The sequence below is a fragment of the Jaculus jaculus genome, chromosome 5 (assembly GCF_020740685.1).
Source record: "Jaculus jaculus isolate mJacJac1 chromosome 5, mJacJac1.mat.Y.cur, whole genome shotgun sequence".
Lineage (NCBI taxonomy): Eukaryota > Metazoa > Chordata > Mammalia > Rodentia > Dipodidae > Jaculus > Jaculus jaculus.
This window is the reverse complement of record NC_059106.1, coordinates 119,342,160-119,413,856: the sequence shown is the minus strand read 5'-3', so window position 1 is coordinate 119,413,856 and position 71,697 is coordinate 119,342,160. Positions and strand designations below refer to the sequence as shown.

Below are 71,697 nucleotides of genomic sequence, written 5' to 3'. Positions count from 1 at the left end.
CTGGTTCAAGGCTCGATTCCCCAGGACCCTCGTTAGCCAGATACACAAGGGGGTGCACACGTCTGGAGTTCGTTTGCAGTGGCTAAGCAGCCCTGGCGCACCCACTTTCCCCTCTCTCTCTCTCTCTGTCTGTCACTCTCAAATAAATAAATCAAAATAAACAACAACAAAAATTTAAAAAAATTAAAATTAAAATAAACAAATAAAATGACTGATCAAGGACTGAAGAGATGGCTTAGTGGTTAAGGTGCTTGCCTGCAAAGCCAAAGGACCCAGATCTGATTCTTCAGGATCCATGTAAGCCAGATACACAAGGTGGTGCATGCATATGGAGTTCATTTGCAGTGGCTGAAGGCCTTGGTGTGCCCATTTTCTCCCTCTCCCTATCTGCCTCTCTCTCTCAAATAGGTTAAATTTTTAAAAATTAAAATGACTGATCCAACTGGGTGTGGTAGCACATGCATTTAATCCCAGCACTAGGGAGGCCTAGCTAGAACTATGAGTTCAAGGCCAGCCTGAGACTACATAGTGAATTCCAGGTGAGCCAGGGCTACAGTGAAACCCTACCCTGAAAAACTAAAACAACAACAACAAAAGGGGGAGCCAGGTGTGATGGTGCACACCTTTAATCCCAGCATTTGGGAGGCTAAGGTAGGAGGGTCGCTGCAAGTTCAAGGTCACCCTGAAACTACATAGTGAATTCCAGGTCAGCCTTGGCTAGAGTGAGACCCTATCTTGAAAAAAAAACAAAAGAATAAAGAAAGGGGGGGTATGGTTGCTGGAGAGATGGCTAAATGGCTGAGGTGCTATCCCGCAAAGACAAAGGACCCAGGTTTTATTCCCCAGTACTCATGCAAAGCCAGATGCACAAGGTGGCGCATGCATCTGGAGTTCTTTTGTTTGTAGTGGCTGGAGGCCTTGGTGCACCCATTCTCTCTCTCTGCCTCTTTCTCTTTCTGTCTATTGCTCTCAAATGAATAAATTTTTAAAAATATAAAAAAATTTAAGAAGCTGTTTTTTTTTTTGGTTTTTGGTGTCTCACATTAGCTCAGGCCATTCTCTCTCAATCTCTCTCTCTCTCTCTCTGCACCTCTCTCTTTCTCAAGTAAAAAATAAACATTTGGAAGCTGTAGAGATGGCTTAGCGGTTAAGCGCTTGCCTGTGAAGCTTAAGGACCCTGGTTTGAGGCTCAATGCCCCAGGACCCACATAAACCAAATGCACAAGGAAGGGGGCCATGCATCTGGAATTCGTTTGCAGTAGCTGCACACCCTGGCACACCCACTCTCTCTCTCTGTGTCACTTTCTCTGTGTCTACTGCTCTCAAATAAATAAATTTAAAAAACAAATAAATAATCTTAAGAAGCTGTTTTTTGGGGGGTGTCTCATGGTAGCTCAGGCTGACCTGGAATTCACTGTGTAGTCTCAGGTTGGCCTCAAACTCTCCTACCTCTGCCTCCCCAGTGCAGGGATTAAAGGCGTGCACCGCCTAGCTAAAAGCTGTTTTTTAAAAAAATGTCTGGGCTGAAGGGATGGCTTAGCAGTTAAGGCACTTGCCTACAAAGCTAAAGGACCCAGGTTCGATTCCCCAGGACCCACATAAATCAGATCACAAGGTGGCACATACGTCTGGAGTTTGTTTGCAGTGGTGTGCCCATGCTCGCTCGCTCGTTCTCTGTCTCTGTCTCTCTCTCTCTCTCCGAAAGAAAGAAAGAGAGAAAAATGCTTAGCTGGGCATGTGGTGCACACCTTTAATCCCAGCACTCAGGAGGCAGAGTCAGGAGAATCATCGTGAGTTCAAAGGCACCATGAGGCTGCATAGTGAATTCCAGGTCAGCCTGGGCTAAAGTGAGACCCCATCTCAAAAAAAAAATCAAAAAAATAAATTAATAAAAATAATAAAATAAACAAAAATAACCCCTAAGCAACTTATAAAGTAAAAGGCTTATTTTGGCTCATGGTTTTAGAAGGGCCATTGGTGGCCAAGTGAACATTTCTTTTCTATTTTGTCTTATTTTTATTTATGACAGACAGAGAGTGTGTATATGGGCACATCAGGGCCTCATGCCACTGCAAACAAACTCCAGATACATATGCCACTTTGTGCACCTGGCTTTATGTTTGTTCTGGGGAATCAAGCTGTGCCCATCAGGAGTTGCAAACAAACACCTATAACCACTAAGCAACCTTCCCAGCCCAGGAGAATTCATTTCTTTGTTGTTGTTGTTGTTATTTTTATTTATTGATTTAAGAGCAACAGAGAGAGAAAGAGGCAGAGAGAGAGAGAGAGAGAGAGAACGGGCGGGCCTCCAGCCACTGCAAACGAGCTCCAGACTCCCTGCGCCCCCTTGTGCATCTGGCTAAGGTGGGTCCTGGGGAATCGAACCTTGCACTGGGGTCCTTAGGCTTCACAGGCAAGTGCTTAACCACTAAGCAATCTCTCCAGCCCTGAATTCATTTCTTTTAGGTCACTGGTGGGAGTGCCAGATGACAATGACAGGTAGCATTTGGTAAAGCAAACTGCTCACCTCTATGCCAGGAAGCAAAGGAGGAAGAGGACAGGTCCAGGAACCCATAGTCACCTTTGAGCACATCTTCAGTGACTTAAGGACCTTGTATAAAGCCTCCTATCATAAAGTTGCCAGCATCTTTTCATAGTGGCCCCCTGCAGATCATACCTTTAACACATGAGCATTTGGAAAGCATTTCAACATTCAAACCATAACACTCATGTTGAAATATAACCCCTATTATGAGCTATCCAGAGGCAAAACTGTAGAATATGAGATAGAAATTGGCTAGGTTACAGTAACAGGGCCCCAAAACGAATAGTTTTCTCTGTGAGTAAATGAGAAAATTGTCCTTGGGCCTGTAGTGGTAAATCTAAGTCACGACACTTCACTACAGGTGAGAAACATCAGAAGGGTCTAGCCCTTCCTATCTCTTGCCCTCTTAGGATGTCCTTCCACTGTCTCCTGAGAAGTTCCTTCCTAGAGAATTAAGATTCTGGGAAGGTTGCCCTTTTCCAGAAATCCTTGCCCTAGACACCTGGTATCAGGACTAGACAGGCTGCCCATCCACAGGGCTCACATAAAAATTCCCAACCTGAGATTCAAGGTGGGCTTTTCAAAGCCCCTGTTGCCTCCCTGGGCAAGAGCTCTGCCTTGCTTCCTTCTCTTAAATCTGGGTCTTCTCTAATCCCATCCTGCCTCGTTGGACAAGAGCTGTCCTCTTTCCTTCCTCTTAAGCTCCCCTTCTCTTAAAACTCTCCCTTCTTAAAGCTCTAAGCTATAATAAAATCTTTCAAACCTTATCCTCTGGTCTGCAGAATTCATTCATTGAATTCCTAAGACAAGAATCTGGGGCCACTCCAAAATCACTGATGTGTTTGTATATTGTACTAATGCATTGGTGAGGAACCCCAAAGTTCATGTATTGTACTAAATTGGATCTTTTAAAAAGTGATTAGAGGCAGGGCATAGTGGCGCACATCTTTAATCCCAGCAGTCGGGAGGCAGAGGTAGGATGATTGCCGTGAGTTCGAGGCCTCTCCAAGACTCCATAGTGAATTCCAGGTCAGCCTGGGCTAGAGTAAGACCCTACCTCAAAAATCAAAAAATTTTTTTAAAAATATTTTAAAATGATTAGAGTTCTGGCCTCATGAATGGATTAATCCATTCATATAGTTGATGGGTTAATGAATTAGTGGGTTAACAGGTTACCTCAAAAGAGTCTGCTATAAAAATCTGTTTCACTAGGTCTCTTGGCCACTCCTTGTCTCTTATCTTGTGATATCTTGCACTTCCTTAGGACTTTTCCAGCAGGAAAGTATATTGATGGATGTGGCATCTGGATCTTGAAAAGAACTATGAGTGAAAATAAACTCTTCACTACATGAAGTATTTAGTCTCAGGCATTTTTTTTTTTTTAATTACAACAAAAATGAACAGATGCCTTTAGCCTATGAGAGTTGTCTTCTATAGCCATATCTGTTTCCTAACCTGCTTTGGCCCATCTGGTCGCCACCATAGTCCATTTGCAGGTTTGAAAACAATATAGCAGCTGCACTCTTGCTTTAACTTTTGTCTTCTTGCTGTTTTCCTTCTTCCCCAAAGAGTTGCTTCACTAATTAGTTAGATGTAGTACAAGAAAAAGAGCAAATTTGGGGGCTGGAGAGATAGCATAGCAGTTAAAGGGATTATCTTGTTAAGCCTGACGGCCCTGATTTGATTCCCCAGTATTGATGGAAACCCAGCTGCACAGAATGAAGTGTGCATCTGGAGTCCTTTTACAGTGGTAGGAGGCCCTGCTGTGCCCATACTGTCTCTCTTCCTCACTTCTCTCTCTTTAAAATAAATAAATAGGCCGGGTGTGGTGGCACACGCCTTTAATCCCAGCACTTGGAAGGCAGAGGTAGGAGTTCGAGGCCGCCCTGAGACTCCATAGTGAATTCCAGGTCAGCCTGGGCTAGAGCAAGACCCTACCTCAAAAAAAAAATAATAAATAAAAATAAATAAATAAATAAATAAATAAATAATTAAAATTAAAAATAAATAAATAAATATTTAAAGCAAGCAAAATTGAAGGCTTTGTTGTATTAAGCTACTGAAAGTTCAATACCATCCATTCATCTCAAGTGGGCAAACTCCTTTTTGTCTCCTATCTGTAATATGACTCAAGTTAAGAAACCAAGCTCCATTCCTTAGATAGAGGTGGAGTCTCTTTCCTCAGTCTGGTCTTTTTTTTTTTTTTTTTTAAGGTAGGATCTTACTCTAGCCCAACCTGACGTAGAACTCACTCTAGTCGCAGGCTGGCCTTGAACTCATGTGATCTAACCTCTGCCTCCTGAGTCTGGGATTAAAATCTTTGTGTGTGTGTGTGTGTGTGTGTGTGTGTATGTGTGTGTATCTGGCTTTATTGCATGGGTATTGGGAAGTTGAACTTGGGTTGTTAGGCCTTGTACATGAGCATCTTAACCGCCAAACCATCTCTCCACCCCCTGCTTTTTTATTTTATAACTTTGATAATGCATTTTTCTTTTTTTTTTAAATTTTTTTATTTTTGGTGTTTCTTTTTTTCCTCAATTTTTATTAACATTTTCCATGATTATAAAAAATATCCCATGGTAATACCGCCCCCTTTCCCCTTTGAAATTCCATTCTCCATCATATCCCCTCCCCATCTCAATCATTGTACTTACATATATACAATACCAACCTATTAAGTACCCTCCTCCCTTCCTTCCCCTTCCCTTTATATCTCCTTTTTAACTTACTGGCCTCTGCTACTGAGTTTTTCCTTCTCACGCAGAAGCCCAGTCATTTGAAGCTAGGATCTACATATGAGGGAGAACATGTGGCACTTGGCTTTCTGGGCCTGGGTTACCTCACATAGAATAATCCTTTCCAGACCCATCCATTTTTCTGCAAATTTCATAACTTCATTTTTCTTTACTGCTCAGTAGAACCTCATTGTATAAATGTGCCATATCTTCATTATCCACTCATCAGTTGAGGGACATTTAGGCTGGTTCCATTTCCCAGCTATTATAAATTGAGCAGCAATAAACATGGTTGAGCACATACTTCTAAGGAAATGAGATGAGTCCCTAGGATATATGCCTGGGAGTGCTATAGCTGGGTCATATGGTAGATCAATCTTTAGCTGTTTTGGGAACCTCCACCCTGATTTCAACAATGACTGGACCAGATTGCATTCCCACCAACATTGTAGAAGGGTTCCTCTTTTTCCACACTCCCCGCCAACATTTATGATCATTTGTTTTCATGATGGTAGCCAATATGACAGGAGTGAGATAGAATCTCAATGTAGTTTTAATCTGCATTTTCCTGATGACTAGTGATGTAGAACATTTTTTTAGATGCTTATATGCCATTTGTATTTCTTACTTTGAGAATGCTCTTTTTAGCTCCATAGGCCATTTTTGATTGGCTTGTTTGATTCCTTATTAGTTAACTTTTTAAGTTCTTTGTACATTCTAGATATTAATGCTGTATCAGATATATAGCTGGCGAAGAATTTTTCCCATTCTGTAGGTTGCCTCTTTGCTTTATTCACAGTGTCCTTTGCAGTGCAAAATCTTTGTAGTTTCATGAGGTCCAAGTGATTAATCTGTGGTTTTATTGCCTGAGCAATTGGGGTTGTATTCAGAAAGTCTTTGCCAAGACCAATATGGTGAAGGGTTTCCCCTACTTTTTCCTCTAGCAGTTTTAGAGATTCTGGTCTGATATTAAGGTCTTTAATCCATTTGGACTTAATTCTTGTGCATGGAGAGATAGAAGGATCTATTTTCATCCTTCTACAAATACATATCCAGTTTTCCCAAAACCATTTGCTGAAGAGGCTGTCTTTTCGCCAATGAGTATTTTTGGCATTTTTATCGAATATCAAGTGGCTATAGCTACCTGGACTTACATCTGGGTCCTCTATTCTGTTCCATTGATCTACATGTCTGCTTTTGTGCCAGTACCACACTGTTTTTATTACTATGGCTCTGTAGTATAGGTTAAAATCAGGTATGGTGATACCACCAGCCTTATTTTTGTTGCTCAGTATTATTTTACATATTTGAGTTTTTTTGTGATTCCAAATGAATTTTTGGATTGTTTTTTCTATTTCCATGAAGAATGCCTTTGGAATTTTGATGGGGATTGCATTAAATGTGTAGATTGCTTTTGGTAAGATTGCCATTTTCACAATATTGATTCTTCCAATCCAGGAACAAGGGATGTTTTTCCACTTCCTAGTGTCTTCTGCAGTTTCTCGCTTGAGTGTTTTAAAGTTCTCATTGTAGAGATTCTTTATTTCCTTGGTTAGGTTTATTCCAAGGTACTTTATTTATTTATTTATTTATTTTTTTGATGCAATTGTGAATGGAAATAATTCTCTGATTTCATCCTCTGTGTGTTTGTTGTTAGCATATATGAAGGCTACTGATTTCTGTGTATTTATTTTGTATCCTTCTACATCTCTGTAGGTTTTGATCAGCTTTAACAGTTTGCTAGTAGAGTCTTTAGGGTCCTTTATGTATAGAATCATGTCATCTGCAAATAATGATAACTTGATTTCTTCCTTTCCAATTTGTATCCCTTTTATGTGTGTCTCTTGCCTTATTGCTATGGCTAAGACTTCCAGAACTATATTAAATAAAAGTGGGGACAGTAGACACCCTTGTCTTGTTCATGATTTTAGTGGAAAAGCTTCCAGTTTTTCCCTATTTAGTAATATGTTGGCTGTAGGCTTGTCATAAATAGCCTTTATTATATTGAGATATGTCCCTTCTATTCCCAGTCTCTGTAAGACTTTTATCATAAAGGGATGTTGGATCTTGTCAAATGCTTTCTCTGTGTCTAATGAGGTGATTATATGGTTTTTGTCCTTCAATCCATTTATATGATGTGTTACATTTATAGATTTTCATATATTGAACCATCTCTGCATCTCTGGGAAAAGCCTATTTGGTCAGGGTGAATGATCTTTCTGATATATTCTTGTATTCTGTTTGCCAATATTTTGTTGAGAATTTTTGCATCTATGTTCATGAGGGAGATTGGTCTGTAATTTCCTCTTTTTGTTCTATCTTTGTCTGGTTTTCATATCAGGGTGATGCTGGCTTCATAGAAGGAGTTTGGTAGAATTCCTTCTTTTTCTATTTCATGGAAAAGCTTAAGAAGCAATGGTGTTAGCTCTTCCTTGAAGGTTCTTGATTTAGTTTAGGTAGGTCATATACATCAAGGAATTCATCCATTTCTTTCAGATTTTCATATTTTGTGGAGTATATGCTTTTATAGTATGTCCCTATGATTTTTTGAATTTCTCTGGCATCTGTTGTGATGTTACCTTTTTAATCTCTAATTTTATTAATTTATGTCTCTTCTCTCTTTCTTTTGGTCAGATTTGCTAAGGATTTATCAATCTTGTTTATCCTTTCAAAGAACCAACTCTTTGTTTCATTAATTCTTTGGATTGTTTTTGTTGTTGTTTCTATTTCATTAATTTCTGCCCAAATCTTTATTACTTCCCATCTACTGATTTTTGTTTTGCCTTGTTCTTCTTTTTTCAAGGCTTTAAGGTGAAGCATTAGGTCATTTACTTGCGACCTTTCTAATTTCTTAATATAGGCACTTAAAGCTATAAATTTACCTCTTAAAACTGCCTTCATTGTGTCCCAGAGATTTTGGTATGTTGTGTTCTCATTATCGTTTGACTCTATAAATTTTTTGATTTCCTTCTTGGTTTCTTCATTGACCCATTCATCATTTAGTAGTGTATTGTTTAGTCTCCATGAATTTGTGCATGCTCTATAGCCTTTCTTGCTATTGATTTGTAGTTTGATTCCATTGTGTCAGATAGAATGCAAGGAATTATTTTGATTTTCCTGTATTTGTTAAATTTGCTTCGTGTCCTAATATATAGTCTATTTTAGAGAATGTTCCATGTGCTGCTGAAAAGAAAGTATATTCTGCAGCATTTGGATGAAATGTCCTGTATATATCTGTTAGGTCTATTCCTTCTATGACCTCATTTAGTTGAGATGCCTCTCTGTTTGTTTTTTCCTGGGATGACCTGTCAATTGATGAGAGTGGGGTGTTGAAGTCACCCACTACCACTGTGTTTGGTGTTATTTGTGACTTTAGTTCTAATAGTGTTTGTTTGATGAATTTAGGAGCCCCCATATTAGGTGCATATATGTTTAGGATTGTAATGTCCTCCTGTTAGAGTGTGCCCTTAATCAATATAAAGTGACCTTCCTTATCTTTCTTGACTAACACTGAAGTCTACCTTGTCAGATATTAGGATAGCAACCCCTGCTTGTTTTCTAGGCCCATTTGCTTGAAACACCGTTTTCCAACCTTTCACCCTAAGATAATGTCTATCTTTTGTAGAAAGGTGAGTTTCTTGGAGACAACAAGTTGTAGGATCCTTATTTTAACCCAGTCTTCAAACCTGTGTCTTTTGGTTGGGGCATTGAGGCTGTTGATATTAAGTGATATTATTGAAAGTTGTGTGTTTATGTTTGCCATTGTTTATTGTGGTTCTGGTTCTACCTTTTCTTTCTTGTGTTAATTAGTATTTGAGTAATGCTTGTTTTTTCCAGGTTCCTTATATGTGTGCTTTTCCTTTTCTTCAGCATGGAGAATTCTTCAAGTATTTTCTGTAGAGCTGGTTTTGTCTTCAAATACTCCTTTAGCCTGCTTTTGTCATGGAATGTCCTTATTTCTCTCTCTATTTGAATGGGTAGCTTTGCAGGATAAAGTAACCTTGGTTGACAGTTGTTATCTTTCAGAATTTGGAATCCATCACTCCAAGCCCTTTTGGCTTTTAAAGTTTGTGTTGAGTTATCAGCTGTAATCCTGGTGGGCTTGCCTTTGTAGGTAACTTGATTTTTCTCTCTAACTGCTTTCATTGTTTTTTCTTTGGATTGTGTGTTTGGTAGTTTGATTATAATATGGCAAGGAGAGGTTCTTTCCAGGTTTTGTCTGGCTGGTATTCTAAAGGCTTCCTGTATCTGCATTGGCACCTGTTTCCCAATTTGGGGGAAGTTTTCTTTTGTGATTTTGTTGAAGATGCCTACTATGCCTTTGGAGTGAGATTCTTCTACTATGCTCTGAATTCTTTTTTTTTTTTTTTTTTTCGAGGTAGGGTCTCACTCTAGCCAGCAGTGACCTGGAATTCACTATGGAGTCTCAGGGTGGCCTCAAACTCATGGCAATCCTCCTACCTCTGCCTCCCACTCCCGAGTACTGGGATTAAAGGCGTGCACCACCATGCCCGGCTCTGAATTCTTATATTTGATCTTTTCATAGTGTCCCAAATATCTTGAAATTCCCATTCATACTTTTCTATTACTTTGTCTTTCTCTTTGTTGGACTGTACTAGAACTGCCATCTGGTCTTCTAGCTTAGATATTCTGCCCTCTCCTTCATCAATTCTATTGGTGAGATTTTCTGCAGAGTTTTTTATTTCATTAACTGTTCTTCATTGCTAGTAATTCTGACTGGTTTTTCTTTATTATTTCTATTTCCTTATTTATGTCTTGTATTGACGTCTTTATTTCATTAAATTGGTGTCCTGCGTCTTCTTTGATTTCTTTGATTTCCTCTTTGCTTCTTTTTATTTCTTCTTTGACTTCTTTGAACATATTTACAATCATTCTTTTGAAATCTTTCTCAGGCATTTCCTCCAACTCGTTTTCACTGGAGGTCATCTCTGATGCATTAGTACTTTTTGGTGGATTTATATTGTCTTGATTTTTGGTTTTTCTTATGTTATAATGTATATATTTTTGCATCTTAGATTAAGTTAATGCTTGGATTATCTAGTTAGCTGGGTATTCTTAGCTGTATCAATTGATCTGATGTTATATATCTTCAGTGTAGGAGATTAAGATGTTAGGTGTGGCTCTTAACACTCTCAGAGTATCTAGAAAAGTGTTCCTAGGGGTTGAGTTTGCCTGCTATGGGAGTATTCAAGTAGGCTGAGTGGAACAAAATACAGGTAGATTCTAAAATTTAACTAAATACTACTGTACACATTCAATCAACAACAGCACCGAGTATTTTTGCAAGAGTAGGTATTATAACAACCAGATCGTCTATCAACAAAGAAGTTAAGATTTCTGGTCTGTTGAGGGTTCCAAGTCAGCTTGTGACCAAGTGAGACCCTACCCTGGTGCAATCCCAGTTACCTTTTTGGATGATTTTGGTCTCAGTCGAGTAGGATGGCTGGGTCACTGGACCACTGTTCTGTTTTCTGGAGCTGGGTACTGATTTTTCCTGTGGGGTGAACCAAGCCTGGCACCTGTGGCCCTGCAGATGGGCACCCCCTCTGCTGGAGCTGCTGCTGACACTGCTGGAGTTGCTGTTGCTGCTGGAACCAGAGCGGTGGCTTCCATAGCCACTTCCACTGCCGGAGCCTGGGCACAGCTGCTGGAGCTGCTTCGGCCTGCCTGTGTGGGCCCTGGATGCTCTGGGACTCTCGTACTTCTCTGCTGCCATTTTAATTTCTCATACACCACATTTTTTAGTAAAAGTGTGTATTTTGCTGGGTTTTCTTTGGCTTTTTCTCCCCTAGGCTGCTTTGGCGTGGTTCCTATGCCACCATCTTAACCGGACTCAGTGCAATCTTTTTTTTTTTTTAAATTTTTTTTTTAAATTTTTTTTAAAATTTTTTTTTATTTGAGAGCGACAGACACAGAGAGAAAGACAGATAGAGGGAGAGAGAGAGAATGGGCGCGCCAGGGCCTCCAGCCTCTGCAAATGAACTCCAGATGCGTGCGCCCCCTTGTGCATCTGGCTAACGTGGGACCTGGGGAACCGAGCCTCGAACTGGGGTCCTTAGGCTTCACAGGCAAGCGCTTAACCGCTAAGCCATCTCTCCAGCCCAGTGCAATCTTTTATGACAGTACAAAACACATGTTTTTAGACATTGTGAGGGGCAGTTAGGTAGCTGGTCAGGAGAGAGGGCACAAAGAGGAAACACCATGCCTGCCTGCTCCTGCATCTGATCCAACCTATCTAATCAGCTGTCCTACTCCAGAGCCAGCCCCTAGTCCAAACCAATCAGCTCTCTCTATCAGACTTACCTGAGCCTAAGGGTAAAGCCCACCATGGTAAGGTTGTAAGTAGATCCTTACCAGGTGGGCAAGCCCTCTTTTGGCTGCTCACCTCTCCTGCAGTTCCAGTTCCACCTCATCTCGACTTTGCTGGGTGGAGAAGGGGGGAGGGCACCCAGAACCCTACTCCCCTGTGGGCTCTCCTATTCTATTCTGGCAGGAGCTCCCTGTATTTTCTCCCCTTTCCTTCTCTAAGTCTTACCTTCTGTTCTATGAATTTAATTCTTTAAATTTATATGACTAAAATCTGGAGTACCCTAAATTTATTAATACTTTGGAGTATTTGGTATATTGGTAAGGAACTTCAAAACCTCCGCTATAATTTCTGTGTGATTTGTGTTTAAGAACAAAAGTTTTCCTTTTGTGTGATTATAGATAGGTACTGATGGACTGGATGAATATATAGTGTTTAGAAATTGCTTTTTTTTCTTTTAAGGTACGGTTTCAATCTAGCTCAGGCTGACCTGGAATTCACTCTGTAGTCCCAGGGTGGCCTGGAACTCACAGTGATCCTCCTATCTCTGCCTCCTGAGTGCTGGGATTAAAGACATGCACCACCACGCCCGGCTTAGAAATTGTTTTTTAAAGACTATTGCATAGCTCATTCTAGGTGTGGGGTAAAAAACAAAAACTAGTCTGTCGTATAAGCATTGCCCAACCACTCAGGCTCGATTAAAAAAAAGCTTGAAAGCCAGCACGTCATAAGAGAGGATGCTTAGTTTCTTCAGACTCTCACAGTCAGTGTTCTGAGAGCATTGTTGATGAGAAAGAAATCTTCCCCAGAAAGTGTCAGGGAAATAGCACAGTCCTACACACTAAAATAATGTTAGCATTTACAAATTCACATTTCCCCTAATTTAATTCTAATTGGTTCCTCTTTTTGTGCTAAGAATGCCATCTGTCTCTTTGACAGGTTTTTGGATTTGATGTCGCTCACCAGGAAACATGACCATCATAAACAGAGTAAGAGGATTCAGGAAGTGTCCATCCCAAACAGGCCTGTTTTAGTAACTGCACAGAATCCCACACTGTTCTTATGCAAAGGATTTACCATTTTTTCCAAGCCCTTGCCACACACAGTGAATCCTTTCATCTCCACAGTTGTGGGAGTTCATAATATAGTGTAAAATCACTTTACATGGTCTCATTTTGATTCTGTATCTCCGATGATGTAGCATAAGGGTATTCTTATAACCATTAATAGATGAAGCAGATGGACATGGACTTGTCTAGAATCCTACAAAAGTGGTTGTGCCAACTCACTGCTGAATCTAAACCCATTGCTTTACAGTTATCGTATCTCCTTTGTGGAATGAGGGAGGGGACTCATGTTTCCCACTTATGAAGGAAGCAACTGAAGCCAAGAGACATTAAATAACTAAGATTCTTCAACAAACAAGATCACTCTAGACTTGAAATTCAACCCAATTCCCTATGACCTCATGCTTTATGAATACTGCCTTATATTTTCTGTTCCTTCTTCCAAGTCTAAAGTAGCTTGGGTTCGGGGATAAGCTAAGAAGAGGGAAGGGTACAGCCCAGAAAAGATTACTAGCCAGACCCCAGAAAACAAAACCTCTGAAGAAGGCTCAGCCTGGAGCCCAGTACTGAAACCTTTTGATGGAGGACTCTCAGATACTCTGCACGAGGGTTGGGACTGGAAGCAAACAACCCTTGCAGGCACTTTGAGAAATCCCAATTTAAAGATGAAGAATGAGGGCTGGAAGTGCAGTTCTGTGGTAGGAAGCTAACCTGGCATGTGTGGGGCCCTGAATCCCAGCTCCAGTGCTGAAAACAGGTGATAAATAACGCAAAGGTTCCCAGTAGCTCTCTGGATGGCCCAAGACCCCAGAACTCAATTCTTCCCCTGTTCTCTGCAGTAGCTGTGATGGAAAGCACAGACGAAGAACGCAGAAATTGGTCTTGGCATGGTATGGTGGCACATGATTTTAATCCCAGCACTTGGGAGGCTGAGGTGGGAGAACTGCTGTAAGTTTGAGGGCAGCCTGGGATACAGAGAGTTCCAGGTCAGCCCGGCCTAGAGTAAGAACCTGCCTTGGGAAAAACAAACAGAAAGAACGAAAGAAAGAAATGCTGGTGTAGACAGAGCTACAGTCTCTGAATTTAATGGCACAGGCAAAGGCGGATCAAGATTGGAGGGAGTGGGTAAGAATGTGGGGGGGAAGGGAGGTTGAGATTCCTTTTAGAACAATCTTCAGCTGACCTTTGAGGAAAGAATTTGAATAAGCAGAGAAGATTCACTGGCCCAGAAGCAGCATTTTCTGGAAATGAAGGACTGCATCACTGATACTTATCAGTGATCATTATCTAAACATGGGGAACTGAAAGGGCCCTGGGCAGATTCTAACAATTCCACTCAGTTATCTCAGTGGGCCAGGGCCATTCCTGGAGCTAAAGGGAAGTGTGTCCAGCCCAGAAGAGAAATGAAATTACCGATCAGCCAAGAGCGGGATCTAACAAGTTGACCACCAGAGGAGAAGCTGTGAAAACCGGTGAAGGAGAGAGACGGACCCATCTAGATCCTGCCGGAGCCACTGGAAAGTAATGTCAGCAAAAGCAGGGCTGGAGGGATGCTGTTCCTCCGCAGGGACAAGGCCAAAAGGAGGGACCGGCCATATCTAGAGTGGAAATTCCTTGGAGCCCTGTAAAACCTCCTGCTGAGACCAGTTTCAAGAGTTAAACCTTTCTGGCTCTAAGCCCAGGGGAGCCCTATGCCCTCCCCTCACCCATGGAGCTTGGCCGCTGGCAGCTAAGGACTCCTTTCCCATCTGGTCTTTCAGCTTTTAGGAGAATGAAGGAAGTGGGAATTCCACCTCTATAGGAACAATCTTGCAGTCTCCACATAGCTCCTCATAGTTCACAGTTACTCCCCCTGATTTATTCCTCTTCCCTAGTGTTTGGAATGTTGAGTTTGAGAAGATTCACTGTGGGGGGTCCCTAGAGTCAGCCCTTAAGCACAGGGGCCTGCTGGAATCTCCTATTTAAAAAGAAAAAATCAATGGCTAAACTACCAGCACTAAATGCAGATGGGGTTGGAATATTTTTTTGTTTTGGTTTGGTTTTTATTTTAATGTAGTGTCCTTCATTATCTGACGGTTGAATGAATTGAGTCTATGAAACAAACTGGTAACAGTTCAATTCAAGCAACAGAAAAGGTCAAGGAGACAAGAGACATACAATTTACTATGTCCTTGGGGGAATCACAGGGAAGAAAACTGAGTACCAGACAACCCATGAATTCTGAAACTTAAACACTTTCCTCCCAGGGGACAGAAGAAAGAAATAGGCAATTTAGCTGCCCACGCCTTTAATCCCAGCAGAGGTAGGTGGATTGCTGTGAGTTTGAGGCCACCCTGAGACTACATGGTGAGTTCCAGGTCAGGCTGTACTACAGCAAGACCCTACCTCAAAAAACTAAAATAAAAATAATAATAAAAAGAAATTCTTACATAATAAATGTATATAATTTTTATGTTTCACTAAGAAAATAAAAAGAAAAACTTAGGGCTGGAGGGATGGCTTAGCGGTTAAGGTATTTGCCTGCAAAACCAAAGGACCTAGGTTCAATTCCCCAGGAAGCATGTAGCCAGATGCACAAGGGGGCGCACGCGTCTGGAGTTCATTTGCAATGGCAGTGGCTGGAGGTCCTGGCATGTCCATTTTCTCTCTTTCTCCCTCTCCCTCTCTCTCTTTCTCTGTCAAATAAATAAATAAAAATAAAAATATTAAAAAAAAAAAACTTTAAAGGTTGGTTTTTCTGTTTCTTTCTACTTTTTTTTGAGGCAGGGTCTCACTCTAGCCCACCACGCAAACTTAGAGCTCACTCTGTATTTCAGGCTGGCCTCAAATTCAAATTGATCCTTCTATCTCAGCCTCCCCGGTGCTAGGATTAAAGATATGAACTGGAGCCAGGTGTGGTGGTGCACGCCTTTAATCCCAGCACACGGGAGGCAGAGGTAGGAGGATTGCCATGAATTTGAGGCCACCCTAAGACTCCATAGTGAATTCAAGGTCAGCCTGGGCTAGAGGGAGACCCTACATCGAAAAACAAAACAGAACAAAAAAACAAAACAAAGATTTGAGCTGGGCTGGAGAGATGGCTTAGCAGTTTAGCAGTTAAGGCACTTGCCTATAAAGCCAAAGGACCCAGGTTCCGTCTCCCAGGACCCACGTAAACCAGATGCAAAAGGTGGGACTTGTGTCTGGAGTTCATTTGCAGTAGCTGGAGTCCCTGGTGCACCCATTCTCTCTCTCTCTCGCTCTCTCCCTGCCTCTTTCTTTCTCTCTCTCTCAAATATTTTTAAAAGTTAATTGTTTTAGGAGCTGGAGAGATAGATGGCTTAGTAGTTAAGGTGCTTGTCTACAAAGCCAAAAGACCTAGGTTTGATTCCCCAGGACCCATGTAAACCAGAAGCAAATGGTGGCACACATGTCTGGAGTTCATTTGCAGTGGTTAGAGGACCTGGCGTGCCCAGTCATTGTCATATTCTCTTCCCCCTCTCTGCCTGTTTCTCTCATAAATAAATAAAAATGAAAATAAATTGTTTTACCTGGGCATGGTGGTGCACACCTTAATCCCAGAATTTGGGAGGTAAACATAGGAGGATCGCTATGAGTTGGAGGCCATCCTGAGACTACATAGTGAATTCCAGGTCAGCCTGGGCTACAGTGAGACCCTACTTGAAACTCCCTCCCCCCAAAAAGGTTTAATAATTAAATTTACTAGTAATCTTATCACTTTTAAAAAAGATAACCTGAGGGCTGAGAGATGTCTCAACGGTTAAAGTACTTGTAAAAGCACTTGCTTGTAAAGCCTGCTAGCATGGCCTGGGTTCAATTCCCACTACCCACTTAAAGTGGCGCATGCATCTAGAGTTCATTTGCAGGCAGGAGGCCCTGGCATGCTCATCCTTTCTCTCTGTCTTTCTCTGCTTCCAAATAAATAATATTTCACAACTTTAATCCCAGCACTCAAGATTGCTGAAGTAGGAGGATCATTTTGAGTTTAAGATCAGTGGTGGCTACAACATAAATTCCAGGTCAGCATGGATTAGAGTGAGATTTTGCCTCAAAAGAAAAAAAAACAAAAGCCGGGCATGGTGGCACACACTTTTAATCCCAGCATTCCAAGGAAAGATATAAGAGGATGCAGTGAGTTCGAGGCCAGTCTGAGACTACACAGTGAAATCCACATCAGCCTGGGCTACAGCGAGACCCTATCTCGAAAAACCATAATAAAAAAAAAATTTTTTTTTTTAAATCAAGAGGAAAGTTCCCTGCCCTCAACATGGTCTGATTTCATTCTTTAAGTGAATTGTTGGTAGCAACTTGTTTCACTTTTCTCCCAATTTGTTACTGAGTTTATGTAGACATGGCCCAGCAAACATAGCTAAATACACATATATTCAAAACGCCAGATCTCTCTCTCTCTCTCTCTCTCTCTCTCTCTTTTTCTCTGTCAAATAAATAAATAATTAAAAAAATTATTTTAAGGTTCTGTGCACCTTGGGGTGAGCAGGACCCGGCAGGATGGGAATGAGGCAGCAAGGCCAGGGGAGGCGGTGGACAGGCCAGTGAGGTGAAGGTCACAAGTTCTAAGGGCCCTCAGATGGATGGCAGCCATTTGACCCCCTCCAGTGGCAGCATTGCAGGTGCTGGTCCGTGGCAGCTGACCTCTCATGGGGCCTACAGGGGAGGGCCCAGGACTCCAGGGGACCCTCCACAGCTCGGTTTTTGTGACTGTCCTTCCGGGAAGCCTCCTCAGGTTGCCGCTCTAGCCCTGCTGCTAGTGGGGAGAGGCCCCTTTTCCCTTCACATCCAGAGGGGATGGAGTATATAACCCCAGGATTCTTAAGGGACAGGCACCCCTCTGCTGCTCCCTCCCAACCAGGTCCTTGTCACTGGGCTCCTGTGTTTGTCTGGAAGTGCCTGGCGTGGTGGCTCATAACTTTAATCCCAGCACTGGGGAGGCAGAGGTAGCTGAATCATCATGAGTTCAAGGCGACCCTGAGACTACATAGTTAATTCCAGGTCAACCTGGGCTAGAGCGAGATCCTACCTCAAAAAAACAAATACAAACACACACACACACACACACACACACACGAGGCTGGACAGAAGGCTCAGGGGTTGAAGGCACTTACTTGTAAAGCCTGCTGGCCCAGGTTTGAGTCTCAAGAAACCATATAAAGCCAGATACCCAAAGGCTGCATATGTCCAGAGATTGTAGTAGTCAGAGGCCCTGGGGTGCCCATTCTCTCTCTCTCTCTTTCAAACAATAAAAATTAATATATATATGATTATATACACATACATACACATATATGTATACATACACACACATATATGTATGTATGTATATACACATATACATATATGTGTGTGTGTGTGTGTGTATATATATATATATATATATATATTAAGATGCCCAATCTACCAAACATAGCTCACATGCAATGTAGAGTACCTACTGTTTGTCTCCATGACTGTGTGCTTTCCTAGGAAATGTGGTTCACAGCTTGTGCCCAGCACTGTGGAAAAATATTGAACTGTATTTTATACCTCCAAGAAAAGGTCAAAATTCAAAGCTTCATAGTTGGGTGTGGTGGCACACACCTTTAATCCCAGCACTGGAGAGAAGAGGCAGGAGGATCGCTATGAGTTTGAAGCCACCCTGAGACTACATAGTGAATTCCAGGTCAGCCTGAACTAGAGTGAGACCCTACCTCGAAAAGCAAAACAAAACTTCATGGACAATTTTCATTGAAAATGTATTGCATCCACATTATTGTAAAGTTGAAAAATAAAATAGGAGCTGGGGAGATGGCTGAGCACTTAAAGGTTCTTGCTCTCCCCAGCACCCATACAAAAAAAAAAAAACCTGCTGCAAAGTGGTACATACATCTGTAGTCCCAGTGCACCTATGACAATGGGAGGCAGAGCCAGGAGATCCAAAACTGTAAGGCTTGCTCCTCTGCCCCTTCTCTGTAGTGTGGCAGTGGCGGAGTTGTCCTTTGACCTCCACATGGGAGCCCTGGCACAGGTATTCACACACACATACACATGCAAATAATTAAATTTTTGTTTTGTTTTGTTTTTCGAGGTAGTGTCTCACTCAAACTCAGGCTGACATTGAATTCACTATGTAGTCTCAGGTTGGCATTGAACTCACGACAATCCTGCTTACCTTCCAAATTCTGGGACTAAAGGCATGCACCACCATGCCCTGCTCAATAATTAAATAAGTATTACAATATTAAAATAAAAGTTGAACTTAGTAAGTCTGGAACCATCTGTATATACCATTCTACTAATTTTCTTTGTTTTTTTTTTTTTTTCTTTTGTCTCACTCTAGCCCAGGCTGACCTGGAATTCATTATGTAGTCTCAGGCTGGCCTCAAAGTCACAGAGACCCTCTTGCTTGGCCTCCTACGTGCTGGGCTTGCTTAAAAGTGTAAAACACCATGACTGGCAATTTGGGTTTTTTTTGAGAAACGGTTTCACTATATATTCCAGAGTGGTCTCAAATTCACAGTATTGTGATCCTTCAGTCTCAGCCTCCCTAATGCTAGGCATGAACCAGCCAGCTTGTTGATGGATATTTAGAGAATTTACAATACTTTTGTTACTGAGAATATCAAAGGAACACATAGTTTTGATTATATGTCTTATAATGTATTTGTTTTCTTCCTTTCTTTCTTTTCTTTTTCTTGAGACAGGATCTCACTTTGTAGATGAGGCTAGCATCAAATTTATATAGCAATAACCAGTCATGGTGGCACACGCCTTTCATGCCAGCACTAGGGAGGCAGAAGTAGGACTGTTGTGAGTTTGAGGCCAGCCTGAGACTACATAGTGAATTGCAGGTCAGCCTGGACTAAAGTGAGATCCTACCTTGAAAAAATATATATAAACTAATTCATTCTCCTGCTTCTGTTTCCCATGTGCTCGGTTTACAGGCATGCTCCACTATACTTAGTTTTGTTATTATTTCTTATCAAGTGGATTCTGAAAAGCAAAATTGCATGGGATAGACCTAGCACAGTATATGAAGGGACCTCTAATCCCTGCTCCCTAGCCTTGACAACCCTTTGGGACAATCTGCTGGGCCTAATTTGTTAATCTCTTTGAGATTTAATTTGTGTTGCCCTATTAGTGATGCTGAGCATCTTTTCACATTGGTGGACAATTTGCATTTCCTATTTGGTGAATTACCTATGCATATCCTGGAGCCAGGTTTTCTTCTGGCTGTTGCGTGCTTCTGGTTGTTTTTCTATCCCATTTATAGGATCCCTTCTTATGCATGGAAAATAATCTTTGCCTCTGAGGGAACGCAGGAAATGTCACACCAAAGATGACGCCTTTCAGTGCTAATGACTTGGAGGGCAATTGGGCAATAAATAGCAGGTGCAGGCATGGCTTGCTCTGGTCTCCCCCTTATCTACATAAAGACATCTTCCAAAAGAAACTCAGTTGTCCTCAGTTGTCCCAGGAATCTTATCACCCCATCAAGGTGAACTCTGTGACACTCTGCCCACGCAGACTCTCCCTATTTTCTGGGGCTGCTTCCAGACCCCTCTTACTACAGAGAGAGCTTATCTGCTAAGAAGACCTTTGCCCACCATGCCTCCTCTCCTTGCTTCCTAGGGCTCTCCAGACCTCAGGCTTTCTGTATCTCAGGACATTATATATAAGCTTCAGTCATCTGACCTTCCTTCAAGGCTCACATTTTACGAGACTCCCATGTATTGATATGTAGTTGTAGGGTTTTTTTTCCTATTAATTATTCTTCTTTGATACTCTTATTTTTTCCAATTAAATCTTAAACCTACTCTATTGTTATTTTTTACTCTTTTGCATTTGAGAAAAGAAATGCAAGCAGTTAGTTTCCTCCACCTTTTCTTTCTCTTATCTTTTGAGGTAGGGTCCCACTCTAACTCAAACTGACCTTGAGCTGATTCTCCTACCTTTAGCCTCCTGAGTGCTGGGATTAAAGGTGTGAGCCAGCTAGTCTAGCCACCCCCCCCCCACTCCAGGGGGTCTCACTCTAGCCCAGACAGGCTGACCTAGAATTCACTATGTAGTCTCAGGGTGGCCTCAGACTCATGGCAATCCCCCTACCTCTGCCTCCCGAGTGATGGGATTAAAGTCATGCACCACCACTCCCAGCTTCTTTTTTGTTTGTTTATTTGAGAGCTATAGGCAGAGAGAGTGAGAATGGGTGCACCAGGGCCTCCAGCCACTGCAAACGAACTTCAGATATATACACCACCTTGTGCATCTGGTTTACCTGGGTACTGGGCAAGCAGGCCTCGAACCGGGATCCTTAGACTTCACAGGCAAGCACTTAACCACTAAGCCATCTTTCCAGCCCTCTTGGTTTTTTGAGGTAGGGTCTTGCTCTAGCCCAGGCTAACCTGAAATTCACTATGTAGTCCTAGGCTGGCCTCAAACTCACAGCAATCCTAACTTGCCCTCCCAAGTGCTGGAATTAAAAACACTGCTCACCATGCCTGGCTTTTTTTTTTTTTTTAATGAATTAATATGAATTAACTTCAGGTCAGCTCTGGGCTAGAGTGAGACTCTACCTCGAAGAGCCAAAATAAAAAATAATAATAAACCGGGTGTAGTGGAGCATGCCTTTAATCCCAGCACTCAGGAGGCAGAAGTAGGAGGATCATTATGAGTTCGAGGCCACCTTGAGACTACATAGTGAATTCCAGGCTATCCTGGACTAGAGTGAGACCTTACCTCAAAAAAAACAAAAACAAAAAATAAATAAATAAAACAGTAATAATAAATGCCTGTTATGGGGGGGGGGACCAACTGCTCTCTAATTGGACTGGAGGTCCACTCCATGGGAGGGAATACATCTGATATAGAAAACTTATGATGGGGCAAGTCATGAGCCCTAGGTCTGCTGGTGTCTGGCTAAATGTGTATTCTATGTTCACCAAACTGCTCAAGAAGCACGTCTCTTAAGGTTTATACCCATATATTAATGCTACTCTCACTTTTGAGAGGTGGCACATACCTTTAATCCTAGCACTTGGTAGGCAGAGGTAGGAGGATCACTGTGAGTTCAAGGCTAGTTTGAGACTACATAGTGAATTCCAGGTCAGTCTAAGCTAGAATGAGACCCTACTTCGAAAAACAAAACAAAAGAGAGAGAGAGAGAGAGAGAGAGGAACAGCTTCTGTTTTCATATGGAGGTGACCACTGGGATGACTCAAAAGGCACCATAGTACTGAGAAGTGACAGAGGAGTGCTCAGCACTGAAACATCTCTATCACAACTTTCCAAGGTTCATCATCCATTGCAGAAGAGGTGGTGGAATGAATGTAAGAGCCAAAAAAGGGTAGGACTGCTTATAGTGAACTCTTCCAGACACAAAATGGCCTGGATATCCACGCCCTCACAGTGCCTGACACTCCTACACAGGACTATAATAGGAGGAAAAGATGAAGACATCAAAATAAAAGAGGAACTGGCTGGGTGAGGTGGTGCACACCTTTAATCCCAGCACTTGGGAGCCAGAGGAAGGAGAATCCCTGTTAGTTCGAGGCTACTCTGAGACTACATAGTGAATTCCAGGTCAGCCTGGGATAGAGTGAGACCCTACCGCAATAAATAAGTAAATAAATAAACAAACTAACTAACTAAAAGAGAGACTGATTGAGATGGGGAGGGGATATGATGGAGAGTGGAGTTGCAAAGGGGGAAGTGGGTGGGGGGAGACTTACCATGGTTTATTGTCTATAATTATGGAAGCTGTTCTTTGGGCTTTAGAGATTGCTCAGATGTTACAGGTGCTTGCTTGCAAAGCCTGACCATCCAGGCTCAATTCTCCAATACCAACGTAAAGGCAGATGTACAAAGTGGTGCGTAAGTCTGGAGTTCACTTACAGTGGCAAAAAGCCCTGGTGCACCCATACTCTCTCTAATGAATAAATTTAAAAAAATTTTGAGGTAGGGTCTCACTCTAGCTCAGGCTGATCTAGAATTCATTCTGTAGTTCCAGGCTGGCCTTGAACTCGAAGCGATCCTCTTATCACACTTGGCTATAAAAATATTTCCTAAGAAAAGAAATAAGCACAGAAATAAATATAATGAAGAGTCAGTTGATCCCAGGGAACTTAAAATTGTTTAATAAGCAAATTTCATGAAATTTTTATTTTTATTTTTTGAGATAAAGTCTTGCTATGTAGCCCAGGCTGGCTTTGAACTCCCAATCTTCCATCTGAGTAGTGCTGGGATGATAAGCTTGTACCACCTCTTGGGCTGTGGTTTTATTTGGGGATAAGGGTGATAAGGGCCAAGTATGAAGTTCCTGGAGAAGCCATGGTCCTTGAGGCATGAGGAGGGTGACAGTCTCTTAGCCAGTCATGTATTAGGTCCTTCTAAATTTGTGCACATATGTTGCTGCTGCTTTTGTTTATTTATTGTTTTGTTTAGTAAAGAAAAAATTTGACTAAAACATTCCCCTTCCCATCTAGTTATTTGTTCATAAACAAACTTTGTCTAACTCTGCCCTGTGTCAGTGGAGCGTTACACTGATGCATGCCTCTTAAGTGTGCGCTGCCGCCCTCCCGGGGCTCCATGCGGCTGTCACTCTGAATTCACTTTCCAACTCACGATGTGAACCAAGTCATAGCTTTGAAGTCTTCCAAAGAGTTGTTCCATGTCTATGCCCCACAGAGTCAGAAGGTGCTTCAATGTCTGTGAGAGGAACTGTTGGGCTTCCCTGTAAATTGACCAAGAACAGGGATTGGGTAATTTTTCTCCATGTACAATCTTTTATCTTTCCACTGGCAAATGAAGGTACCTATAAATATTTGCTGACTTTTATCATTCTGCTAACCTTCAGATTCAGACTTGTCAGTAATTACTGGCTTGCATTAAGAACAGGAGATTAGAGATTGAGGTTCAGGAAGGAGAAATGATTTGCTCAGAGGCATATGGAGTAACCAGGTTTCCTGTCTTCCTGTCCCCCTTTCCTGCTATACTTTATCTTTCAGCAAAAGGTGAAGGGCAGAGTCATGGTGAGTGAGAGAGGCTTTTTATATTCATACCAAGTAGGTCCATCATGGCCTATTTTCAGTGTCCTTCTGCCATATTGGATGTTCTAAAAGAAGGTTCCAGAAGCCAGGTATGGTGGCACACACCTGTAGTTCTAGCAATTGAGAGGTGGAAGTTAGATGATTAGGTCAGGGCCACAGTAGGCCATAGAGCCAGTGGGAGGCTAGACTGGGCTACATGAGGCCTGTCTCAAACAACCAGAAAAACAAGCACTTGCTCACAGACTCTCACTGCTGACCCTACCCTTTTTTCTGAGTTCCAGCTCAAAAAGTAACTTTTCTTTTTGCTTTCTCTTCTTTGGGACTTTTGAATCTTTTATTTTATTTTATTTTTCAACAAATCTTTGCCTTAAAAGAGAGAGAGAGAAGGTAGTAGACATTCTGGTCACATCTCCACCTTGGTCCCCCACCACACACACCTTCCCACCCGTCACTAATGAGCTCTAACTACCCTGGCAGATCTGGTTGCCTGAGAAGGTATCCTTCACTGAAGTCCACCACCAACAGTATTTTGAAGCTGCAAACCTTCCATGCCCTAACAACTCTCCCTCCCCAGGAGTTCACAGGTTCATGGGGGAGAGATGTTAAACAAATGCTCTGAGGTATGTATAAATACAAATGGAGGCAAAGGCAGGATTTGGGGAAAAAATGCCATAAGAGGGCTTGCTTTGGGTGAGGGGCCAGGTAGAGTGGAAGTGAGGGTGTTAAAGGCTTTTGCAAAGGTGATGGGTTTTACATATGTGAGGCAAATAATAATAAAGGAGCCTAGAAGGGTGGCTCACCCTCATTCAAGGGTTATTTCCTTAAACCCCGCCTAGGTCTGCAGTTATGTAGGCATCCAGGGTCAGCTGGCAAAGCCTTCACAAATGCTAATACAGAGCTTTTATGGGCTGCCCCTTGACTCCCTAGGTATCCACTTCCTCAGCCTGAGATGAATGAGGGGTGGTATTTCCAGTTTGCAGGGAAATGCGGGAGGTAGGAAACTCTACTCAGTCCTAGAGGCCTGGTTCCCCTCCTCCACACAAACCTAGAGAAGGAAGATGATAGATAGATAGATAGATAGATAGATAGATAGATAGATAGATAGATGATAGGTTTTTTGAGATAGGGTCTCACTTTAACTCGGGCTGATCTGGAATTCACTGTGTAGTCTCAGGCTGACCTCAAACTCACGGCAATCCTCCTACCTCTGCCTTCCAAGGGCTGGAATTAAAGTATTTTTAAAAAATATTTATTTATTTGCAAGCAGATAGAGAGAGAATGGGTGCACCAGAATCTTCAGATGCTGCAAACAAACTCCAGATATGTGTTTCACTTTGTGCATCCGGGGAATGGGCACTGGGGAATGGAGCCTGGGTCATTAGGCTTTCCTGACAAGTACCTTAACCGCTGAGCTATCTCTCCAGCACCCTAGGGAATATTTTCGAGGGTAAATTCCATCTCCCTGCGTGCGTTGGGGCTTCCCAGGACCAAAGGGCGGATCATTCCTGGAAAGTTTTGGTGGCAGGAGGTTTTTTTGTTTTGTTTTCCTATTCCATCATTCACACACTCCATGAGAGGATTTGAGGGTGGTGGGGTAACAGGGGCATAGGGAGTGTTCATTTTCCCCCAATAATATCTCTAGTTCTTTCTGGTAATAGTACAAGGAACACTTTTTTCTAAGTGTTTTTGTAACTCATTTCTCAAAAGAAGCCAATAAGGTAAGTGCCACTACCAATGCCATTTCCCAAGTAAGGAAACGGGCACAAAGAAGCTCCGGTTATGGTTTTCCTTTATGCCATCAGCAATTTGGGGAAAAAAATTTATATATATATATATATATATATATATATATATATATATATATATATTATAAAATTCGGGGAAAAGTTTATATATATATATATATATATATATATATATATATATATATATATATATATTTCCAGACCAGAACGACCTAGAAATCATTACGCAGCTCACCGAGGCCTCAAACTCGGTGATCCTCTTACCTCGGCCTCCCGAGTGCTAGGATTAAGGGCGAGCGCTACCACGCCCGGCTCTCAGTTTTGGGCTGCGACCGGGGAACTGTGGAGCACAGGTCCTTTTATGCAAAACAGTCGGGCCTTCTGGAACTTCAACAGTTGCTGCCTTTAGAGCCGGGGATACATACACTTCCTTCAGAGTGCCTCCCGCCGTCGTGAGGACTCGCTAACAGTCCCACGAGGGGTGGGGGGACGGACACTCATTCGAGCTGGGTGTTCTGGCCGTGCGCTCCGCTTTCTCCCCGGTCTCCGCGAGGTGTCGCCTTCCGCCGGAGAAACCACCGCGGCGCCACTCGCACTTATTTATTTTCAAACCAGGGGGGCGCCCCTTTCCTTTCAATTTGAAACGAGAACCCTCTGCGGTCTCGTTACTACATGGGCGCGTCTTCGGCCTCCCATTTTGCACCCTTGTCGCCTTCCTCCCAGATCACACACGAGCAACCCCCTTCGAAAGGTCTTGCTCCACCGGTGGCAGCCTCGAGCTCAGCTGCACAAAAAAATGCAGTCCAAGCGGGGGTTGGGCTAGAAACCTCAATACGCCCTCCCAGTACACACCCAGGAGCCCTGCAGGAAAAAAAAAGAAAAATCCAAGCAATTGCCAGGCCCACAGGGTGGGTGCTGCATTGCAACCGCTCGGCGAGCAGCTGGTTCACTGGGTGCAAGCCCGGGGGTCCAAAGGGGCGGGACGAGCACACCCCGGGTTTTCCAGCTTTGCTGCCTGCAGGCTGCAAAAAAGAAAAGCAAGTGGCTTTTGGCGCGAAAGCCTTGGCGCCTCCCCTGATTTTTATGGAAATCAAGAGGGCGGGGTAAAGCGCTTTCCTCTGCTTTTCCCCCTCCCCCTTGTCTGCGCCACAGCCCCCTTCTCTCCCCGCCCCCCGGGTGTGTCAGATTTTTCAGTTAATAATATCCCCCGAGCTTCAAAGCGCAGCCAGTGACAGTCATCTGTCTGGACGCGCTGGGTGGATGCGGGGGGCTCCTGGGAACTGGGTTGAAGCCGAGCGAGCGCTAGCCAGGCGCGAGGGCGCACAGATTGTAGCCTTCCGAGGACACCCCCCATCCGCAGTCCACCCGGAGACCCCAGCGCCGGCCGAGTCGCCTGCAGATCCCCGGCAGTCCTCAGGAGGTAAGGAACGAGACTTGCAATCCGCCCGGCGCCCCAGGAGCGACTGAGCGCCCCGGCCAGGCAAGCCTAGGATGGGATCGCGGCTTGCGCACCGCGCGCCCGAATATCCCCGGGGGACTGAGTCTGTTTCCGAAACAAAACCGTCTGGGGGTTTTCCCTGAAAGGCCAGTTCATCCCCAAAGGCACCCCAGCTGGAAAAGACCCGCCCTAATCCTTTTCTAGTCCTTGCCTGGGAAGAGAAATGGCTTCAACGAAAAGATATTCACCCTGCTTTAGAAGATTTGTCTGTGTTTGAGCTGGCAGGGACCCCAGGCTGAGGTTCTTATCCAAAGGGTGCCCCGGAAGGAAGGGAAAGGGGTTAGGCTGCCTCGGTGGTAATCTGGGTCACGGCTGTTTCAGCTCTCCCTGCGACCCTCGCGCTGGCGTTCCTGCACCATTCCCGGGGAATGGGACTCAGCCTCTCCCACTCCCTGAAAGAGGTCGTCTTGGGGAGGGGGGTGGCTGGAAGGAGGGGAAGTTAGAGAGCCTCAAAAAAGCAAGCTGTTGGCAGTTTCTTTGCAGTGGATGAGTGCTGAAGGGCATCTACTCAAATTGGGGCGCGCGGAGGGGGGTATTTGGGTGCCTCCTGGTCTGTATAGAGAAATGCCCTTTTCTATTTATAAAGTTTCTTAGCCCTTGTTATCATGCAAAGTGGGGAATGGAAGGTACTCCGATCCTATGCCCGTAATCTGGGCTGGAGAACCGGCACCTCCTTTCAGTACTGGGTGCTAGTAGGGCGACCGTGGTAGTAAGAGCTAAGATTCTGCAGCTTGAACAGCCTCCACCCCCCAAGCAGTGTCTTGTGAATGAAATGGCAGTTTACAAAGTTGCAGGGCTACACCACCCCCAGCATCTGCATGCCCCCTCCCACCCCATGTCGTAGACAGCTTGTACACAAAAGGAGGGAGGGAGAGACCCGGAGGCTGAACTTCCTCCACCTTCGAGAGTACTGGGTTTGTAGACTAGACTGAGGGACGCGGTAGAAGGGACGCCCACTGCTAGTCCCCAGCCTGCTCCTCTTGCTCATTTTCTTGGTGTCTGTCGGTTGCAGCGTTGGAGGTTGGTGCGGCCCTCTGCGCCCCCACGGGAAGGAAGCACACCCCTATATTAAAACGAGCGGAGAGGAAAGAAGCGGTCAATCGCAGGCCGGGAGGAGAACCAATGCCCAGCTGCACTGCGTCCACCATGCCCGGGATGATGTGCAAGAACCCAGACCTCGAGTTTGACTCTCTGCAACCCTGCTTCTACCCGGACGAAGACGACTTCTACTTCGGCGGTCCCGATTCGACCCCCCCGGGGGAGGACATCTGGAAGAAGTTTGAGCTGCTACCCACGCCCCCGTTGTCGCCCAGCCGCGCCTTCCCGGAGCACAGCCCGGAGCCCTCGAACTGGGCCACCGAGATGCTACTGCCCGAGGCCGACCTGTGGGGCAACCCAGCCGAGGAGGATGCGTTCGGTCTGGGGGGACTGGGCGGCCTCACCCCCAACCCGGTCATCCTCCAGGACTGCATGTGGAGCGGTTTCTCCGCCCGCGAGAAGCTGGAACGCGCCGTTAGCGAGAAGCTGCAGCACGGCCGCGGGTCTCCGGCCACCAGCCCCGCTGCCCCTGCCCCCGGAGCGGGCGCCGCCAACCCTGCTGGCCGCGCTCACGGCGGAACCGCGAGTGCCGGCCGCGCCGGGACCACCTTGCCGGCGGAGCTCGCCCACCCGGCCGCCGAGTGCGTGGATCCCGCGGTGGTCTTCCCCTTCCCGGTGAACAAGCGCGAGCCGGCGCCCGTGCCCGCCACTCCCACCAGTACCCCCGCAGCAAGCGCTGTGGTCGCCAGTGTCGCAGCCCCGGCCGCCGCTCCGCTAGCAGCCCCTCCGCGCGCAAGTGGACGCCCGGCCGGCAGTGGTGACCACAAGGCCCTCAGCACCTCTGGAGAGGACACCCTGAGCGACTCAGGTAAAGCCTGGGACCAGGTCCCATTGCCTCCTGGGGGTCCTGGAAATGGGGGTTGCTGTGCCTTTGTTAGCACTGATTCGTGTTTTGACTCCCGAATGGCAGCGCCGGTGGTCCTTCCCCACCTCTCTTCCAGGGTAGAGAGGGAGGCTGAAAGCTGTTGGGCAGGCCATTGCCTCTCCAGGTTCACCTTCCCCAAAGTTCTCCCCGTCCTCTTCGGGGAGCCTTGCGCTAGTACGTCACTGACCTTTCGCTGTGGGAAAAGTTGGGTCACTCCAATCTGGTTGCGAGGTCAGAGGGCTGCTCGGTACCTTGCCTGGGCACAACCTGTTAGTGCCAGGGTAGAAAGGAACTCCGGTTCCTCTCAGGGAAGGGGAAAGACACAGGGGCTATGCAAAATCTCATTTGGGGAGCAAGAAGTTAGAATACCGCCCCCGCACCGACTCCCCCCCCAAAGGGCCGTGTGTCCCCTCCCCCTTCCCTCCGTGGGTGGTGGGCTCTTGGCTCTTGGTGCGTGGCCAGCAGGCGGCGGTGTGCTTGGCCAGAAGTCAGGCCAAGGATCTGAATGGCTAGGGGCGGTGGGGGCACCACCGCCCTCCTTCAGCAGCTGGCAGCAAGTGCAACAGCGGTTGTGTACGTTTGCAAGGGGCCTCTTTCCGGTTGTGAGTGAACACTCGTCCAGTTTTGTTTTGTAGCCGGAATTCCAAACCTAATTGAGCTCTGAGTTGTATAGTGTAACCCAGTGCCCTTGAAGGTGAGGGCGGGCCCTTCCGCAGCCCCTCCCGGAATGCACACATCCTGGATTCATTGATGGCTTCTATTGTATGCCCTTGTCTGGGCCTTAAAGGGAAAGGGACTAGACTCTACCACGAAAAACCAAAAAAGAAAGAAAAAAAAAACCTTGTCCAAGGGGCTCTGGAGCTACGCAAATACTGTTATACTCTCTTGTCCTTGGAGCTCGGTGCTCCCCATCACCACATGCATACATAGACCTTGAAAGCTAATGTTTTCACAACGCGCAGAATAAAATGTCTAAATTTCCTTCAGAGCTGAGGGATCCTCCTGAGGCTCCTGGAAGGAAACTTGGTGATAAGCCTGCACTTTGAAGGGGTTCTGTCCCTTTAATGTCTGTGCCTTGACAGCTTTCGGTGAGGAAGCACTTCCAACAGCTGTCTTCTTGGCAGAAAACCAAAACACTGGCTTAAAGGGACCCACAGACTGGAACAGCCTCACATTTCAGCTTTAGAACAAATCCCACAATTGTTCAGCTTTCCGGTCCCCATCACATCAAGCAGAAGATATGTTTTGATTTTCATGCTTACATATTAAACGATAATTTTCTATCCTAGCGTGGTAGTAAATGAGAAGGGGCCAAAATGCACACATGAAGCTGCTTGTTTTTGTTGCTGTTGTCAGGGCTTGGCTCCCATTGGGTTCGGAGCTATTGTGAATTAGCCGTTTGATCTTTGGGAGGTGAAATTTTTCTTGCTGTATGGAACTGAACTCATGTTTATAGAAGTTATTTTTCTTCCTTAGTTAATAGAATTGTTCCTCGAGTTTAAGGATGGAAAATCAAACCCAGCCATGTGTTTTGCCAAATAAGGAGCCTCCAGTCTGCTGTGGCTATGGAAATGTGTATAAATAAGTCCATGGGGCAGACTGGCTGGTGATTATGCTAAAAGCTTCTTTGACTGAGCATCTGTTGCTAAGTCTACATACTATCTGCCAAACTCAAACTGGCATTGCCCCCATTGAATAGCTGAGAAAACTGAGGATTAGAAAGGTTAAGTACTTATTCCATAATCATGCCACTCACGATTTTGTTTCTGACTCTCAGCTTGGGCTCTTGTTTAAACCAACCTGCTAAAGTTGTTGTTGTTTTAAACAGGAGGTTTCAACCCAGATCTTAGCCCATACTAGGCAAGTGCTCTGCCACGGAGCAACACCCCCAGCCCCACTTGCATAGGAACTGAAAGTATATATACTAGGGACTTGGGGAAGGAAAAAGTAATTTTTCTGTATTTAGTGTAAACAGCCCTAACATAAATTCATCCTGTCTAAATGATAAATTCATCCTGTCTAAATGTTAATCAATCTATAATAGCAAGACCTGCCTTAGGAGACCTACATCCATAGATGTGGGTGTTAATTCTATATGTTATCTTACCTGAGTCTCTTGTCTTTTTCTCCAAGATGACGAGGACGAGGAGGAAGAAGATGAAGAAGAAGAAATCGATGTGGTCACCGTGGAGAAGAGGAGGTCCTCCTCCAACAACAAGGCGGTCACCACGTTCACCATCACGGTGCGCCCCAAGAACGTGGCGGCGGCGGCTGCACTGGGCCTGCGCGCGCCGCCGGCCAGCGAGCTGATCCTCAAGCGCTGCGTCCCCATCCACCAGCAGCACAACTACGCCGCGCCTTCTCCCTATGTGGAGAGCGAGGATGCGCCGCCCCAGAAGAAGATCAAGAGCGAGGCGTCCCCCAGGCCCCTCAAGAGCGTCGTCCCCTCCAAGACCAAGAGCCTGAGCCCCCGAAACTCAGACTCGGAGGACAGCGAGCGACGCCGCAACCACAACATCCTGGAGCGCCAGCGCCGCAACGACCTGCGCTCCAGCTTCCTGACGCTCAGGGACCATGTGCCCGAGCTGGTGAAGAACGAGAAGGCCGCCAAGGTGGTCATCTTGAAAAAGGCCACCGAGTATGTCCACGCCCTGCAGGCCAGCGAGCACCAGCTCCTGCTGGAAAAGGAGAAACTGCAGGCAAGGCAGCAGCAGTTGCTAAAGAAAATCGAACACGCTCGGACTTGCTAAAACATTTTTCAAATGGACAGTCACTGCCACTTTGCACATTTTGATTTCTTTTTTAAAACATTGTTGTTGACATTAAGAATGTTGGTTTACTTTCAAAATCTCGGTCCCCTGTCGAGTTTGGATCTGGGTAGGGGGCAGAACGCGGGGTTCTTCTGCCAGGACCTTTTGTAGAGCCTGGATTTGGGATGCTGGGTGGCTTGTTTCTCCACCTCACCTCAGTGACAGCCATGAAAGTTCAAGGACAGTTAGGAGCCTGGGGAAGGCTGTCAAGTCACCTTGTTCTGTCCAAGTTTCCAAACAGTCATTCCTTCTTTTACAATGGTGCTTAAGTTCCAGCAGATGCCACGGAAAGGGGTGCCACTTAAGGCCCCTGGGGAACAGTTCTGTAAATACCATTGATACACACCCGCCTTTTGTATACGTCCTGGGTAATGAGAGGTGGCTTTTGCGGCCAGTATTAGACTGGAAGTTCACACCTAAGTACTGTAATAATACCTCAATGTTTGAGGAGCATGTTTTGTATACAAATATATTGTTAATCTCTGTTATGTACTGTACTAATTCTTACACTGCCTGTATACTTTAGTATGATACTGATACATAACTACATTTGATACTTATATTTTCGTATGAAAATGAGTTGTGAAAGTTTTGAGTAGATATTACTTTATCACTTTTTGAACTAAGAAACTTTTGTAAAGAAATTTACTATATATATATTCCTTTTTCCTAGCCTGTTTCTTCCTGTTAATGTATTTGTTCATGTTTGGTGCATAGAACTGGGTAAATGCAAAGTTCTGTGTTTAATTTCTTCAAAATGTATATATTTAGTGCTGCATCTTATAGCACTTTGAAATACCTCATGTTTATGAAAATAAATAGCAATTAAATGATGTGAGTCCATGTTTCTATGGTAGGAGTTCACACTGTTAACCAGAAGTAGTCTGTTACCTACAGAAGGTTCATGCTTTCCACAGATAGTCATTGCTTTGTCCATTTTTGTGATTCTGGCTGGTGGGGGGACATGGTCCCTGTTTATTATGGGACCATGGCTTGAGGAGGCCATTGAAACCAGGTATCTGGTCCTCATAGCACTGAGGTAAACCAGGTACAGACCCTTTAAAACAGGTAAAATTAAGGCAAGGTAGTCAATTTACCCGTATATGACACACTTCATATATTCCATTGGTAGAGAGTTTCAAATTTGAGTCTCAGAGGAGCTAGGCACACTGGTATATCTGTAGGCATGGCAGAGTCAGAAGTTCTAGGTCAACCTGGTCGACTTTAGAGCTACAAAGGCTGACCTGGAATTCACTATGCTGTCTGGCCTTGAACTCAGTGATACTCCTACCTCTGCGTGTGCACCACCACACTGGCTTCATTTTTTTCCCCTTGGGTCCAGTGCAAAGTTCCCATGTAATAAACATTGTAAAATAAGTTGTAAAACAAGCTGTCCATTTCCTTCAGTGAGGATTTGAGGGGCTATAGTATCACTTTTGGATCTAAAAAGCCTATATGGATCCTGTAAGTCATCCACAGGAGGGTGGGAGGAAGTTGTCCCCAACACAGAAGTTTGAGTTTCTCCAACAGGTGCTTCCTGAGAGCCTCCTTGGAAGCAGATTGTCTGTTTCTCATTGAGTGACAACTGGGATTTCATTCCTTGCAGGGTTTTAGCTTTAAGATGGAGAAACTTACTCTAGCAAGGGAAGACTGCTTACTTGCTGGCTAACTCTGTCAGGGATAGAGATGAGAAATCTCAGGTGCCCAGGTGCTTTGGCCATCATAATAAAGGCTAGTGGGAGCTTAGACCTCAAGGTCATCCTGGGTTATAGCCATATGTTCTGCTTTAAGAGCTGTGGGGTAGGTTAGATTGCCCTAGCTTCTTTCAGGTGGCCCGACTAGGTTGAAATTCAGGCAAAATGCCTGTATACGCCCTGCTCTTACCACCAGAAAATAATGAACCACTTTTGAACTATTTAAGAGCTTTCTGTCCACTATGTTTTATAGGCATCAAGTTGCAGTGTAGCCTTTACTTCTTTGATGAGTCAAACAAATGTTAAGTGACCTTTAAAAGAATTGAGCACCTGAGGCCTTCGAAGCCCAGCTCAATCATTTGATTTTGTATCTACCTGAGGGCCTGCCTGAGTGTGTCAGGTGAAACAGGACACTAGCATGTAAGAGAACAGAGGGCGGGCCGGGTGTGGCAGTGCACACCTTTAATCCCAGCACTTGGGAGGCAGAGGTAGGAGGATAGTTGTGAGTTTGAGGCCACCCTGAGACTACACAGTGAGTTCCAGGTCAGCCTGAACTAGACTGAGACCATACCTCGAGAAGAGAGATCGTTCAACTAGCTGACCTGGAATTCACTTATGTAGTATTAGGGTAGCCTCTAAATTCTCAGTGATTTTCCTACCTCTGCTGCTGCTGGGATTAAAAGCATGGGCCACCACGCCCAGCTGGGCTAATTCCTAACATGTTCTGCTTTTGCTCTGGCTGCCAGGAAGCTCAGAGCCAAATTCTCTCCTTTTTTGCATCTCTGGTGCCAGGTTCTACATTTTTATGAGTTCTTATTTTTCTTTTTGTTTGCTTTTTTGAGGTAAGGTCTCACTCTAGCTCAGGCTGACCTGGAATTTACTATGTAGTCTCAGGGTGGGTGGCCTTGAACTCACGGTGATCCTCCTACCTCTGCCTCCCCAGTGCTGGGATTAAAGGTGTACACCACCACACCCAGCTGACCTCTTATTTTTCATTGAAACTATTTTCCTATTATCTTTATGTCACATAATAATGTCCTTCTGCAGTAAGTGAATCATAACTAGGCATTATTAAAAATGTGAAAACACATATTTGCCTTCCTGACCCGGCTGAGGGAAACTGTTAGGGATTTAGCTTTGCAATTATCTATGCAGTAATTGTATTGACAAAAAAATTGAACCAGTTGCTTCAATAACACAAGAACCTCTTCACAACATGGAGACTGAGAAACTATCTGGTGAGATAAATAAGTCAGAAAGCTTAGGTGGGGTGTAGATGCTGAATCATTCATTTCACTGATGAGGAGGAACAGCCCTGGACTGAGTGGCAGCACCTAGGACTAGTGTTGGGGTCATCTTATGGTCTCTCCAGTGCTCTGGTCACAGTGCTGGACAACTCCAGGATCCCACTGTAGCATCATGCTTTTCAAGGCTGCCTTTTCTATCTAGCCAAGGATGACCCTCGACTTCTGACCCAACTGTCTCCACTTCCCTAGGGATGGGATTACAGGGCAGCACTACCACACTCAATTTTTTGTGGTATTGGCGATCAAACATGGCTTCATTCATGCTAGGCCAGCACTATACTGATTGAACTCTATCACCACTGCTTCCATGTTGATCTAAATATCTGCCTCCTAAAGATTTCCCTAGTGCCCCAATATGTATAGGCATGGTAATAGCCTCACTATGGCTTGCCAACTCTGTGACCCACAACCCCTGAATATGCGCTTTTTTCCTGCCCTGTCAGACTCAGTTGGTTTTTCTCAAGCCTGATTTTGTTTCTCATGTTGCCCCCTGGGTAATCTAGTTTCTTTTGATTAAAATCCTTCTCAACCTTGAACTGCCTACTCAATGTTACCTCCTTCAGGAAGACTTAGCCAACAGCCTCCCACCTCCAGAAGGACCTTTTTCAGCTATCTGTCTTCTCAGCTCTTGGTCTCTGCATACTTGCTTGGGAGAAAGAAGAGCCTCCCAACATTCCCTCAACTGCAGGCATTCTGGCAAAGCAGGTATGGGGTATGCATGCAATCTCATTTTCCTCTTGGTTATGAACCCTGGCCCAGTGGCTGACAGATGACAGGGGCTTAGCAGACCTGGTTGAATGAATGGGTGAGGGAGAAGGAGGCAGGCAGCAGATTTCCACTTCCTGCTCCTCTTCTTGCCAAGCCTGGTTTACAAGCTTTCTGGCTAATGACCAATAGGAAAGCATGTCCATAGATGTTAATGAATATCCAGGCCTGGCTTCTTATAAAGCCCTGGGAAGTGGAGGGAAATGCCCATGGATGCTTTTCTTCAGGAAGCTCGTGGTGTGGAAGGGAGTTAAGCTGGGGCTTGGACAGCAGGCAGGGAGGGGAGCCAGGACGGGCTGGGCTGAGGTGTTCAGTGGAAGCTCATGAGGAGTTCCACGTCTGGGACTTTTGGCTGGAGGAAGCTGGCTCTCTGCCTTGGTTTGCTGGTCTCCTGCAGGCCTGGAGATGCTAAGAAGTTGGTCTCTGACCATAGGTTGTCTGCTCTTACAGAGACAGCAACAGCGACTGCATGGACCTCCAACCTGGGGAAGCGCAGGATGTTCACTTGGCTTTAGTATATCTGAGTCTTACATCATTCAAGACTGTTGACCAACTGGGCATAATGCCACCTTATAGGTAAACAAGTTGAGCTGTCTGCATTTGAGTTTTACTTATCCCTTCAGTAACAACGTTGTGAAAATTTGAAATTGAGTTGCTTTTAAAATTAGAGGTGTTAGGTTTAGAAAAAGCAAATCTACCATTTCAAAGGAAGCTTTGCTAGTCAGCTAATGAGCAGTCTCTGCTTATCTCCCCTCAGCATGTTACTTAGGAGAAACATGTGCCAGGTACAATTGTGGGTGCTTATGGGACATCAGTTAACATTGGGGACAAAATGGCCTAGAGAGATGGCTCAATGGTTAAAGGCTCTGCAATGCAAGACCTGCCAACTGAGGTTTGATATCTCAGTACCAGTGTCAAGCCTGGTGCACAAAGTGGTATATTCATTTGCAGTTCATTTAACAGCTGCAACTGGCCCTGGCATGCTCTCTCATTCTCTCTCTCTCTCTCCTCCCTCTAATTTCAAATAAAGATAAAAATAATATTCTTAAAGATTTAATGCCAGAGGTAGGATACCTTCCAATGAGTTGTTAGCCAGGGAGACCCCTGATGCCCCCAAAACATTGCAGATAAGCTAGTGCCAAAGCTCTTGATTGCCCACCAGAACTAGATGATAAGACACACATGCTTGGGCTGCAGGTCACTGAGAAATCAAGCTGGAGCTGAGTTGGAAGCCTCCTTCCTGTTGACTAGCTGTCAGGATGCTGAAATGAGCTCTTCACAGTCATCAATGGTCTTAACCAGCAGCAGACCCTGCAAGCTTTACAGCTAGCCAGCTGGGCCAAATGTACCAACTGGTGCAATGGTGGCATTTCTGTTACGGGGGAACCAACTGCTCTCTGATTGGACTTGAGGCCCACTCCACAGAAAGAAATTTTTGCTTGGTACTGAAGATCTAATAAAAAAAAAAAAAATGAAGATCTAATCAAAAACCTATAGCTGGGGAGGTCATGAGCCCCAGAGAGGAAACTACTACTGTTGTCTGGCTAAATGCATATATTATACCTACCAAACTGTTCTTTAAACACTTATGTTTATGTCAATATATTAATGCTATACTGACTTTTGGTTAGAGAAACTCTGTTTTAAGATGGTGGTGACCACTGGGGTGACTCAAAAAATGGCCAAAGTTAAGGTGTTTGCCTGCTAAGCCAAAGGACCCAGGTTTGATTCCCCAGGACCCACGTAAGCCAGATACACAAGGGGCCCATTTTCTCTCTATCTGTCTCTCTTTTCTCTGCTTGCAAAAAAAAAAAAAAAAAAAGACAGAAGCTGCCTGGCATGGCGTGATGACCCTACACTGAAAAATAAAAAAACAAACAAACAAAAAAGTTTTTTAAATGGCCAAAGTGCTGAGAAGTGATTGTGGAGTGTTTACACTAAGTGAGACATCTCTGTCACACCCTCCAAGGCTTAGGAACCATTGGAGAAGAGGTGGCAGAAAGAATGTAAGATGGACTGGAGAGATGACTCCTAACAATTCAGGTTCAATTCCCAACGCCCATGTAAAACTAGATGCACAAAGCGGCCCATGCATATGGAATTTGTTTGCAGTGGCTGGAAGCCCTGGCATGCCCATTCTATCTCTCTCGCACTCTTTTTGTCTTTCTTCTCTGCTTGCAAATAATTAAATTAAAAAAAAAAGAATATAAATAAAACAGGGGTAGTCATGAGCCCTAGGGATGTAACATCTGCTGATGTCTGGAAAAATGTATATATTATGCTTATCAAACTGCCCAGTAAGCACTTCTCTTAATATTTATACCCCTATATTAATGCTACTTTCACTTGGGGTAGAGAATCTTCTCTTTTCAGATGGCAGTGACTTTGGGATGACTCAGAAGGTATCATAGTGCTTGAAAGAAGTGACTAGAGTACTGAGTAACATCTGATCACACCTTCCAAGGCTCAGGGTCTAATGCGGAAGAGGTGGCAGAAAGAATGTAAGAGCCAAAGGAAGGGCAGAACTCCTTACAACGTGCTCCCTCCAGACATAAAATGTCCTGGATATCTATGACCTCATAGTGCCTGACACTACCTACACAAGACCATCATAAGAGGAGGAAAATACCATGACATCAAAAATAAAAGAGAAAAAAAAATAAAAGAGAGACTGATTGAGATGGGGAGGGGATATGATGGAGAATGGAATTTCAAAAGGAAAAGTGGGAGGGGATGGAGGGTATTACCATGAGATACTTTTTATAATCATGAAAATGTTAATAAAAATTGAGAAAAAAAAAAGAATATGAGACAAAGAAAGGAGAAGAGTGCTTACAATACTGTCTTCTACACACAAAGTGGTCTTAATATTCATCACCTCATAGTGGCTGATGCTACCTACACAAGACCTGCATAATAGGAGGAAAAATGATGACATTAAAATAGAAGAGAGGCTAGTTGGAAAGAAGGGATTAGTGAAGGAGGAATGAGGGTGGGGAAAAAGCAAGGGTGTAGTAGGGGATTCTGATCATGGTATGTTTTCTATATCTGTGGAAATTATCAATAAAAAGTTAAAAAACTAATTTAAAAAAGACAAAACGGTCCCAATTCCTTGCTTTCTACTTATTTATTTATTTATTTTGGGGGAGTTTTCAAGGTAAGCTCTCACTCTAGCCCTGCCTGACCTGGAATTCACTATGTAGTCTCAGGCTGATGAACAGCCCACCTCTGCCTCCTGAGTGCTGATTAAAGGCATGCACCACCATGCCCAGCTTCTTTGTTTTTAAATATTTTTATTTATTTATTTGAGAAAGAGAGACAGACAGATGACAGAAAAAAAGGCAGACAGAGAGAGAGAGAGAGTAAGGGCGTGCCAGGGCCTCCTGCCACTGCAAATGAACTCCCGATGAATGTTCCACTTTGTGCATTTGGCTTTCTGTGTGTACTGGGAATGGAACCGAGGCTGTCAGGCCTTGCAAGCAAGCATCATTATCTACTCAGCCATCCCTCCAGCTCTTTATTATTATTATTTATTTGTGTGTGTGTGTGTGTGTGTGTGTGAGAGAGAGAGAGAGAGAGAGAGAGAGAGAGAGAGAGAGAGAGAGAGAGAGAGGGAGAAAGTGTGCATGTGTATGGGAGCATCAGGTCTCTTGCTGCTGTACAGGAATATCAGATGCATTCACTGCTTTACATCTGGCTTTATGTAGGTTCTGGGGAATTGAACCCAGGCCAGCAGGCTTTGCAAGCAAGTGCCTTTAACCATTGAGCCTTCTCCATCTCCATAGTCCTTGCTTTTTTTGTAGTTTATAACCAAAGAATGACTCAATTAAACATAATAAGCAAGTAAATGGCACCAATGGTGGTGATGCCATGAAACATAAGTGGAATAGGATACAGGGACTCAGAGATGCCACACAGGAGGATGTCAGTGATAGGCCAGGGCAGGTCACCCTGGTCCCTGGAGCTGGGGAGGACCAGAGGAGGAAAGCTCAGGACAGGCATTGCTGGACTGCTCAACCACTAGAACTTAGGGCTCAGGTTCTCCATCCTCTTTCTTTGGACATCGGTAAATGTTTCCCATCAACTTTTTTGTTTTGCTTTGTTTTGTTTTGTTTTTCAAGGTAGGGTCTTGTTCTAGCCCAGGCTGACCTGGAATTCACTATGTAGTCCCAGGGTGGCCTCAAATTCAGTGATCCTATTGCCTCAGCCTCCTGAGTATTGGGATTAAAGGTTTGCACCACATGGCCCAACCCAACTCTTTTTAAAAATATTTTTATTTGGGCTAGAGAGATGGCTTAGTGGTTAAGGTGCTTGCCTGCAAAGCCAAAGGGCCTAGGTTTGATTCCCCAGTACCCATGTAAGCTGGATGCTCAAGGTGTCTTATACATCTGGAGTTTGTTTGCAGTGGCTGGAGGCCTTGGCACGTTCATTCTCTCTCTTTTGCAAATGGATAAATAAATAAAAATAAAATATTTTAAATATTTTATTTATTTGCAAGAAGAGGGGGGGGGCATACCAGGGCCTCTTGCCACTACAAACTCCAGATATATGTGTCACTTTGTGTATCTGGCTTTACTTGAGTACTGAGGAATTGAAGCCCAGCCATCAGGCTTTGCAGGCAAGTGCCTTAACTGCTGAGCCACCTCTCCAGCCCATGATGCCACGTCTTGTATCCAGTGTGCTTGGCAGCTTGGGAATGAAATCACAAGCTGGTGGGCTTTTGCAAGCAGGTACCTTCAGTGGCTGAGAACATCTTGCCAGCCCACTCACTGATGAAGACACTGCGCAATCAGGAGCGAGAAATCTTTGTAAGCGCCCAGCTGTGCTCACTGGCCAGGCTGTGTCCCCTAGGTTCTTAGCATCTTTTCATCAGGTGGAAACAGTACTTCTTCCTTCTTTGTTGCTCAGCTGGAGGAAAGGAGCCGAAGACACAATGTAAGAAAACACAAAAGAGCTGAGCTTGGTGGCTCAGGCCTGTAATCCCCGCTACTTGGGAGGCTGAAGCAGGAGGATGGCAAGGTCAACAACAGCTTGGGATACAGAGTTCAAGGCTAGCCTGGACAATGTAGTAAGACTTTGTCTCAAAATACAAAAGGAAAACAAGGGAGTGTAAAACACCTGCCTAGTATGCATGAAGCCGTAGGTCTATATTTACTACTGAAGGCAAAGAAAAAAAGTACATAAAATTCAATGAAGCTTTATGGAATTCACTTGTTCCCCGGATTTCTCAAAAGATCCCCCCCAAAACTGACACAGATTTTGTGCTGCCTGCTCAGCACACACGGTGCTGCCAATAACCTGCATTTAGCCTTGCCCAGTGGGCTGTGTGTGTTCCCCACAAGTGCATTGTCCCCAGGGCTCTGAGTGCTTCCACCATAAAAAGACTCTGTTACCTCTGGTCAGAGGTTTCAGGATGGATGTCTGGTAGCATGATCTGTCAATATCAAAAGAGATCAGGTAGCCCTGGTCAGTGGCCTATGAAGAGATTTCCTTTACAAGTTGGGAAAACTAATAAACCACTGTAGAAGGCATAGATGTTCGGCAGCACTCAGATTCCCAGGCTCCAGCTTTGTCTTAAAATAGGCTTCAAAGCTCACATTCATTTGTTTCCAAGGCACCGGTTTTCAGATTCCGTGAGACTTTTTTTTTTTTTTTTTGAGGAACAAGACTGCAAAGTTCTTTTTGAGGTCAGGCTTGTGAGTTTGCTCTACAGGTAAATTGGGGGGGGGGGCAGGGTAGAGGGATTGAGGTAGTGTCTCATTGTAACCCAGGCTGACCTGGAACCTACTCTGTAGCTCAGGTGGGCCTCAAACTCATGATAATTCTCCTGCCCCAGATTCCCAAATACTGGGATTATAGGTGTTACACTTCCAGGCTTTAACTTTGAAGTGCTGAGCTATCTTCCCAGAAGCTTTTTTTTTTTTTTTTTTAGGTCTTTTGCCCTAGTCACATACAGATGAGACCTTTAAAATAAAAGGTTAGGAATGAGGTGTGGTGGCACACACTTTTAATCCCAGCTTTTGGAAGGAGAGGTGAGAGGATCTATGTGAGTTTGAAGCCAGCCTGGAACTACAGAGTGAGCTCTGAGGCCCCCTAGCAGCTTTGAGGCTCAAGAGTCATTGATCCTTAGGGATGACTGGAACCTCCAGGATCAGTACCAGGTGCCTGCAGTGCTAGAGAACGTAGCTTGCTGGGTTGGAAGCCTTGGGAAGCTATCTGGGCTATGCTATGCAGTTCACCAATTTCAAGGCCAAGGCTTAGTTACTTCCCTCTGAATCTCAGTGTCTTCAACTCTAAAGTAATAAGAGAGGTGGGGTTCAAGGCCAGTCTGGGCTACATGAGATCCTGTTTCAAAAACTAAATAAATATGGGCTGGAGAGGTTGCCTAGTGGTTAAGGTACTTGCTTGTAACATCTAATTACCCGTGTTCGATTCCCCAGTACCCGTGTAAAGTCAGATGCACGGAATGGCGCATGCATCTAGAGTTTGTTTGCAATTGTTGGAGGTCCTGGTGTGCCTATTGTCCCTCTCCTTTTAATTCTCTCTCTCTCTGCTTGCAAATAAATAAATAGGTAAATTAATAAATATATCTCAAACTAAAGAGAAAAATAATAAAGAAAACAAGGAGCAGCACTGCCTCCCAAGGTTCTTAGAGGGACCAGATGGCATAAAGCACGAGCGAGGTGATAGGCATTGCAAACTGATGAGCAATTATTGTCCACATTGCCATATCAGCCCCCTTGTCCAGTGAGTTCCTCCCACCTCACTGCTTTCTGAGTTCCCCCCTAAGTGGGTTTCCCCAGGCAGCAAGCTCCTTTCCTCACACTAGACATACCTCCACTGGCTCCACAGGACCTGCAACAGGGCTTTGCTCAGAGCAGTTGTTCACTGTTGATCTAATAATGATTACTAAGGAAAAGACTTGGCTCACTATTCAAAGCCAGTCAGAGACACAACTTGTACAAAAGAGCTGGGCTAAACAGGCTTGTCTCATCTGGAACTAGAGAAAAGTATGATTAATCCAGTGTTTAATTTGGTTATTCAGATGAAAACAGAATATGGTAACAGACATCTAACACCTTGAGTTTTTTTGTTTGGGCTGGGTTAGCCACTTTTCTTTGGCATAAAGCCAGAAAGAATAGGGAATTTAAACTGAGCCTAGAGATTTGAAATGGTTGGAGCTATATTTAAGCACATCTGAAAAAAGTTTATATATTTATTTATTTTATTTGGTGGTAGTGTTGGGGCAGGGTGCATTTGGTGCATACCATGGCAGGTGTGGACGACAGGGGACAACTTTCAAGTGCATCCTCACCTCCCACTTCATGTGCAGCAGCGTGTCTCTTCACTGCCGGGAAATTCCCCTGTCTCCATTTCCCATTTTATTGTAAATCTGCTAGGATTACAAAAGTCTACCCAAGCTTTGGGATTTTATGTGGGGTCGGGGGACCCAAACTCAAGTACTCAGGGGTGTGCTATACCTGCTTGATCCACCGAGCCATCTCCCCAGCCTCGAGGGACTTTTTTTTTTTTTTTCTAGGAAGGAAGGCAGGTTCCAATGCAAGTTTACTCTTATAATTGTTTTTAACTGCATTTGAGTTTGATGATAAATCTTTCCTACCTGGTGTGCTGGTACATACCTATCATCTCAGCACTCAGAAGGATTGCTACAAATTCCAGGCCAAACTGGTCTATATAACAAGTTCTATGCCAGCCAGGACTACAAAGGAAGATCCTGTCTCAAAACAAGAAAGAAAAGCCTTTCCCAGATTGAATTGGCCTTTCTTCTGAATTTCTGACCTAATATTTATAAACTCTCATGAAGGAATGCGGTCTTGCTGCTAGAAATTGTTTTCTGAAAGTCTTGTTAAAATCATGAATTTAGCTGGGCATAGTGGCACATGCCTTTAATCCCAGCACTCAGGAGGAAGAGGTAGGACCACTGTGAGTTCAAGATCTGCCCGAACCTACATAGTGAAATCCAGATCAGTCTCGGTTAGAGCAAGACCCTACCTTGAGAAAACAAAAAAAAATAAAAATAAAATAAAAATAATGAATTTAGGAGAGATGGCTCAGTGGCTAAAGACACTTGCTTGGAAATCCTGGTAGTCCAGGTTTAATTCCCCAGTACCCACGTAAAGCCAGATCCACAAAGTGGCACATTATCTGAGTTTGTTTACAGTAGCAAGAGGCCCAGTCATCTCCTTTCTCAGTCTTTCTCCAAATAAATAAATAGGAATATTAAAAAAAAATAATGAATAAGAGGTTGTGTATAATGGCTCACACCTATAATCCCAGCACTCAGGAGGCTGCTGTGAGATTGAGGCAAACCTGGGGTATGGAGTGAGATTCAGGTCAGTCTGAAATAGAAAGAAACCCTACCCAAAATAAACAAATAGATGGGCTGGGGAGATGACTTGGCCTGCAAAGCCTAAGGACCCAGGCTCAATTCCCCAGCACCCATGTAAGCCAGATCACAAGCTGGTGCATGCATCTGGAATTCGTTTGCAGTGGCTAGAGGTTCTGATGTGCCCATTCTCTCTCTATCTGCCTCTTTCTCTCTCTCTCTCAAATAAATAAAAATATTTAAGAAAAAAAAAGATAAATAAGAGTTGGGTATGGTGGTGCACACCTTTAATTCCAGCACTTGGGAGGCAGAGGTAGGAGGATCTCAATGAGTTTGAGGCCACCCTGAGACTACATAGTGAATTCCAGGTCAGCCTGGACTAGAGCAAGACCCTACCTTGAAAAACCAAAATAAATAAATAGATAAATAAGGAAATGAAACAATTGTGAATTCCCTCCCTTCCCACCCCTCCCTCCCACCGCCCAGGTAGGGTCTTGCTCTAGCCCAGGTTTACCTGGAATTCACTATGTAGTCTCAGGGTGGCCTCAAATTCACAGTGCTCCTCCTATCTCTGCCTCCCTAGAAATGGAATTAAAGGCATGCACCACCATGCCTGGCTGTGAATACATTTTATTTGACACTTTTGGGAGGTGATTTCCCAAGCAGAGTGTTGGTAATCCTTAGTAATCCTGCAGGGAAGTAAATATGCGCATGTCAGTGTGACCCTGGAGCCTTCAGGGTCCTCGGCTGACTGAGTGGAGGCTACCACAGCCTTCTGCTGGTTCGGTGGGCAGCCAGGAAGGACATTTTCTTACTGTGGTGAGCCACACAGCAACAAGTTGAAGAAAAGAAATAGTATTTAGCTAAATTCAAAATAAGCCCTGGCTTCACTGGATGGTCTGCTGAAGGCTCGCTAAGTGGAGTGGAAAACATCATAAAATGCTTAGATGTTCCCTGACAGTCAGTGTTTTGTTTGAGGGGGAAAGGTCCTTCATGGGATTGTAGGGTTTTTTTGTTTTTGTTTTTTTCCCTTCTTTAAGGTGACTGACTGGTTCTAGTTTTCAAACTGAAGGTCCTGGGTCTTGGGAAACATTCAGTCTGTCACAGATTAGAAGAAAGGCTCCTATTCTTCCCTCTCTCCAGTGTTTGCTTTTTCACCCTGCAGTATTTTCAGCCTTGCAAGTCCTCTTATGGTAGGCCTAGAGACCCAGGCTAAAACTCTTATTGCAAGGACCTCCAAGAGGTAACCAGCACTGAGCCATGCAAGGGACTGGAGAGAGAGATAGGAATGATTGTAGACGTGGTACTGCAGTCTGTGGCTTTGAGATCTGGAAAACCAACCAGGGACTGCTGAAGAAGGGAAATCTCTATTCCTTTTCAGGAAACAGTGGAGTGTGAAGATGGCAGGTCCAGTACAAATGCCAGGACTAATATTCCCCCTGAACCAGAATCCTGGGGTTCCTTGCCAATGCACCAGTATACACCAATGCACCCATATGACATAGGTTCCTCTGCACAGTATGATACAAGAATTTTGGGGTGTCCCTGACTTCTTGACTTATGAAATTCAAAGAATTGAAATCCTCAGACCAGAGGATAAAGTTTAGAGAAAATTTACTAGATTGAGAAGGAAGGAGGAGAGATTATGAAAGGTTCCTAGGAGCCCATGAGAAGGCAGGAGAGGGAAAAGACCACCTAGAGACTCAAATTGGTGTCATTTATATCCGAATGGGGTCTGAGCTAACCAGCCCTGACTCCAAGTTTTGGGGTCGGAGCTTAACCAGCCATAATGCCAGAATCAGATTTAATCCTCCCAAGAATCTTAATTCCAGGAAAGGGGAACTCCTTCCTAGGGACACTCAGGTTGTTTATGGAAAAACAGGTCTAGGGAACTCCTTTAGGCAGCCAGAGATAAGCAGAAGCCAGACCCTTTTCTCTAGGAAAGTGAAGACTGCAAGGGTAGGCTCAAGGACGTTCCTTGCTTTTACATTGAGGGGCAGGTCACCATAAATTGCCCAGTTTTCTCTGTTTTTTTTTTTTTTTTTTTTCTAAGTAGCAATGCTAGTAAGAGTAGCCTCCTGCTACTACTTCTTCACCTTCTCCTTTGTCTTTTTCTTTTAATTTTATTTATTTATTTGAGAGGGGGTTGGGAGAGAGAGAGAGAATGGGTGGGCCAGGGAACTTCAGCCACTGCAAACGAACTCCAGACGCATGCGCCCCCTTGTGCATCTGGCTTACGTGGGCCCTGGAGAATCCAACCAGGATCCTTTGGCTTTGCAGGCAAACGCCTTAACTGCTAAGCCATCTCTCCAGCCCCTCCTTTGTCTTGACACAGGGTCTTTCTATATAGCCCTGGCTGGCCCCATACTGACTATGTAGACTAGGCTGACCTTGAATGGATGGCCATCCTCCATGTCCAGAACTTTGGCATGATAGGCATGCATGACCACACTTGGTTTCTGTCCAGTGTTTTCGGTTCTTGAGGGCTTTACAAGGAGCCAAACAGAACTAAGTTGTCAAATGTAGCAATCCCTGGTGGTGAGCGATCTGAAGAAATTTGGGGGAAGTCTGGGAAGCACGTGGAATAAAACCTTTCCCCAGGTTGTGGGGGATGCTGAGCTCCATTTCTTCAGAGAAACTGTCAAGTTCAGGCACCTGGACATGGGTTTGAGAAACTTTGTTCTCTAGGGTAATACTGCTGTGAGCATATTTATTCCTTGGGGGTCACTACGTATTTGTAGTGCCTGTCCTTGGTCTTGGCAGGGTGAGACCACCTGGGCATATGCTTGCTGGGGTTAGGGGGTGGTGAAGAAATGGGCCTCTTTGATTTGAAGATGTATTCCTTCACAAAAGGAACAGGATGGAAAGTGAAATAGACCTTTCAGGAGCCTTTAACAGGTTATTTACATATACTTAACTCAGGGGAACCAGTTAACTTAAATACAACTGCTTGTAAATGCTGAGCATCTTTATTTGAGCATGTTCTGCAGTACCGAAAGGAAGAGCATCTCCACTCCTATGCCCTCCTGATGTGGATCGGAACTGTCATGTTAATGGTATGCATCTTATTAAAGAGAGGACAAAAACAGAGTTTGGGGATGAGAGTTTGTTTAGGGGATCTTTAAGATGCAGAGGACTCCCCTGCGGGTGGAGAATAGGCCCCATAGTCAACCACTTAATGTGTCTTAATGGAGCTCAGCACAGTCTCTCCAGAGGTGTGAAGCACCCAGCCTACTCTGCTCCCCACTTGCTGATGAAATGACACCCCTTGCAGGATCAAAGAATGCTGTAGAAGTCTAAATAAAATTACATTTGGATTTCTTTAGATTAAAAATAGTCTGGTTGGCTGGGTGTGGTGGTGCACACCTTTAATTCCAGCACTCCAGAGGCTGAGGCAGGAGGATCACAGTGAGTGAGTTCATGGTCAGCCTGGGCTAGAGTGAAACCCTACTTCCACCCTTAGCCCACTAAAAACACTGGCAAAAAAGCAGAAAGAACTACTTCAATGTATATATTAATTTCAGTGACCACTTGGGTGACAAAAAAAAAAATGGCTAAACTGCTGAGAAAAAGTGACAGTGAAATGTTCATCAGTAAGTGACATAATCTCTATCATACCCTTCAGAACTCAGGGGCCATTGTAGAAGTGGTGGCAGAAAGAATGTAAGAGCCAAATGAAGGGGAGGACTGCTGACAATGCTGTCATCCAGATGTGACGTGGCCTTAATATACATGACCACAGAAGCTGATGCTACCTACTCAAGACCTGAATAATAGGAAAAAAAAAAAAAAAAAAAAGATAGCATCCTTTTCAGATGGCAGTGACCTTGGAACGACTCAGAAGGTATCATGGTGATGGAAAGAAATGACTGCATTGCTCAGTACTGCAATATCTCTATCACACCTTCCAAGGCTCAGGGTCTAATGTGGAAGAGGTGGTGCAAAGAATGTAAGAGCCAAAGGAAGGGTAGGGCTCCTTACAATGTGCTCCCTTCAGACACAAAATGGCCTGGATACCCATGGCCTCACAGTGCCTAACACTACCTGCATAAGACTATCATAAGAGGAGGAAAAGATCATGACATCAAAAGTAAAAGAGAGACTGATTGAGATGGGGAGGGGGTATGATGGAGCGTGGAGTTTCAAAGGGGTAAGTGGGGGGGAGGAAGGGTATTACCATGGGGTATTTTTTTAATCATGGAAGTTGTTAATAAAAAAATAGTAAAATAAAATAAAAATGAAAAAACAAACAAAAAATGATAGCATCAAAATAGAAAAAATGGGAGAGACACTAGTTGGAAAGAAGGGATTTAGTGGAGGAGGGCTTGGGAAGGGGAAAAGGGGAATCTTGGAAGGACATGATAATCATGGTACCTTGTCTATATTTATGAAAGTTGTCAATAAAAAATTTAAAAAGGCAGGTGTGGTGGTGCACACTTTAATTCCAGCACTTGGGAGGCAGAGGTGGGAAGGTCATTATAAACTGTAGGCCAGTCTAGGACTAAACACACACAGAAAGAGAGAGAGAGTTCCAGAACAGCCTGGGTTAGAGCAAGACCCTACCTCAAGAAAAAAAGCTTTTGGGCTGGGGAGATGGCTCAGAGGATAAAGGAGCTGACCTGCAAAGCCTGGCTTCACTCCCCATACCACGTAAAGGCAATTGTCAACCAGACTTATTTGCAATGGTAAAAGACCCTGTCTCAAAGCAGGTGAGACACAGGGGCTGAAGAGATTGCCCAGTGATTAGAGGCACTTGCTTGCAAAGCCTGACAGCCCAGTGTAAAGTCAGATACACAAAGTGGCACATGCATCTGGAATTCACTTGCAGTGGCAAGAGACCCTGGTATGCCTATTCTCTCTCTTCCCACAAATAAATAAAAATATTTTAAAAAGAAGGTGAACCCCACCTCAGCAAAACTGGGGCAGGGGAGAGGGATCTATGTGTGCAATCTTTATATAAAAATCAATAAGGGCTGGAAAAATGGCTTAGTGGTTAAGGCGCTTGCCTGCTAAACCAAAGGACCTAGGTTTGATTGTCCAGGTTCCATGTAAGCCAGATGCACAAGGTGGCGCATGTCTCCAGTTCCTTTGTGGTGGCTGGAGGTCCTGACATGCCCATTCTACCTGCCTCCATCTCTTCTCTCTCTCTCTCCCTCTCTCTGTCTCTCTCCAATAAACAAATAAAATATTTAAAAAGTTAATCAATTATAAAATAAAAAGCCAGTCATGGTGGCGCACACCTTTAATCCCAGCACTTGGGAGGCAGGGGTAGGGAGATCGCTGTGAATTCAAGGCTACCCTGAGACTACCTAGCGAATTCCAGGTCAGCCTGGGCTAGAGTGAAACCCTACCTTGAAAAACAAACAAACAAACAAAAAAAGATAATGTGGGGTACAGACATCCACACACATACCCATACATACATATATATACATTCATACATACACATAACTAAATAATGTTGAAAAATAGCCAGCTTTAGCTGGGTGAGGTGGTACATGCCATCAGTTCCAGAACTCAGAAGCTGCAGTTGGAGGATCATAGTGAGTTCAAGGTCAACTTGAGGCCTCCAGCTTAGTATGGGCTGGAGTGAGATCGTGCCTCAAAAAAAAAAAAGCCTACTTCAAAAAACCAAAACCAAAACCAAACAACAACAACAAAAATGGGGCCAGGCATGGTGGTACATGCCTTTAATGCCAGCACTTGGGAGGCAGAGGTAGGATCACGATGAGTTCGAGTCTACCCTGAGACTGTAGAGTGAATTCCAGGTCAGCCTGAACTAGAGTGAGACCCTACCTCATAAAACAAAACAAAAAACAAGATGGGGAGATGGCTCAGTGGTTAAAGATGATTTAATTCCCCAGCCACCCACGTAAAGATGAAATGGGCATTGTGTTCAGTGCAAGAGACTCTGGCGCTCACATGTATGTATACACTCTCCCATACACAGTTGTGCAAATAAATTTCAAGTGGCCAGCTTTATGGAATGCCAGGCTTCTAGCACCCTCCTGAGCATGTCACACTTCCTCTTGGAAGGGGCTTAGTGGGGCTTAGCATTTACTCATCTACTTGCCTTCAGTGCTGTGCATGTGAATGAGGGGTGTGGGGTGGGGGAAGAGACCTATGGTTACTACTGACTGTGCCTATCACTTGGGAATGCAATCAGGGTACAGGGAATCTTCCTGTGTGGTGATGTGGGGTGTAACGTAACTTTGGGAGTGGATGAAGTTGGGATGGAGCTGGTGTGCAGAGGAGCAGTTAGGATATTGGTGTATGGGTAGCAGCGTGGGTACAAGGCACAAGTGTGCCTTAGGGGTGCACAGGAGACTGATGGGCTGGATTCATGGGTTATCCCTGGGCATGGGGACCAAGCAGAGATGGAGAGGAACATGGTGAGTCCCTTTGTGGGAGAACTTGCTGCTATGTGAAGGTATTTAGTCCATACAGTATTGTCCAGACAGTGTGAGCAGCCTCACTCACAAGACACTATCATCTACTTCACAGGGTTCAGATAGAACATTCCTAGACACAGTGGGGTGGGAAGACACAGACGTGGGGGGCTGGGGCTGTGCTGCGTGAAGCCAGCAAACAGCTTCTTCTACCACAAACCTTGTGCTTTCTCTCTTCTTCCTATCCCCTTCCCCCACCCCTTAGGAGACCCTAGGGATCATCAGCTCAGGCACACCTCCTTCACACAATCCTGACATTCAGGAAGCCTTGTTACTCTTCTACCTTTAACCTCAATGGGGGCTCATTCTATAAACCTCTTTTTTTTTTTTTAAGGAAATAACTCCCTTCCTCCCTTTTCAACATCATTATGTGAAATTTAGACAGTGCAATATTAAAAAGAAAAAAATATTGCTATAACTCACCTTTCAGGACTGCTATTGATTTTGTTATATATCTTTCTAGATGTTTTCAAATGCACATGAATTTTCACATGAATGTTTTGTATCTTTGAAAAGTCATTCCATGATATTCTGTGTTACAAGTAATTACATCTGGGTTCATCTTTTACTAGGGATTGAAGGTTCTCTCCTCTTTGCACACCCTGCAGCCTCTGGAATGGGCCATGCACAGAATGAGCAGCAGCAGGTGAGAAATAAATGATCCAATGGGTTTTGCTTGTTTAATTTGTTTTTGTTGGTTTGCTTTGTTATTTCAAGGCAGGGCCTCACTCTAGCCCAGGCTGATCTGGAATTCACTCTGTAGCCTAGGCTGGCCCAGGCTGGCCTCCAACTCACTATGTAGCCCAAGTTAATCTTGAATTCTTGATCTTCCTGATTCCATTTCCTGATTCTTGAATGCTGAGATTACAAATGAGTACCACTGCATTGCTTCCCCTCTTTTTTTTTTTTTGTTTTGTTTTTTGAGGGCTTCCCTATGTACCCCAAGCTGGCCTTGAATACACAATACACTTCCTATCTTGACTTTCTAATTCTGGCATTATAGATGTGCATCACCACACTTAGTTCAATAGATTCTTGTTTTGTTTTGTTTTCCAGGTAGGGTCTCACTCTAGCCCAGGCATACCTGAAATTTACTATGTAGTCTCAGGTTGGCCTCGAACTCACAGCAATCCTTCTACCCCTGCATCCCAAGTGCTGGGGAATTTAAAAAAAAAAAAAAAAAAAAAACTTAAAAAAATTATTTGCAAGGAGAAGGAGAAGGAGAGAGGGAGGGAGGGACAGGAGAAGAGAGAGAGAGAGAGAATGAGTCAGTGCTTTTTACAGCTCAGATGAGCTCCAGAAGCTTATGCATTTGACTTTATGTAGGTACTGGGGAATAGAACCCAGGCCATCAAGATTTGCAAACAAGTGCCTTAATCTTGGGGCCATCTGTCCAGCCCTAAATGGATTTTTCTTTATATATATATATTTTCTTTTTCTTTATTTATTTGTGTGTGTGTGTGTGAGAGAGAAAAGCAGACAGACAGAGGTGGAGAGGGGGAATGGCACACCAGGGCTTCTAGCTACTACAAATGAACTCCAGATTCATGCACCACCTTGTGCATCTGGCCTACATGGGTCCTAGGGAATGGAACCTGGGTCCATTGGCCTTGCAGGCAAGTGTGTTAACAGCTAAGCCATTTCTACTGCCCCTAAATGGATTCTCTATATATGTCTATAAGATATAATTTTGACTGTATTCTGTCGAAGGTCTTTTTCTGTTCCAGTAATCTGAAGATCTGACTACCCTCTCCAACATCAAGCCTTACAAATCTGATAACTGTCATATATTTTGTAGCACTTTCATTCTAGTATCTCTAAAATAACAGAGATCAGAGATAATTTCATGAACCCAGGCTATGCCTGGTTTAGAGTTGACTGTTGCCTTATATAAAGTAAGCCAGTTCTTTTGCATGTGTATTTATGTGTGGTGTGTATGAGTATATGTGTGTTTGTACATGTGCATATATGGGTGTGGGTAATCATGCATGTGTGTGTGCAGGCCACAGGTTGACATCCAGTATTTTACTACTATTATTTTATTTTTATTTTTATTTATTTATTTGAGAGCAACAAACAGAGAGAGAAAGAGGCAGATGGAGAGAGGGAGAGGGAATGGGCACGCCAGGGCCTCCAGCCACTGCAAACGAACTCCAGATGCATGCTCCCCCTTGTGCATCTGGCTAACATGGGTCCTGGGGAATCAAGCCTTGAACAGGGGTCCTTAAGCTTCACAGGCAAATGCTTAACCGCTAAGTCATCTCTCCAGCCCTATTATTTTTTATCATTCATTTTAAAGCAAGTCTATTCTAAACAGCAATCACCCTTCATATGTTAGTGATTCCACAGAAAGTAATCTTACTCAGTTCAGAAAAGATTCAAGTGATACACCCTATGGGAAATTCTGGCTGGTTGGAGCTTGGACTTTAGAATGTCTCACAAAATAGTCAAATGTACTTCTGTGTAAACAGAAGGTAAGGTCATACTAGTTCTGTAAAATCCTTCCTTCTCATGCAGATCCATAAACTGTCACCAGTTGACAGAAAGGAACTCAAAGAATAGATTTGGTTTCTTTATCTATTATTTTTTGAGGTAGGGTTTCGTGCTAGCCTAAGCTGATCTGGAATTCACTATGTAGTCTCAGGGTGACCTTGAGCTCACAGTGATTTTATCTCTGCTGGGATTAAAGGCGTATGTCACCACACCTGGCTGGTATCTTATTTTATTATTATTATTTATGTTTTAATGTTATTATTATTATTTTTGTTTTTTGAGGTAGGGCTTCACTCTAGCTCAGGCTGACCTGGAATTTACAATGTAATTTCAGGGTGTCCTCGAACTCATGGAGATCCTCCTACCTCTGCCTCCCAAGTGCTGGGATTAAAGTGCTGGGATTACTTGAAAAAGAGTCAGAGAGAGAGAGAGAGAGAGAGAGAGAGAGGCAGAGAGAGATAATGGGCATGCCAGTGCCTTCAGCCACTGCAAACGGACTCCAGATGCATGTGCCACCTTGTGCATCTGGCTTATGTGTGTACTGGGGAACCGAACCAGGATTTTTTTAGGCTTCGCAGGTAAGTGCAGGTAAGCCATCTCTCCAGCCCCATGGAATCTTCATTTGTGGGACAAGGGTAAGCCCAGAGCTCACTGATTGAGCTAGACCAGCTAGCCATCAAGCCCCAGGGGTCTTTCTGTCCTCACCTCTCCAGTGCAGGGGTCACATGTGCCACCACACCCAGCATTTCACATGGGTGCTAGGAACCTGAACTCAGGACTTCATGCTTGAGTGATGAGCCCTTTACTCACTGAGCCATCTCGCCAGCCTCCAAAGTAGGCCAATTTTGAGATATCAGTCAACACTTCTTGAATCTGAGATGAACCAGTTGTTTTGAATGTTACAGATTCCTCATTTCTTCTGATGTGCTGTCCTATCGATGACCTATAGAACACCTGTGCTGAGCTCTGCTGCAGGCAGATACAGCTCCACCAAGCAATCACTTCATGACAGAATGCAGATGGATTTGAACCCCTTCCACTCCACCCCCAGGAGGTCACCCTAGGGTAGTATACACATCAATCATATTGGTGGTCCTGGTGTATAGTACCTGGTATTAAAAATGTTGCTTAAGGGCTGGAGAGATGGCTTAGTGGTTAAGGCACTTGCCTGTAGTGCCAAAAACCCAGGTTCAATTCCCCAGGTCCCACATAAGCTAGATGCACAAGGTGGTACATATGTCTGGAGTTCATTTGTAGCAGCTGAAGGCCCTGGCACCCCCATTCTCTCTTCCTTCCTTCTTTCATTCCTGCCTTTCATTCTTTCTCTCTCTCTCTCTCTCAAATAAAATGAGAGAACAAAATGTTTTTATTCGTGTGTGTGTGTGTGTGTGAGAGAGAGAGAGAGAGAGAGAGAGAGAGAGGGTACAGAAACAGAGAGACAGAGAGAGAGGAGAGGGAGAAGAGAGGAGGATTAAAGGCGTGTGCTACCACGCCTGGCTGAGAGAAGGAGAGGGAGAGAAAGCATGGGCTTATGTGCCAAGGCCACTTGCTACTGCCAAAAACTCCAGACATGCCCCACTTTTTGCATGTGACTTTACCTAATTACTGGGGAATTGAACCTCGGTGGGCACCTTTAACTGCTGAACCATCTCTGCACCCCTGTCTTTGTTTCTTTAAAAAATTTTTTAAAAATATTTTATTTATTTGAGAGAGAGAGAGGGAGAGGCAGAGAGAGAGAGGCAGAGAGAGAGAAAGAGAGAATGGGCATGCCAGGGCCTCTAGCCACTAAAAACAAACTCCATATGCATGTGCTACCTTGTACATCTGGCTTATGTGGGTCCTGGGGAATCAAATCAGGGTGCTTAGGCTTCACAGGCAAACACCTTAACCGCTAAGCCATTTTTCCAGCTCCATTGCTGTTGTTTTGAGGCAGTTTCACTCTAGCACAGGCTGAACTGGGCGTCACTCTAGCCCAAGCATGACAATCTTCCGCCCTTAGCCTCCCCAGTGCTGGAATTACAGGCATAGGACGCAACACCTGGCTGAAAATGTTACTTAATTAAAAAAAATTTTTTTTTAAATTTTTTAAATGTTTTTATTTTTCACTTAAATGTTTGATGTCTATGTTCTGAGGTTCTTTATGCAAGAAAGCTAGAAATGTGCTATAAATATGAAAGTGCACAGCAGGGGAGCCCCCAGGGGATGCGGTTGAGGATTTAGATACTGGCTGGCCTTTGTCTTTACCAATGAACCCAAGTATCTGGAAGTTAGCCTGTCACCATTGGTTCCTCTCTCAGGATGTCTTGTTTTTCATGATCCAACTCCAAGGCTCACTCTTCTACCAAGCCTTTTCTGATCCACTCTTGGGATTCACTGAACCTCCATATGCATCCTGAGGACTTGCCTGCCTCATCCCAGGTTTCATATTGATTATTTAAGGATTTGTTCACGTGACCCTCTGAGCCTTAATTTTATTTATTTATTTATTTTTTTGAGGTAGGGTCTCACTGTAGCTCAGGCTGATCTGGAATTTGCTATGTAGTTTCAGGGTGGCCTTGAACTCATGGCGATCCTCCTACCTCAGCTTCCCAAGGGCTAGAATTAAAGCTGTGCACCACCACGCCCAGTGGTTTTTACTTCTTATTCTTTCAGTCCTTGCATTCTACAGGTGTGCACTGTTTCCAATGCTTCACAGTAATTTCACGACGCAGCTGTCATGACATCACCTGATAGATGAACAAAAAAATCAAGAGCTAAGAAACATGTCTGGAGATGGTGGAAGTGGGGCTTGAATTTTGGACTGCTGTGTCACAGCTTAGTATATTCTAATCACTGCTCAATTAGTTTATTTTTTTAAATTTTTATTCGCATTTTCCATGATTATTAAAAAAATCCCATGGTAATTCCCTCCCTCCCCCCCTACACTTTCCCCTTTGAAATTCCATTCTCCATCATATTTCCTCCCCATCACAATGATTGTACTTACATATATACAATATCAACTTATTAAGTACCCTCCTCTCTTCCCTTTACGTCTCCTTTTTACCTTACTGGCCTCTGCTACTAAGAATTTTCATTCTCATGCAGAAGCCCAATCATCTGTAGCTAGTATCCACATATGAGAGAGAACATGTGGCGCTTGGCTTTCTGGGACTGGGTTACCTCACTTAGTATAATCCTTTCCAGGTCCATCCATTTTTCTGCAAATTTCATAACTTCATTTTTCTTTACCACTGAGTAGAACTCCATTGTATAAATGTGCCACATCTTCATTATCCACTCATCTGTTGAGGGACATCTAGGCTGGTTCCATTTCCCAGCTATTATAAATTGAGCAGCAATAAACATGGTTGAGCACGTACTTCTAAGGAAATGAGATGAGTCCTTTGGATATATGCCTAGGAGTGCTATAGCTGGGTCATATGATAGATCAATCTCTAGCTGTTTTAGGAACCTCCACACTGTTTTACACAGTGGCTGGACCAGATTGCATTCCCACCAGCAGTGTAGAAGGGTTCCTCTTTCTCCACATCCCCGCCAACATTTATGATCATTTGTTTTCATGATGGTGGCCAATCTGACAGGAGTGAGATGGTATCTCAATGTAGTTTTAATCTGTATTTTTTTATTATTTACTTTTTTCCCCCTTTACTTTCTTATTTATTTTATTTTATTTTAGAGGTGGGAGAGAGAGAGAAAATTAGCACTTGGGCCTCAGCCATTGCAATCCGACTCCAGGTGCTGTGGCACCTAGTGGGCATGTGCATCCTTGCACTTGCCTAACCTCTATGCATCTGGTTTACATGGGATTGGGAGAGTCAAACATGGGTCCTTAGGCTTTGCAGGCAAGCCATTTTCCCAGCCCATTTCCTTTTTTTTTTTGTCCTTGGGCTACACAACTGGCTGATAATGGGCTACAATGACTAATTTGTAACTCACCCTCACCCTTACTGCCTTGAGGTGCTAATGCCTACCTTTTTTAAAAAAAGATTTATTTTTTTATTAAGAACTTCCATGATTATAAAAAATACAAAACAAAACAAAACAAAATCTCAACCAGAAGTAGCTTTTGGAAGGAAAGGTTTATTTCAGCTTCCAGTATCTAGGGGGAGTTTCCATCATGGCAGGGAACGCATGGCAGGAGCAGACAGCCGCTGCCACATCTTCCCATCAGCATGAAGGGAGTAGAAAAGCTAGGCCAGGCATGGAGGTGCACATCTTTAATGCCAGGACTTGGGTGGCAGAGGCAGGAGGATCACTGTGAGTTCAAGGCCACCCTGAGACTACATAGTGCCTGGGCTAGAGTGAGACTCTACCTCAAGAAAACAAACAAGAAAAAGGTAATAATGGTTAATGTGATTTGGTGCTAGAGAGATGTCTTAGGTGTTAAGGTGCTTGTCTACAAAGCCCAAGGACCCAGGTTTGATTCCCCAGTACTCATGTAAACCAGATATATAAGGTGGCTCATGCTTCTAGAGTTTGTTTGCAGTAGCTGGAGGCCTATTCTCTCTCTATCTGCCTGCCTCTATATATGTCTTTCTCCAATAAATAAACAAATAAATAAAATATATTTAAAAAAAGAATAGAAAAGCTGAAGACCACCAAGTGGGGCTGGACTGTAACACTTTGGGGCCTAGCCCCCAGTGATGTACTTCCTCCAGCAAAGCTGTACCACCCAAAGGCCTCACTAACTTCCTGAGTGGCACTAATTTGAAATCTAGCTGGGAATCAAGTATTCAAGTACATGGGGGCTGGAGAGATGGTTTAGTGGTTAAGGCACATGCCTGCAAAGCCTAAGAACCCAGGTTCAATTCTCCAGTCCCACATAAGCCAGATACACATGGTGCCACATGCATCTGGAGTTCGTTTGCAGTGGCTAGAGGCCCTGTTGCATCCATTCTCTCTCTCCCTGTCTCTAATAAATAAATATATAAAAATAAATCTTAAAAAAAAAGAAAAAAGTATTGAGTCTGTAGAGGAACTTTTGTATTCAACCCAGTACAATATTTGTATGTGTGTATGTGTGTATGATGTTTGTGATTGAATCTCAGGGACCTACACATGCTAGACAAGCACTCTACTACTGAGCTACATACTTCTGTCATCTGGCTTAAATCTAATAGCCACATGTGGCTAGTGGCTACTATATTGGATAGTGTAAATTTGTAGGATTTAAACACAATTATGTTAGAATATGTATGAATGAGGGAAGAGAGTATGCATACACATTAGTACATTTGATTGATTGGTGGCACTGGACAGAGGGGAAGCCAAAAAGTACAAATCTAGCAAACAGTGGCCCAGAGAAGACAGACAGACCTCTATGGAAATGGCAAGGTGAATGCATGGTAGCTGAAATGTGTAGTGTGTTAAGACAGGTAGAAAGCAGGATAGGAAGAGGTTTGTCCAGAGCATACATGGTTATGAGTGCCAGGTAAAAATTATGTCACATATACTTCTTCAATCCTCAGGCCATCATCTCTGTTATAAACAATCAGAGTGTCAGACATGGTAGTTAATGCCTTTAAGCCCACTCTCTGCCTCCCCAGTGCTGGAATTACAGGCACACTCCACCATACTCATCTGGAGATCTGAACTCAGGTTCTCGTGCTTGCTCAGCAAGCACTTTATCTACTGAACCATCTCCCCAACCCTTAATATTTCTTAAAAACAAAATTCTATTGGGGCATGGTGGAGCAGACCATACTTTGAAAAACAACAACAACAACAAAAAAAACCTGAACCCCAAATTAGTTCTGTATTCCATCATCTTCTGCTGTGATGTTATCTGCTGTTTCCAAGCAAACTGAGTTGCTGAATATCTTCCAGTAAACCTTTGCTTGTGTAATTCCTGCTTTCAGGAGCACTTTCCTTCTAGATTCTCTTCCCTGAATATCTATCTCCTTACCCATACATATAGCCTGTCTTGTTCTTCCTGGGAGTTCTCCTTCATTGCACTCATTGTTGCTTCCTGAGTGGTTGACATCGTGGTGACAGGTAGAACAGGCATACCCCAGGACTGTGTGCAGGCGTGGCAGGTAGCTTGGCCTCAGGAAGTGAGTTCATACCAGAATTTGGATTAACACCCATGGATCTGGACACTTAGCCCAGGGTGGCAACTGAATGGCTTCCCCAAGAGGACTGAGGACCGGGTTGCCTGGCCCAGTTTACAACTGGAGGGCCTGAGGCAGGGAGTGCTGTCTTTCCTCCTGGTCTTGGGAAGTCTTAAGTCTTTCTGGCTCCCTCTGCAGTGGGGCCCACCAAGCATCAGGGTAATATTTCCTCTGCTCTCCATAGCAGAGGAACAGCCTTAAAAGAACCTGGAAGTCCATAAGTGAGCATGTCTTTCCTGCTGTATCAGTTTCTAACTGGGCAGGGGAAGGGTCACAAAGGATGTCTGGGGTATGCTTTCATCCCAGGCTTGGGTTTTATTTCGTTTCCTTCCTCCTTCCCAATAGCTCTTCCAGTGCCCTGTCATAAAGTTTCAGTGCTTTTAGAATTATTTATAATCTCATTTTAAGTGGAAGTGAACTCTTAAAAGCTTCCAAAACCTCGGCTGTGTTTATTTAGGCATAGGTACTGCTATAATCCACAATGTGCACTTGGAAGGAATTGCCCTGTAAATACTTGCCTGACGAATCCTAATTGGTTCCTGGGCTACTTAAAAGGAAAATCATTTTGGTGGAGGCATGATGTGATGTGTAAATGTTCTTGAAATCACTAGCAATACTTATTCAGTGCCATGGGTTAGAGCTCAGGAGAATCAGTAGAATCAGAGATGGCTAATGAGGGACCCTATCTTCCCAGGGATCCAGGGTTCAGGGTGAAAACAATGATGGTCATTGCAGTGTCAACAGTGAGGAACAGAAAAGACAGACAGGAGCAACCATCATTTGGATGGAGAGAAGCAGTGTGTTAATGAAGCCTTGATGATAGATTGAACTTGGATGATGAAGATGAAGGTAGAGGTGGACCGGGCCTGAGGACAGCCAGGTACTGATGAGTTGAGAAGGCCAGGTGGACCTGGAAGCAGAACCAAGAAGTAGGTGACAGCTTCATCCCAGAGAAGTTCACTGGGGACGATGACAGGGCAGTTGTGGGAGGGGTGCTGGAAGGAAGAAGCAGAGGATAGGAAAAGGAAGTGTTTCAAGGTTGGTTGTGGTAATCAAAGGACACTGTTTCTGACCTATGAAGTCATCCCTCTGTATCCACGGGGTATTGGATCCAGGACACTCTGAAGATAGCACAGACTTTCTGTAGACTGACCCACTGATATGTGAGCAGGGAACTTCGCACTTGCAGTGCCAGGGGCAGGAACTGGTCCTGCTACCATGTTTTCCCATTACGATAGACTACACTGCTTGAACCATGAAACACAATAATCCTTCCTCCCTTAAAAATAAAATGCAATTTTTAAAAGGCCATCCTCCAACATACAGTTGGATAGGGTGGGATGTAGCCTAAACTTAAAAGGTTTTTTTTTTTTTTTTTTTTTTTTTTGTCTCTGGCCTGTAACTCCAAATACCAGAAATTGGTGGCTACCCACACACTGAGCTTTTGATTGGAGAGAACTTCAAGGTCCCCAAATCAAAATAGCTTTCTATCAAAGTACTTGATTACCAGCCTGAAGCAAAAGGTAAGACCCTATTGCTGAAGACGCATATGTTGCCAACACAGAGCATAGAGAGACCTGGCTGGAATCCAGAATCCAAAAGAGAGCTGGTCCCCAGACAGTTACCCTGTCTAGTGCTGAAAAGCACTACATGAGCTACTGGGGGGAAGTGGCCAACAACTGTCTGAGCAACCAGAGGTCTAAGCTACTCAGAAGAAATCACCCTGACACGATGTAAACACCAATGCAACAGTGGGCACACAGCCTTGGTGGGTAACCAATAGCTTTCTGATTGGCTAAGAGATTGACTCAATGTAAAGGATCCCATATCTGGAATTGGGAATCAGATCAGAATCTTACGGAGACAAAGATAATGTTCTCCAGTGCCAAGCTCCACTAATCTTTGGCTAAAAGAGGGGTTACATACATCAAATTCTCCCTAAATTAATAATGCTTATCTCGTTTAAACTATGCTGACTTCACTCTCCATTGCAGAATCTGTTCTTCATTTTCAAAAGGCAGTGAGTCCCAGAGAGATAAACTACCCCTTGCACTTCAGCCAAGCCACAGCTGAAACCACAGAGGAATGAGGAGATGAGCAAGAGCGCTGCTTCCATGCTGTTCCTGATAATCAGCACCAGGGTGTAGGAGACAGACCCTGACCATACTCAACACCTACAAAAGCAGAGATCTAGATATTCCTAAGAGCTCAGCACTGAAGTAGACTTACCCACCATGGCTCAGGGAATTTTATGAAAGAGGGGCGGAAAGATTATAAGACATACACAAAGATATATATAATTTTTTTTTTCCTACTGTTTTAAGATTGATAAATGGTTGCTTGTGGACAACTCTAGTGAGTTGGACAGCAAGTTGCTAAGGACCTGGGACTGTTGAGTCTTTAAAGTTCTTCATTGCCTTGGAGACTTAGTTGTTTTGTTGTTGGTACTGTTGTTGTTTGTTTGTTTGTTTGTTTTCAAGATAGCGTCTCACTTTAGCCCAGGCTGACCTGGTATTCACTATGTAGTCTCAGGGTGGCCTCAAACTCCTGGAGATCCTCCTACTTCTGCCTCCCGAGTGCAAAGGTGTGTGCCACCATGCCCAGCTTGTTGTTTTGTTGTCATTGTTTTAGAAAACATTCTGTGGCACTTTCTAAAAGGTGCCAGGAATTATCCCAAGAAGTCTGCATGAAATTGAATCATTGTCACTCCACTTTATAGATAGAGAAGCAGAAACATGAAGTAAGGGACTTAGTAATCACACACTAGGAGGCAGGGTAGAGACTCAGTGGAGGGAGGCCTGGCTTCAGAGCCTGGTTTCACTGCTAAACTACACACCACTTATAATCTAGAGAACCCACTTGAGCTCTTCCCATCCAGACCACAGTTGCTCTTAGGTAAGTGATTAGGTGAAGGAAAGGCAGGCAGTGAGCAGCTTCCTGGAGGACACTCCACAGCCTGGGGGAAACCTTGGGGCTTGTGGCAGGAGTTTTGCTGTGAGTCTGGGGCTGCCATTTGCTCCCTAAAAGCATGTGACCTACATCCCAGCTTCCTCACTTCATGGTGACAGGAGCCTATATTGCTGACCACCAAGTGCCAAGGGCTGGGGGCCATAGATGGTACCAGAGAGAAGAGCACTCCACGTGGAGGCCAGGAGCTGAAGGGAAATAGCAGAATCTCCAATGCCCACAAAACCCTCACTTCACCACCCCATATAACTCATCACACATTTCCTTTTCTTCTTTTTAAGGAGTATTTTTCTTTTTTTAATAAAAAATTATTTTATTTACTTCAAGAGAGAGGTAGAGAGAGAGAGAGAGAGAGACAGACAGACAGAATGGGTATGACAGGGCTTTCAGCTGCTGCAAGTGAATGAACATGCACCACTTTGTGCATCTGGCCTACATGGGTACTGGGGAATTGAACCTGGGTCCTTTGGCTTTGCAGGCAAGCACCTTAAGCGGTAAGCCATCCATCCCTCAAGCCCTTATTACACATTTCTGTGTAAAAGGTTCACGTTCCTGATTGTGCTCATCACACACTCCTGTGTAAAATGGTTCATGTTTCTGATTTTACAATGAATATGTGACTTTGGTTAACAATTTTTGAAAGGCTAACAGCACAGACCTTCCTGGTAGAATGAATCTAGAGCCAAGCAGGTAGCAACACACCAGGCCACAAGCTGTCTTTTTACTCTGCTCCCTGTCCAGTCACACTATCCCCAAGGCAGTCTGCTCATGAAGCATAACACTTCATTTCCAGGCAGATGACCACTTACTTTCACGTATGGAATGTCATGATTCACAGCTCCAGAAAAAAGAAGCAAAATAATTCATTAAAGCAGCTGAAAACACCATCTCCCCTCTGCGGTGCTGCTTCTTCTCTCTCACCTGAGGACCCCAGCGAGTGAGGCCCAAAAATGTGTCTGCCTGCAGACCTGAGGCTGGGTAGCATTGAGGACAGCAGTTGGCGCAGTTAAGAAAGTGGCATGTGGCTGGTAGCTCAGGGCCTAGATTGTACAAGCTCTGGGTTCCAAACCCAGCATGAGGGCCTGAGTTTGGGTCTTCAGCACTAGGAAAAGCTGAGAATGGTTGTGTGTGCCTGGAATACCAAGAGGATCCTTGGGGCTGACTAGACTAGCCAGTCTACCCAAATCAGTGAAGTGTAGATTCAACAAGGCCTTGCGTTCAAAAACAAAGTTGAGGGCTGGAGAGATGGCTTAGTGGTTAAGCTCTTGCCTGTGAAGCCTAAGGACCCCGGTTTGAGGCTCGATTGCCCAGTACCCACATAAGCCAGATGCACATGGTAGCGCATGCATCTGGAGTTTGTTTGCAGTGTCTGGAGGCCCTGAGGCACCCATTATCTCTCTCTTTCTCTCTTTGCCTCTCTCTCTCTTTCTTTCTTTCTCTCTCTCTCTGTCACTCTCAAATAAATAAATTTAAAATATAAGGTTGACAGTGATTAAGGAAGACAATCCACATAGATCACATTGACCTGTGACCTCTACTCAGGCACACACACACACACACACACACACACACACACACACACACACACTCTAAACAAAGTTCGCTAACCCGAGCCCCTGTTCTGGAGTGGCTCTACTGAAGTCCTTTCCTTCATGTCCTCAGAACATGGTGTAAGAGGCTGGGTGTCCATATAATTCTTTCAAACAAGGTCAAACTGGGGTAGGTCAGGCCCTGGGCCCCTAACCCAATATGACAGATGTTCTTACAAGAGGGAAGTCTGGCCAAAGACACGGTGAAGAGAGCCTTGTGGAGTCAGATGGAAGGAGAATGCCATGAGGAACAAGGGGCAGAGGTACAAGTATAAGCAGAGGGACATTAAGGGTTGCCTGCTGTCAACAGAAGTAGGAGGATGCTACAAATGAGTCTCTCCCAGCCTTCTGGGAACTAGCCCTGCCAACAAGCCTCCAGAACTATGAGAACTAAATTTCTATGGTTTAAATATCACACCGTAGGGTACTTTGTTACAGTAGGTGAAACAAACTAGTCCCCTGAACCCTCTCAACCTCAGTTCTGCCGCTTTCCCACATGATTTTCTTAGTTATTTGAGACAGGATTTCTTATTTATTTGAGACAGGATAGCCCCAAACTCCCTATGTAACTAAGGAACTTCTGGATCTCCTAGCTCTACCTCCTAAATGCTGGGATTACAGGTGTGTGCCAGCATGTTTGGTTGATGTGGTGCCAGGGAGTGAACCCAGGGCTTCAGGTATGTTAGACATTCTAGGAACTGAGCTGCATCTCCAGCCCCTCTCAGAGACTTGATTTTGTGAGTGCCTTCCTACTACCAAGGAGTACTCCTTCTTCTTTCATGTTGTGTAATCTGGGACACTAAGGTAGTACAGTGATTGGTGTCTAAATGTGGTTTAAGCACGCGTCTGGAGTTCGTTTGCAGTGGCTGGAAGCCCTGGCGCGCCCATTCTCTCTCTCTCCCTCTATCTGTCTTTCTCTCTATGCCTGTCGCTCTCAAATAAATAAAATAAAAAATGAACAAAAAAAAAATTAAAAAAAAATAAATGTGGTTTAATGGGGACAATATCTATGTCCTACCCTATGTTATTTCAAGTGTCTTTAAGCAGCTGTCAGAGTCAAATCCTACAAGAAGGCGTGTTCAATAACCAAAAGTCCTCAAATAATTTTCCACAGTTAAAAAAAGCCAGTGCCTCTGTCTGAGTGGCTGGGAATGAAGGGAGAGCTCCCTCTCTTCATCTCCCAAAAGGAGTTCCCAGCCTCCTGGAGCTGAGTGGTGCCAGGTCAGGGGAGCCCCCAGTGCTGAGATGACAGGAAGCTGGGTGGTATAATCTGTCCTCTTCTCCACAAAAGACAGGAAATCCAGAGTCGAAGGTTGAAAATCTGACCTCAGCTCACCCTAGCTTTGTGTTGAGCCAGAATGAAAGACCAGCTGTACAAAGGCTGCAAAAGAAGTGATTAGGGTCTAGCCCCAGGGGGCAGGGAGAGATGAGACACTGTCCCGGGCCAAATTGTCCAGCTCCAAAGAGGTAGACAGAGTTCTGCCCACCCTGGGGCAACTTCTGAGGGGAGCCCCAGTCCCTGAGGAGTACCTATGCAAGACTCTCTGAGAATGCCAGCTCAGACTCCTGGCTCATGGACAGGAGGTACTAAGAGAGGCTGGGGCTGGAGGCTTAGCTGCACCCACCTCAGGGGGAGATTATGCAAATCAAGTGAGCTAATAGATAGTAATGACTCATTAGATTTGTACAACATTTAGATTTACATAGCCCTCGAGGTCCTTCTTTTCATTTAATCCTCAGAACCTTGTGAGGCCGGAAGTTTCCATCTTTTACAGATGAACTCATTGGCTCCAGAGAGCTCCAGTGCTAACAGCTCAGAGAAGGGGAGTACCCTGCTATGTGTGCTCCTTTGCTACGGTTCTGGGCTCTGATCACTCGTCCAGGTCCTCCTGCCTCCACTTCTGGAAACACACACACACACACACACACAAGCACGCACACGTGTGTATGGTGCCTGGTTGGAGGGCAAATGTGCACTCCTGTGACAGCAAGTGAGACCATATGCCTGACAGGTGCTGGGTCCTCACAGTCAGGCTGTTTCTCCTCAAATTGATCCTGAGAGCTCTTAGCCAGACTGGTGGAACTGTTAAAAATTATAAAAGTAAGCTATACCACACAGTGGCTGGTACTATCTGCATAAGACCTGCATAATAGGGAAAACAATGATGACATCAAAATAGAAGACAGACTATATAAGAATGAGCCTGGCTTGGTGGTGCATGCCTTTAATCCCAGCACTCAAGCAGAGACAGTAGGATCACTGTGAGTTCGAGTCCACTTAGTGAATTCCAGGTCAGCCTGGGCTAGAGTGAGACTCTACCTTGAAAAAGAAAAAAGAGGCTGGGGATGTAGCTCAGTGGTAGAGCACTTGCCTAGCATGGGCAAGGACCTGGGTTCAATCTCCAGTATAGCAAAAAAAAAAAAAAAAAAAAAAAAAAAATCTTTGGGCTGGAGAGATGGCTTAGCGGTTAAGCGCTTGCCTGTGAAGCCTAAGGACCCCGGTTCAAGGCTCGGTTCCCCAGGTCCCACGTTAGCCAGATGCACAAGGGGGTGCACGCGTCTGGAGTTCGTTTGCAGAGGCTGGAAGCCCTGGCGCGCCCATTCTCTCTCTCTCCCTCTATCTGTCTTTCTCTCTGTGTCTGTTGCTCTCAAATAAATAAATAAATAAAATAAAAAAAAGAAGAAAAAGAAAAAAGAAAGAGAGAATGGATTCAATAGAAGGGGAATTGGAAAGTAGAAAGGGAAGGTGATGAGAGGGGATAATGATCATAATACATTGTTTACATTTATGGAAGTTGTCAAAAAAGAAGTTTAAAATAAAATCAAATCCATCCCTAAAAAGAAAAAAAATGAGGGGCTGGAGAGATGGCTCAGCAGTTAAGGCACTTGCCTGTCAAGCCTAACAACCCATGCTCAATTTCCCAGTATTCATGTTAAGCCAGATGCACAAAGTGGCACATGTATCTAGAGGTTGTTGGCAGAGGCTGGAGGGAGGCCCTGGTGCCCATACTCTCTATTTTCTCTTTCTCTGCTTGCAAATAAAATAAAATAATTTAAAAAAAAATGAACTGGGGACCAGGCATGTTGGCGCATGCTTTTAATCCCAGCACTGAAGAGGCAAAGGCAGAGGATTGCCATAAATTTGAAGCTAACCTGAGACTACATAGTGAATTACAGGTCAGCTTGGGCTAGACAGAGAGACCCTACCTCAAAAAATAATAATAAACTGGGCATAGTGATGCACACCTTTAGTCCCAGCACTTGGGAAGCTGAGGTAGAAGGATCACAGTGAATTTGAGACCAGCCTGGACTATAGAGTTCCTGGTCAGCCTGGGCTAGAATGAGATACTGACTAAAATTAAAAAAAAAATTAGGGGCTGGAGATGTGACTTAGTGGTTAAGGTGCTTGCCTGCAAAGCCAAAGGACCTAAGTTCGATTCCCCAGGAGCCATGTAAGCCAGATGCACAATGTGGCACATACATCTGGAATTCGTTTGCAGTGGCTAGGGACCTTGGTGTGCCCATTTCTCTATCTGGCTTTCTCACTCACTTGCTCTCTGTCTGCTTCTTTCTTTCTCAAATTAATAAATAAAACTAAAGTATTAGAAAGTTATTTAAAAAAATAGGGCTGGGGCTGAAGAGATGGCTTAGTGGGTAAGGCACATGCCTGTGAAGCCTAAGGACCCAGGTTCAATTCTCTAGGTCCCACATAAGGCAGATGCACAAGGTGGCACATGCATATGGAGTTCGTCTGCAGTGGCTGGAGGCCCTGGCGCACCCATTCACTCTCTCTCTCTCTATATTTGCCTCTTTCTCTCTGTGTCACTCTCAAATAGATAAAAATAATTTAAAAAATTAAAAAAATAGGTCTAGTAGGGGTGTAACATCTGCCGCTATCTAGCTAAATGTATATACTATGCTCATCAAACTGCCCAGTAAGCATTCCTCTTAATGTTCATACCCATATATTAATGCTACTCTCACTTTTGGTAGAGAACCTTCTCTTTTCAGATGGCAGTGACCTTGGGTTGAAAAAAAAATAGGGCTGGAGAGATGGTTCAGTGATTAAGGAGCTTGCCTACAAAAGCCTAAGGACCCAGTTCAATTCCTCAGGACCCATGTGTTACAGTCAGGTTTGCATTGCTGGTAGAAATCACACAACCAAGAGTAGCTTCTGGGGAAAAGTGATTTATTTTGGCTTTCAGGCTCAAGGGGAAGCTCCACAATGGCAGAGGAAAATGATGGCATGAGCTGAGTGTGGACATCACCCTCTGGCCGACATAAGGTGGACAATATCAATAGGAGAGTGTGCCAAACACTGGCAAGGGGAAACTGGCTTTAACACCCATGAGCCCGCCTCTAACAATACACTCCCTTCAGGAAACATTAATTCCCAAATCTCCATCAGCTGGGAACCTAGCATTCAGAACACCTAAGTTTATGGGGGACACCTGAATCACACCTCCACACCATGTAAAGCCAGATGCACAACACAGCACATGCATCTGGAGCTCATTCGCAGTGGCTGGAGGCCCTTTGGTGCTTGTGCTCTCTCTGTCTCTCCCTCTTTCTAGCTTTTACTCTCTCAAATAATAAATAAATTGAATAATTTAAAAATATATATAAAAGTAATTGCTGGTGTTCAGTGAATGCTTGCTTTTTTTTTTTTTTTTTGAGGTAAGGTTTCACTCTAGCTCAGGCTGGCCTAGAATTCACTACGTAGTGTCAGGGTGGCCTTGAACTCACAGTGATCCTGCTACATCTACCTCTGCCTCCCGAGTTCTGGGATTAAAGGTGTGCGCCACCGCACCCAGCCATGTGAATGCTTACTTTTTATGGATGGTCTCCACCTGATAAATCAAAAGAGTAAGTGTTTATCTCTGTTTATTTACTATTAGTTTTTCATGTGTGCTCATGTGCATGAGTGCAGACATGTGCGTGCTACAGTGTATGTGGAGGCCAGAGGGCATCTTGCAGAATCAGCCCTCATTTGAGGCAGGGTCTCACATTGCTATTCGCTGTGTTCAGAAGTCTACTTGGTCTCTGAGCTTCTGGACAAGTCTTCTGTCTCTGACTCGCTTCTTACTTGCTTGCTGGGATTATAGAAGCCCATCACATAGGACCTGCAGAGCCCACCTCAGCTAGTCAGGCTTGCACAGCAAGCACCTTATCCACTGAACCATCTTTGCTGTCTTTTTATTTATTTAGGTTGACCTTGAACTCATGATATAATCAAACTGACCTCATTATGTAATCAAGGATGACCTTAATATAAGAGGCAGAGGCAGGCAGATTACTGCGACTACACTGTGAATTCCAGGTCAGCTTGGACTCGAGTGAGACCCTATCTCAAAAAGCCAAAAAAAAAAAAAAAAAAAAAAAAAAAAAAAAAAGATGGCTCTTGCTTCTACCTCCAGAGTGCTGGGATTATAGGTGTGAGCTATCACACTTAGTTTATGTGGTATTGGTGATCCTACCTATGGCATGCTAGCAGGTACTCTGCCAACTGAGCTACAACCCCATTCCATCTCTACTTAGGAAAGGTAAATAGTGAAACCTGTTAATGGGCACAGTGCAGAATTTAGAACACTGGTCTAAATCATCTGATCTATGACATTAGGCTGTCACTAAGGTGCAGGAGTTTGGACACCCATCCTTCAGTTATGTACCCTGGAAATACGTCACAGATCCACATAGCAGGAGAAAGCTGGACAATACCTGGAAGAGATGGACTGTCATTTCTACCCAGCCAACCATAGCCAGCACATATTCACTGTACTCAGGGGCCTGTCGGTGGGCAGAAGGCACATGTGTGCTCAGAATCACAAGGCCATGCGATGCAGAGTGCGTAGTGGAGCCCTGTGTGAGCACGATGCAGGGAGAAGGTAGTTCTGCCTGGAGCACTTGCAGGGAGCAGAACAGTGAATGCATCTGCTGCTAAGTAGGCAGAAGCTGGGGCTCAACCTAGGGGAGAAGGTGGAGAAAGGGATTCAAGGAGAGGGACCTGCAACAGCACTAGCCATGCAAGTACCTGTGCCGCAAGTGGGTGAACTTTCCTACTGCTCCTTGTAATATACTAAGGAGCAGATTAAAGCTTCGCTGCGTGAATTTGGCCAGAATCTACCTCTGCAGGCACCACTTTGACATCTGGGCACTTGGATATCTTTACTGACCCTCCACTAGCCCCATCAGTTCCCCAGGAGCCCGGGGACGAAGTTCCTGGATGTAGAGTGCAGGTGGTGAAGGAGAAGAGGGCAAGAACAGTGGCAGGGAGTGTGTACATTCTTGCTTCAACCCCACAAATACTGGGGTGGTCTCCCTTCCATAACACTCCAACATATGCAAGATGAGAGGAGGCAGTTCATTTTCCTAAGGGTTTACCCAGGAGTCTAAATGGAGTGACCAAATAGCTGCCTGTGATAATTAAACTGCATTGTCGGCTTGACTGCATTTAGAATCACCATGTATTGCAATTACCCTCTTGTTGCTGGGACAAGACACTTGACCAAAGCAGCTGATGGGAGGACAGAATTTTATTTGGTTTACAGTCTCAAGGAGAGGCTTTATGATGGCAGGGGAAACGTGGCTTTAGCAGGGGCTGGGCATCACCCTCTTGCTAACAGCAGGTAGAAAACAGCAAGAACAGAATGATCTAAACTCTGGCAAGGGGGAGCTGGTTATAACACCCCAAAATCTGTCTCCAACAACACACCTCCTCTAGTCAGGCTCCACCTCCCAAATTGCAACCAGCTGGGAACTAAGCATTCAAAACACATGAGTTTCTGGTGGACATCTGGTCCAAAGCACCACACCATGAAAACACACTTGTACCTATGCCAATTTTTAGTAAGGTTTAATTGGAGAGGGAATGACCCCCACCCCCGCAAATGTAGGCAGCACCATTCCATGAGCTGGGGCCTCAGACTTATGAGAAAGGACCCAAGGAGCCCAGCCTCACTCTCCACCAGGGCAGGCCTTCCCCATCATGATAGAAGTCATGGACTGTACACTTAAACTGTGAGCCAAAAGAAGCCCTTCCTCCCTTAAGTCACTTCTTATCAGGTATCTCATCACTAGAAGAAGAGAATTAACACAATGGCTGTGTTAGAGACCAACAAGGAGAATAGCTGAGGAATCAGTTTGGGGAGATGTGAGTTCAAGATAAAGAAGCCAGTATAAATACATTTGAGATACCTAGAAGGCAAACAGCAATGGCTGAAATGTGGGACCTTTTTTTTTTTTTTTTTCTAGAAGTAACAGGAACAGTGGAAGATGTTGTCCTTAGCATGGGCTGCATCTCAGACTCATCCAAAACCAATCTGGCTTAGTCTATTGTGTTGGCCAGGGAGGTCCCTGATACCCCAAAACATTATAGGCCATTTCTGAGGCCTTTGGTTTCCCACCAGGAATAGATGGTAATATCCTATTGCTGAAGACTCCACATACTTGGGTTGTAAGGTCACTGAGAAACCCTGCTGGATCTGAGCTGATAACCTCCTTCATGTAGACCAGCTGACAGAAAGCTACAAGAAGCCATTCTGCATGCAGTTCAATGGGAGAAAGAGAATTCACCAGTGAAGACACTGCAAGTCTTATATTTGGCCAGCCAGGCCAAATGAGCCAATGGGTGCAATAATGGCATGTCTGTTATGGGGGAAACCAGCTGCCCTCTAATTGGACTGGAGGCCTGCTCCATGGGAGGGAATACAACCCTTATACTGAAAACTTAAAACAGGGATAGTCTTGAGCCCTAGGGATGTAACGTCTGCTGTTGTCTGGCTAAATGTATATACTATGTTTATCAAACTACCCAGTAAGTGCTTCTGTTAATGTTCACACCCTTATATTAATGCTACTCTCACTTTTGGTAGAGAATCTTCTCTTTTCAGATGGCAGTGACCTTGGGACGACTCAGAAGGTATCATGGTGCTCAGTACTGCAATCTGTCTATCACACCTTCCAAGGCTCAGGGTCTAATGCAGAAAAGGAGGCGGAAAGAATGTAAGAGTCAAAGGAAGAGCAGGACTCCATACAACATGTTCCCTCCAAGCACAAAATGGCCTGGATATCCATGGCCTCACAGTGCCTGACACTACCTGCATAAGACCATCATAAGAGGAGGAAAAGATCATGACATCAAAAGTAAAAGAGAGACTGATTGAGATGGGGAGGGGGTATGATGGAGAATGGAGTTTCAAAGGGGTAAGTGGGGGGAGGGAGGGTATTACCATGGGGTATTTTTT

General features: G+C 44.4%; 1 protein-coding gene and 1 non-coding gene across 2 annotated transcripts; one reads left to right on the top strand and one right to left on the bottom strand.

Moving 5' to 3' along the window:
• The first annotated feature begins 26,387 nt into the window (after positions 1-26,387).
• Positions 26,388-32,563, top strand: Mycn (MYCN proto-oncogene, bHLH transcription factor). The gene is made up of 3 exons (XM_004665675.3): positions 26,388-26,879; positions 27,970-28,863; positions 31,054-32,563. Exons 1-3 carry the CDS (start codon positions 26,720-26,722, stop codon positions 31,668-31,670), a joined length of 1,671 nt encoding a protein of 556 aa, XP_004665732.1. The 5' UTR covers positions 26,388-26,719; the 3' UTR covers positions 31,671-32,563.
• A 20,158-nt stretch (positions 32,564-52,721) lies between these two features.
• LOC123461256 lies at positions 52,722-52,856 on the bottom strand. Its single transcript, XR_006637545.1, has one exon. It is a non-coding gene; the product is annotated as a small nucleolar RNA SNORA75 (small nucleolar RNA).
• Between the last annotated feature and the right edge of the window lie 18,841 nt (positions 52,857-71,697).

Bases quoted from the DNA above. Each gene is read 5' to 3' on its own strand.
- Mycn (XM_004665675.3), top strand. From the start codon at position 26,720: ATGCGGGGGGCTCCTGGGAACTGGGTTGAAGCCGAGCGAGCGCTAGCC. The intron at 26,880-27,969 runs GTAAGGAACGAG...TGTCGGTTGCAG, and splicing joins TCCCCGGCAGTCCTCAGGAG to CGTTGGAGGTTGGTGCGGCC. The intron at 28,864-31,053 runs GTAAAGCCTGGG...TTTTTCTCCAAG, and splicing joins GGACACCCTGAGCGACTCAG to ATGACGAGGACGAGGAGGAA.